The sequence below is a fragment of the Nicotiana sylvestris genome, chromosome 12 (genome assembly GCF_000393655.2).
Source record: "Nicotiana sylvestris chromosome 12, ASM39365v2, whole genome shotgun sequence".
In the NCBI taxonomy this organism is placed as follows: domain Eukaryota; kingdom Viridiplantae; phylum Streptophyta; class Magnoliopsida; order Solanales; family Solanaceae; genus Nicotiana; species Nicotiana sylvestris.
Window position 1 is genome coordinate 150,034,840 of NC_091068.1, and position 72,089 is coordinate 150,106,928.

The 72,089-nt window shown below is 37.3% G+C and overlaps 1 protein-coding gene across 1 annotated transcript; it reads left to right on the forward strand.

Moving 5' to 3' along the window:
* The first annotated feature begins 14,796 nt into the window (after positions 1-14,796).
* On the forward strand, positions 14,797-17,141 carry LOC138883931 (uncharacterized). The gene is made up of 4 exons (XM_070164654.1): positions 14,797-14,903; positions 15,805-15,887; positions 15,975-16,585; positions 17,073-17,141. Exons 1-4 carry the CDS (start codon positions 14,797-14,799, stop codon positions 17,139-17,141), a joined length of 870 nt encoding a protein of 289 aa, XP_070020755.1.
* The last annotated feature ends 54,948 nt before the right edge of the window (positions 17,142-72,089 follow it).

Genomic DNA, 72,089 nt, shown 5'->3' on the forward strand with positions numbered 1-72,089 from the left:
TAAAAATTAATATAGCTTTTCAAGTTGATATAAGTCATGTTTTACGATTCGGATTTACTCTAGAAGTTCTTCCTTTTGTTCCGGTATATGCTTCATTATACAAAAATGTTAGAAATAGTGTTCGAGTGAAAGATAAAAGGGAAAATTTCATATAAGAAGAAGTGGGATCATTATAGCCCATATTTTAATTTACAACCAACTAGTCCAAAAATAATAGGCTAAGATTCGATATCCAACTCCAATAAATTATCGAAATTACTATTTAATTTTTAAAAAAGATTGCTCAAGCTTTTAAGTTAATTTTCGAATCAGCAACTATAACTCAAATATTAGTTCAACAAACTAAATCCATTTGAATGGTGAAAATTAAATTTTTAACAAGCTTAAATATGTGTTTTTTGATTCCGAATTTAAATTTATGAGAAATTTAAGGTGGGTATTATTTAGAATTGTTAGAAATAGTATAAGGAGGTTGTATATAAAATTTGAAGTCATTTAATGGAGATTTGGACTGGTTTTGAACAAGAATTGCAACTAAAAATCGTGGAAGAAGCTCGTCTACATACGCTTGTATAAAGGCGTATAAAAGTGTATAAGATGTGTTTATACACTCATACACACTATTATACAAGATTATACATAATTATACAAAAAAACTGATTTCGTCTTCTTCCTTGCATCTTTTCTGAAATTTAACTCAAATCTTGCGCAAATTTACTCAAAATCACTTCAAATTGAAATTTTGAACTCCTTTTAATATTTTCAATCAACTGGAACAACACCCAATCCAAACAACTAGCAAACTCAAAAAATCATTTTTTCGAAAGCAAAGCTTTGAATAGCCTTTAATGGTGGACTACTATCCCTCAATTTTGTTACACTGCAACCAGGTGACACAGGGGGAGAAGTAGTAATGGCGGACGGCCCCTTCAAGCATATGTAAAAGATGTGAGAAGAAAAGAGAATGAAAGCAATGGTTGTGTGAACACAAATTTAACTCCATAAATTTTTAATTTTCTTGTGCTTTCAAATATGTACAATATGAGTTAGGTCGGGTAAAACTTAAAAATATGGACCATTTTTTGTTATGGTGTGATGGCAAATGTAAAGGTCATTCCACTTTATATAGACATTTTGATATTTTAATTTTCTACTTTGGACGATCCACTTTTATAATAATAGGAACAATTAACAGATAATAGTTAGCTACATTCTAAAATCAAAGAATATATAATATATCCTGATTATCTACATTTTAAAATCAAAGAATATATAATCTATCCTCTGTTTAACTTTGTTTGGCAGTATTTTCTTATCAATTTGTTCCCAAAAGATTGACATATTTCTATATTTCTTTATTGGGAAGTTTTTATAGCCACACAAATGCTATGATTAGTTTAAGATTACAAGTTTAAAATTTTTATAGCTAAACAAAATATTATGATATATTTAAGACTATATTTTAAAAGTTTTTTCTTCTTTATTAAACTTTGTGCCAAGTCAAACTATGACAAATAAAGTAAAATAGAAGGAATAATGAAGAGGTATGAAACACATGTCTGAAAGTACAAGAGGAGGTGAATTGTATATTTTTAAACTTAATCTCTGTTAGTTGACTAGTTTTTCAATTAGTCGACTACATGTAATAAACTAACAATTGTAATAACAAAATATAAGATGCTGAAAGTAAATGTAGGAATTAAAGACACCAGAAATTTTATACTGGTTTGGATTCAATGTGAATCCTAGTCCAGTCCCCTTGAGTTGCAAGGGAGTTCTCTTTAGTGAATAAGTTTCTTCGAGTACAATGAAAATGACGTGATAGCTCAGTTCCTATATCATTCGTCTCTTTTGATAGAATGTCTCACCAGTGTTGTTCTCTCTTTCTTCTCTAACTTGTTACACAAGAGGTCTTAGAGAGCTTCAATGTTTGTTTGTAGTAGAGCAAAGAGAGGGTGTTTGGTTCGATCAAAGTATGTCTAGCTAAGGTGTGATTACAGGTTTAAATACTTTGAGATAGAGGCTTGAATTCTGAAAAGATTTGCCAACCCAAGAGATTTGATCTTTGGAAAGAGATTGATTCTTTCCAAGAATAAAGTTGTTCTGAAACGGCTCTGTTGAACTTGGAATCTTGATCTTCTATATTTAGACACTTGATTGAATATTCAGTGAGATCTTGATTTATCTGATTCCTTGAGTTTAGCTATAATTGATCCCATCTGTATCTTCTGTGATTTCGTCTTCCTTTAATCGCGTCCCTTGATTCCGTCAGTATCTTTACGATTGATTTCTTCTTCCTTTAACCGCGCCTATATTTTGTCAATCTTGTAACTCAATCCATACGTTTCCATACGTTCCTTTATCATTGATTTCGCCAATCCAAGAGTTCCTACACAATAAGCAAATATATTATTTTTATCATTAAAATTAGATCTAATAATGTTTAGTAAATTGTTTTTTGATGTGTAATGCAATGCTATAACCTACATATGACACTTGTCAGCAACAAATTTGAATTATGCGCTCAAAAATAATAAACCACCATTGCTAATCAAGATGAAAAGATTATATCAGTAGATCAAAGTCATTAAAACTTCTATATAATCTTTTTTCAGGCTATCATGAGAAAAACTGTGCATATGAAATAATATGATATTGGCCATATTGAAAAAATTATAGTAAGGGGACTTGATTCACAAAGCAATATTCAACGGACTTCTATTATTTTTTGTTAATCGACTGATGCAGAGATCAAACATGCTAAGATTAATAAACAAAGTCTAATGTCTCCCTTCGGAACACCACCACAAAAGTTTGAATTGTGGCTCAATCCAAACAAACCGTCCAACTCAAAGCACCATATATATCAAATTATCAAAAACATATGTAAGTATAATTGAAAACGGAGCTATACATACTATATAGTCGTAATACTCTAACATTTAAAAAAATAGTTAAAATAAATAAAACCAATGTCTTTGTTTATTAATCTTAGCATGTTTGATCTCTGCATGCTAAGATTAAAATTAGATCCTTGTAGTTTGCTCCTCCTCAATAGGAGCAGTAAGTAACTTGAGGTGCATGTAGTTGACTGCATCAGTTGATTTCTTTGTAGTTTACTCCCCCTCGATAGGAGCGGTGAGGAGCTTGAGATGCATGTAGTCGACTTCTTCAGGATCTATGACTCCCCCTCAAGGGCTGCCATAGTTGACTTGTTATGTACCTGCACACAATACATATATCCTTTCTCCCCCTTTTTGACATCAGCAAAGAGGGAATAACACGATAACATGCATAAACAGAATCCATAGCAGAATGTACTAGTAGAGTTAGACCATAACAAAAGAAGAAAGAAAAATATCCACAGACTGATATCTCAGTCGAAAAACAGCACAGCAAAAAAATATTGTCTTAAACTTCCGTACTAACGATGCAAAAAATAGGTAAGAGTGTTGCAGACGGCCTCCTTTAGTCAATCAATGCTGGCGTTGGCTGAGACACTCATTCCATCAAGACTGTCATGAACCTCCTTGAAAGCCTTGACGGCATTTTCCCTAATTCTGAGAACTGCAACCCGTGTTTTGGAGACATCAGACCCTGTTTTCTTGGAGATAGCATGATTGGTACCAACAGTGGACTGGGTGGCAATGAGGAGATCCTTGATTGCAGAGAGCTCTTTCCCAATGGCGCTAATTTTCTCAAACAGGTCAAATCCACTAAGGATGGATGAGAAGCAGAAGGTTTGGGCTTGGAGTCTATATGGACAGTCTGACATCACTCTCCTGTTACTTGACTGATGAAGCCTTCACACACACATACCCCATACTTGCAATGGCTTTGGAGTTATATGATTTTGAAATAGTAGTAAAGGAGTATGCAGAGAGGGAAATGTTGTGGGCTTCCAGAATATGGGTGATGGTCATTCCATAGGGTAGACTAGTGGAATCTTTGGCACTTTCAATCATGAAATTGATAACCCAGGAGGACAACTTGAATTTGAGTTTGGTCACAAGACAGTAGATCAAAAAAGTATCTCGTAGAGGAAAGGTTGAGAAAGAGCCAGTACGGGGAAGCAGAGTAGTTGCCATAATGTGAGCTAGAACACGAGTTTCAAAACTAACATCACTAGGACCTAGTTGGTTTGGAAGGGATTCAGATGGACACTCAGCAATACATTTTTTGCTTGATCAAAAGAGATTTCAAAATCATCGGGCCAGGAATTTTAAAGAGCATAGGAAAACTAGAACACTTGCACTGAAAGATCAAACCAAACTTGGAACAGTCAAGAACAATACGCTTTCATAGTACTAAGGATTCCAACTTATCAGACCTACTGGAACGAAGATTTGCATAGAACATTCTCACTAGAGGTTCATAGACTTTAGGAGGAGGAACATAAGAGAACTTTGACCACCCTTGATAAATAAAAATGTCCTTTACCTTGCAATTTAAGGCTTCTATGTCATCAAAGTCGACTACCCTCCCATGAGCAATAGGCTTGTCTGATAGGGCAAAAAGAGGTCCCTGTTAGGAGAATCCCAGAAATTGAGTTCTGACTCAAGGGAACTGGGGATGTCAACTTTTGATTTCTTTGAAGTGGAGGAGACAGGGGGTTCTTCCATGGGTCTTTTACCCAGGGCTTTTTCTCCTAAGGGTTGAGAATGATGGAGAAATTTGCTCGAGAAGAGGCAAACCCCTCAGAGTGATCGGACCCTAGGTCTACCTGTTCAGGGGGTTGAGAAGGGGGTTTTCCCTTAGAGCGGGTGCTCTTTCTAGTGGAGGCAGAAGGGGTTTTGGATTGTTTAGCCAATGTAGGAGGTTGGTGGTGGAGCAAGATTTCGGAGAAGGGGTATGAGGGCTATAGAGACAATGGAGATTGATATGAGAAAACAGCATAAAAAGGGGTTTTCTGACGGTTGAGTACAGAAAAGGAAAAGGCGTCAGTTGATCAGACGCAATGATTGGTTTTCTTTTTTTGAGTTCTGTGACTGATGTGAAAAGAGAAGAAAAAGGAGGGAAAATGGAGTCGTAATTAATGCATAAAAAATGTGGACTATTCTATATATAAGATTAAATAATGACACAAAGGTCCTACTATTAGCTATTAATGCAAATAATGCCAAGAAGTTTTCTAAGTGAACAGAATCTTTCTTCTAATAATGGCTTGGTAAAGATATCCGCTAGTTGATCAGCTGTTCCTACAAAGGATATTTCTATATTTCCCTCAAGAACATGATCTCTAATGAAGTGATGCTTGATATCTATATGCTTTGCCCTAGAATGATGAACATGATTTTTAGAAAGACAAATAACACTTGAATTATCACAAAAAAATTTGAATAGGTTAAAAGGAAAGTTCATAGTCACCCAGTCGATGGGACATCCACAGTAATTGTGCACAGTATTGTCCAATAGCAATGTATTTAGCTTCAGTGGTAGATAATGCAACTGATGCTTGTTTTTTATTGTTCCAGGATATTAATGCCTTTCCAAGTAATTGACATGTACCACTTGTACTCTTTCTATCTTCCTTATCACCTGCAAGGTCAGCATATGAAAAACCTTCTAATTTAAAAGAGTTAGAGCGAGGATACCATAGTCCATGGGAGACAGTCCCAATGAGATATCGAATGATTCTCTTTACTGTAGTCAGATGAGATTCTTAGGAGCTGGCCGAAACCTGGCACATTTACACACACTGAACATAATATCCGATCGACTTGCAGTCAGATACAGTAGTGAGCCAATCATTCCACGATACTTAGTTTCATCAACAGGGATTCCCTGTTCATCTTTGTCTAGACTCATAGAAGGACTCATTGGTATGCCAATGGATTTTGTATTGCTCATGTCAAATTTTTGAATCAGTTCCTTTGTGTATTTGGTCTGAAATATAAAGGTTCCTTCTTCAGATTGTTGAATTTGAAGTCCAAGGAAGAATGTTAGCTCTCCTATCATGCTCATTTCGAATTCACTTTGCATAAGATTTGAAAATTCCTTGCACATAAGAGGGTTAGCACTACCAAATATAATATCATCAACATAAATCTAAATAATGAGATTACCTTCTGATGATCTTTTAATAAACAAGGTAGTGTCTACTTTACCTCTTATGAAGACATGATCAATAAGAAAAGAACTAAGTCTATCATACCATGCTCGTGGAGCTTGCTTTAGTATATATAGTGCTTTAGTGAGCTTATATACATGGTAGGGAAACTTTGAATCTACAAACCCAGGCGGTTGTTTCACGTATACTTCTTCCTCAATAAATTCGTTCAAAAAGGCACTTTTGATGCCCATTTGAAACAACCTAAATCTCTTAATGATGCATATGCCAGAAGGATTCGTATAGACTCCAAGCGAGCTACTGGAGCAAAAGTTTCATCATAGTCGACTCCTTCATGTTGTGAATATCCCTGAGCAACTAATCTGGCTTTATTCCTTACGACCTTTCCATCCTCATTCAATTTATTTTTAAAGACCCACTTTGTTCCAATTACAAAAACATTTTCAGGTTTGGGTATCAGTTTCCACACTTGATTTTTACCAAACTTATCTAACTTTTCCTGCATTGCTTGTACCCAACTTGAATCTTTTAGAGCTTCATCTATCTTCTTTGGTTCAACTTGAGAGATTAATGCTAAATTTGCTTTCTTTTTTAGAGTTCCCTGATTTTCATTCCTTCATTTGGATCCCCTATGATGAATTTTTGAGGATATTCAAGTTCGTTTCTCTATTCATTTGGACGCACTACATTGGTAGTCGACTCGATCGGATGATCTGATACACTGCTACTGATTTCATTTGTTGACTCTATCATAGCAAATTTATCAGTTGACTCTTGAGATTTGCTTGTCTCCTGAGTTTCTTGAGCTTGATCTTCATCACCTGCAATAATTCTTTTCTCGACCAAGGGGTTATTTTCATCGAATATTACATGTACAGGTTCTTCCACGCATAATATGTGTTTATTATAAACTCTAAAAGATCTACTATTTAATGAGTAGCCCAGAAAAATACCTTCATCACTTCTTGGATTGAATTTTTCAAGGTTGTCCTTACCGTTATTGTGAATAAAACACTTACTTCCGAAGGGATGAAAGTAACTGATATTAGGACATTTACCTGTCCATAGTTCATAAGGAGTCTTCTTCAAAATGGGCCTTACGAGACATCAGTTGAGAATGTGACATGTTGTACTTACACCTTCTACCCAAAAGTGATTTGGTAGTGAATGATCTAGTAATATGGTTCTTGTCATGTTGGAGGGTTCTGTTTTTCCTCTCAACAACCCTATTTTATTGTGGTGATCGTGGTGCAGAGAAATTATAAGTGTATCCCTGATCATTACAGAAGTCTTCAAATGCTCTACTTTCAAATTCTCCTCCATGATCACTCTGAATTGTTGAAATCAGATATCCCTTTTCTCTTTCAACCTTTTTGCAGAAAATCTCAAAATTTCTTAATGCTTCATCTTTATGAGATAAGAAAATTACCCAAGTTAAACGTGAATAATCATCAACAATAACAAAAGCATATCTTTTTCCTCCTATACTAGCAGTTCTAGTAGGCATGGATAAGTCCATATGAAGTAATTGCAAAGGTTTAGAAGTAAATACAATATCTTTATTTTTTAAAGATTTTCTGGTTTGCTTACCTATTTGACATGCATCACAGATATGAGTTCTAGAAAAATTTAGTTTGGGTAGACCAATAACTAACTCATGTTTGGACAATTTTTCTATCAAATGCATGCTTGCATGACCAAGTTTCTTATGCCATAACCATGGATCATCAGACATAGATGTTAAGCAAATATGACCATCTATCTTTTCAAAACCATCAAGGATATAAACATTTCCATACCTTTTTTCTGAGAGGACTATTTTACCTGTCTCATTTGCAATAGCACAGCCTGTTTTCTTAAAATTTACCTCATATCGAAGGGAATTGTTCCAGTACCAATTATCTTTCCCTTTGAGTCATCTCCAAACTTAACACTTCCTCCATCAATTCTTGTAACTTCTTTGAACAGGTTTTTAATCACCTGTCATGTGACTGGAACACGTACTATCTAAGTACCATTTTCCTTTGTGGCTTATTCTGTGGTGTTCCTGCAAAATATAGTGATTACTTTCTTTTAGGTACCCAAGCTTGCTTGGGTCCTAGAGGGTTAGGATTACTAGATTCAGAATTGTTTTTTGGTTTCCAAACCCATCCTGAAACATTTTCTTTACGAAAGCGACAAAAGGAGTATTATGTCCACTTTTGTTATAGTAGTGACACATAACTCCTGACCCATCTTTAGGTCTTTTATTAGTGTTAGTAGTAGTGAACTTTGTTCTAGCTGTTCTTTTCCAGTTGACTTGTAAGTCGCCTAGTTTGACATGATAGAACTGTGACTGGTGGATTTGCACATGCCATTGAGTTGCATTTGCAATTCCTCAAATTCTTCTTGAAGTTCTTCTTTTTCAATTTCACATACTTCATGTTTGAGTTTCCAGTCTTTAACTTCTTTATTGAGTCTCTTAAGCTCATTCATCATTTTTTTAGACTCTTTCAAAATTAAATCAAGAATATCCTGCAATTCATTGTATCTTTCACAGTTATAAGATCTTACCTCACTTGGTCCCCCTCGTGCCATGAAACAGTTCTCATTGTCATATTTGCATTCGTCATCTGAAGTGTCCTCATCCGTCTAGCAGCCTGAGGATTTTTTCATCTCATTTTCCAGAATCGTCATGAAGCAAAGATTTGTTATCTCTTTGTGTTCAGAATTGTCTTCATCGCTCCAACTTCCAAAAGATTTGTTTTTGTTAAAGCCTTTGGAAATTTTTCTTTTTAGATCTGGGCACTCAGCTTGAATGTGTCCAAATCTTCCACACTCATAGCATTTTTCATCATTCTTGTCATGTTCGTTGTATTGCCTGGATCGCCTAGGTGGAATTCTTCCTTTCCTCATATTCATGAATCTTCTCATTAAGCCATCCATGTTTCTTGATAGCATAGCAATCTCTTCTTGGAGAGCTTCAGGATCATCATTGATTTCATTTTCAGCTAATTCAGTTGAGGCCTTGAATGCAATTGTTTTCCTTTTTTCTTCTTGACTAGTCTTCTTGAGATGTGTCTTCTCAAAGGCTATGAGTTCTCCTCGTAGTTCATCATAGGATAAATTATTTAGATCCTGAGATTCAAGTGTGACTACTTTGGTCTGCCAAGTGGTTGGTAGGCTTTTGAGAAATTTTCTGACTTGATCACCACTCGTATATGATTTGTCAAATGCTTTTAGATCGCTAATTATTTTGCTGAATCTGGCAAACATCTCTTCAATAGACTCTCATTCTTTCATTGAAAAGAGTTCTTAATGATAAACCAACATGTTGATATGTATTTCCTTTACTTTGCTGGTTCCTTCGTATGTAACCTCAAGCTTGTCCCACATTTCTTTGGTTATGTCACAGCTAAATATTTTCTCATACTCTTCACCACTTATGACATTATAAAGTAGGTTTCTTGTTTTATTGTTAACTTGTACCACTTCCATTTGCTCTTTTGTATATGAATCTATATCTTCAGGATCAGCAAGTGGTGGAGTAGCAGCTGGCAGGGGATAGTTCCCCTTTTTGACTACTCTCCAGATTTTAACATCATATTCCTTGACATAGATCTCCATATGCACTTTTCAGTGAGAGAAATATTGTCCATTGAAGTATGGTGACCTAATTTGTGAAGTTACTTCCTGGAAGAAAGCTCCTATGATAACTTGATTTGTCATGATCTTTTCTCACAAGCTGCTAAGCAAAAGAAAAATGTGAGCCTTGCTCTTATACCAATTGAAAGTATAAGAGGGGGGTGAATTGTATATTTTTAAACTTAATCTCTGTTAGTTGACTGGTTTTTCAATTAGTCGACTAGATGTAATAAACTAACAGTTGTAATAACAGAATATAAGATGCAGAATATAGGATTCAATGTGAATCCTAGTCCAGTTCCCTTGGGTTGCAAGAAGTTCTCTTTAGTGAATGAGTATCTTCGAGTACAATGGAAATGACGTGATAGCTCAGTTCCTATATCACTAGTCTCTTTTGATAGAATGTCTCACTAGTGTTGTTCTCTCTTTCTTCTCTAACTTGTTACACAGCAGGTCTTAGAGAGTTACAATGTTTGTTTGCAGTAGAACAAAGAAAGGGTGTTTGGTTTGATCAAAGTATGTCTAGCTAAGGTGTGATTACAGGTTTAAATACTTTGAGAGAGGCTTAAATTCTGGAAAGATTTGCCAACCCAAGAGATTTGATCCTTGGAAAGAGATTGATTATTTCCAAGAATAAAGTTGTTCTGCAATGACTCTGTTGAACTTGGAATCTTAATCTTCTATATTTAGACACTTGATTGAATATTCAGTGAGATCTTGATTTATCTTATTCCTTGAGTTTAGCTATAATTGATCCCATCTGTATCTTCTGTGATTTCGTCTTCCTTTAATCGCGTCCCTTGATTCCGTCAGTATCTTCACGATTGATTTCTTCTTCCTTTAACCGCGCCTATATTTTGTCAATCTTGTAACTCAATTCATATGTTTCCATACGTTCCTTTATCATTGATTTCGCCAATCCAAGAGTTCCTACACAAGAAGCAAATATATTATTTTTATCATTAAAATTAGATCTAATAATGTCTAGTAAATTATTTTTTGATGTGTAATCAATGCTATAACCTACATATGACACATGTCAGCAACAAATTTGAATTATGCGCTCAAAAATAATAAATCACCATTGCTAATCAAGATGAAAAGATTATATTAGTAGATCAAAGTCATTAAAACTTCTATATAATCTTTTTTCAGGCTATCATGAGAAAAACTGTGCATATGAAATAATATGATATTGGCCATATTGAAAAAATTATAGTAAGGGGACTTGATTCACAAAGCAACATTTAACGGACTTCTATTATTTTTCGTTAATCGACTGATGCAGAGATCAAACATGCTAAGATTAATAAACAAAGTCTAATGTCTCCCTTCGGAACACCGCCACAAAAGTTTGAATTGTGGCTTAATCCAAACAAATAGTCCAACTCAAAGCACCATATATATCAAATTATCAAAAATATATGTAAGTATAATTGAAAACAGAGCTATACATACTATATAGTCGTAATAATCTAACATTTAAAAAAACAGTTAAAATAAATGAAACCAAGATGACATTACAGAATTGACATATATAAATACACGCAATAATATGAATTAACCGACATATAACTCGATGACAGGGCGCAATGATCTTGGTTGACCGCCTTTCAAATTTCCTATCCAAACTTAGATCTCCTATATCAGCCTGGCCTAAATTTAACTCCTACCTCTGCTTGGTGCCCTCCCTCTCCCTCGTATGTTTACTTCCTCCCTTGTTACGTATTTTATGCGACTAAAGTGCTAGACAACAACATTTTTTTGGCCACATGACATTTTAAAAAGATAAAATATATTTTATTATATTTTAGGTTCTTTAACTTTTTGAATCTAGGCTGAAATTTCACTTTTAGGCTGATTTTTTTATTTAGCTAAAAAATAGAGGTCCAATTTTTTTTTATAAATTCAAAAAAAATACACAATTGAAACAAATTCTCATTGCATGTAAAGAAGAACTACAAAGAAATACAGTTAAAACTCCTTTATTTTGGATAAAAGAATTATTTAGCTAAAAATAATGGACTCTTTTTGTTCTATATACTTTGGCCGAAAAATTTATGTAAGAATAAAGAGCCATTGTAATATTTTATTTGGCTAAAAAAAATAAAGCTTCAGTCTAAAAAAATAAGCAATTATATCGTGTCTAAAAAAGGAGTAAATAGACAATATTTTGGCTAAAAATTTAATGATTCCAGCCGAAATAATAAGTTTCAATAATTTTCTTACAGATTAGACCTGGAAAAAAAGAAGAAGAAACGTACAGTTAGAAAAAATACCAATTGCATCTAAAAAAGAATAAAAATGAAATACATATGTAGACAATAAATTGCGTCGAGAAAATAAAACCAGGACCGAAAAATATTGCAACAATCGTAGTATTTTATTTTGAATATTTTAGTGTTACAATCTCTATGAATCCTCTGATTCTTCTTTTCAATAGTAAATAAATTCAAGGGTCTTTGAGCTTGATCTTGAATCTATGTTTGTTGCCAGGAACGATGATTTCGTTCTTGAGCTTGAGCATGATTGCTTGAACTTGACCTTGATTTGTTCTTCGTTCTTGAGCTTGAACTTGATTTGTTCTTCCTTCTTGAGCTTGAATTTGATTGCTTGAAGCTTGAAACTTGTGGAGGAATTTGCAGCGTTTGATCCACGAGCTCTTTCTTGCTTCTTGTTATAACTTCTGGTCCCTTTTTTGAGTTGTGAAGACTCCTATTTATAGTTGTGGAAGGGAAGAGTTATGATAAGAACAAACTCTTTCCGACCAATCAAATTGAAGTGTGACAAGGCCGTATTTGATCGGCCAGAACATGTCACTTGCACACATGGCGCGATTTCATTGGCCTTTTAGTGTGACTTGGCATGCCTTGTCATTTTGACACGTGGCATGATCCTATTGGTTCTTCCGTTTGACTTGGTGCGCCACGTAATTTGACAAGTGGCACCAAACTGGGCCTCTAGGAAGATGTCATCTTGGGCTTAACGAAGTGGGCTCATCACCTTAGCCCAATTAAATGGGCTAGCCCAACGGATTAAGACTTATTTATGTAATCTATATATATTGGGCCTATATAATTAATTCATTTATATATTAGCCCATAATATTTATTTGGACCAATATATCTTGAATTTAAAATATAGTCCAAATTATTTATGGATTTAATTTAAATAAAATTTATATGCCTACAAATACCTCTATATCAAGAGTTATGGGTAGGCAATCTTTGTTAATAGGCTTGAAGTACCACAATAATAATATAGCATCCATGTTTTGTTACAAAGGATATGTGTTGCTAAGCAAACCATTAATTGGAGAATTCCTCCTTAGGCGCGTTGCTTAAATAGTCTCCACGTGAATTGGTTTATAGGAAACCAACTTGATTTGTGGGCCAAAAGTCTAGGGAGGAGTACTGCTCACTTCAAGAATAAGGTAAAAATAGCACGGTATAGCCAGTTTTTGGATTGGTCATTCAAAAATAACCAGCGTTTACGAAGTCAATGAAAAATAGTCACTATTTTACTGCAACAGAGATCGGTCCAGCATAATATACTGGAGTCCGGTGCACCTGTGTATGAATTCCAACATATTATGCTAGACCGATATACTTTGCTGACTCCAGTATAATATACTGGAGACTGGAGCACCAGTGCTCCAAACTCCAGTATATTATACTGGACAATTATACTTGCTGGAACTCCAGTATATTATGCTAGAGTTCTAGTGTACTTATGCTGGAACTCCATCATATTATGCTGGAGTTTCAGCATACTTATCCTGGAACTCCAGTATAATATGTTGGAGTTCAAGCATACTTATGCTGGAACTTCAGTATAATATACTGGCGTATTTTCCGGATTTTGAACAATGTTTTCGCTCAGATTTATCTTTGTATAAAAAGTGGCTAAATTTCGATTACTTTTGAAACTGGGCTATTTTTGAACGACCAGTTGTAAATCTGGTTATTTTTGAATTTCTCCCAAGAATAAGGTCATGTGGGCCCCATGAAAGCCTTTTCCCCTTCTTCTTTGGCTTAGACTTATTTTCCGTATTTTGTCGCACGCCTCTAGTCTTCTGATTGAGTTAGGACACAATCTTTTAAGAGAATTTTTCATAAAGCACCATCTTTTAGGTCTAATTAGCCATTTATATATACATTTTGTTATATTACGTGTTATAGATACCTTTTATGTTTTTATACAATGTATTTTATGTATTTAAGCTATTGTATTCATTAATACAATAGAAAAAATAGGCGTTGAAAAGGGAATTCCAGTTAAGGTTGATATGTATTTAACTGTATTCATGCGGTATTATCGTGAATACAGTAACGTATCTGCGTAAAATCTGAAAAGTTAAACTAGTTAAAAATGGAAAGGAAATCAAATCACATGATATTCTCCTAATTTAACTCAACGAATAAAATGTAGTACCCATTAATCTGTATTCTGACATACACGATTCAAAAAAAAGTAGCGAAAAGCAGAGCAACATCTGTTCGAAGTTCTTCCATTCACTTCTCCATCTTCTATGTTCGCAGATATTATTTCAACCATGGAAAATTAGATGGATACAAATTATATACAAAATACGGTATAGTTCCTTTATACATATAGCAAGTTTAACAGTGTTGTTGTGTCATTCTGGCAAGTGGAACGATGAGGGAAATTACATCGATTTTTCAGTTTAGGGAATACTGATAAAGGAGTATGCGTCCTTTAATGATTTGGTTGCTTCAATTTCTAATCAACTGGGCATAGATTTGAGCTTAAAGTCCATTAAAATTTAATACAAAGTAGAAGGAAATTGCACGCCAATGGAAATACACAATGATATGGGTTACAGAGTGTATGTATAATTGAAAAAAGAGAACAGAGAATTTGGGATGTATTCTTTGTGCATAACAACTATTGAAAAAGAACTTGTCTCCGGAGGTAGTTTAAATCAAGGCGACATTGTGCAAATAGATGAAGCAGTTCAAAGGTACGATTCCAATACAGATGATACACTGGCTCTAAATTTTGTCAATTCAGGAGAAGTAATTGGAGTGTTCGAACTCCACAAGGATTTGGTAATTTGAAAAACTAATCAAAGGGAGGTTATGGCTGGACAAGTGTATAAAGATAAGGCTACATTGAAAGAGGTGATGGAGAATTATGCTATATCTCAAAGGTTTCAATTCCAGGTTGATAGGTCTAATGCTATCAGGTTTGCATGTATTTAATTTTTTTTTTTTTGTATTTTCTATTATTGGTTCGAGCTGTAAGTTTAACGTTGTTGTATTTATGCGTATTTGTGGATTTCATCTTGATTAGCACTGATATAGTTAACATATGTTTGTTTATGGTTCTTAAATACATGTATTCATATGTATTTTACTGGTATAATTATATTACAGTGTCTCTAATTATTTTCTTATTTTGTCTACTGTGGTTTTAAGTGTATGCATATACCCACAATTGTATTCAGTTGTATTCATTGTATTTAAATGCATATAACTATAATTGAATTCAATAGTATAAAAATTTATATATATATAGATGTCAGAATATATTCATGTCAGATTGTATTCGTGTGTATATGAGTGCATTTTTTTGTAAACACTTATGCTAATCATATGTACAATGATTAATTCTTTGCAACTATGCATTATTATATATTTAAGAAGATTGTGAATGGAGATTTAAGGCTTCAAGCATTAACAAATCAGAACTATTCAAAGTGAGAGAATTCACTGATAACCATACATGTCCGCTGAAGGACAAGGTGTATGAGCTGCGGCAGGCAAGTAGCAGCCTTAGAGGTGGTATGATAAGGCCTAAGCTTACTAATCATAAGAGGAAATACACCCCAAAGGATAATATTGATGATGTGAAATCGGATTTAGGTGTATATGTTAGCTACATGTTGGCGTGGAGGGCTAAAGAAAAGGCAATGAATTTTTTGAGAGGTGAACCGGCTGATTCATACAAAAAATTACCAGAATACTTATATATAATGGATATGACATATCCAGGTTCCCACATCAGAATGGTAAAATCGCCAAAAATGAATTCATGTACGTGTATATATCTTTGTATGCCTTTATAAAGGGGTTTGATCATTGTAGACTCATTGTTGTTGTGGATGGAAGTCACCTAAAATCTTACTACACCGGGACTTTCTTTTCGGCAAGCATGTTGGATGGTGCAGGTGAGTATCTGAATTATAATAAAATCTATTACTATTTTAAAGATTGAAATATATGTTTTAAAAATATGTATTCAATTATATTTACAGGTCATATATTGCCACTAGCATATGGTATTATTGATTCAGAGAACGATGCTGCTTGGACGTGGTTCTTTGAGCAATTCAAGATAGCATACGGTGACAGGGGAAACATGTGCATCGCTTCAGATAGAAATGAGAGTATCATTAAATCTGTATTGAGAATGTATCCAGATGTACCGTATTTTGCTTGTATATGGCATCTATGGAACAACGTATATAAGAAATTCAAAAAGATCCATGCCAAGTTGAGCGAGATATACTTCTCGATGGCAAAAGCATACACACAAGCTGAATTTGACAGTCTGATGGAGAAGGTGGAGAAGGTAGTTATTAGGGTGAAAGAATACATAGAGTTAGCTGGATACGAAAAGTGGGCTAGGTTGTATGCACCTGTTAACAGGGGATGGACAATGACGTCAAATATTGCTGAGTCAATCAATGTCGCACTAGTTTCAGCAAGTGAATTGCCAATATACGAATTCCTCGAAGAAGTTAGGAAGATGTTTGGATGTTGGAATTGTAGTAACCGCAAAGAAACTACAAATACATACACGACGCTTGGAAAAAAATATCAGGAGATGTTGACTTTGAATGAGGCAATGTCTACACGTATGACTGTAAGTTTTATTTTAATGTCATTGTATTATATAGCTTGATTTTTTTCTGAAATAACTGACATGAATACAACTGAATACAAATATTTTTTATAATACAACTGCCATGAATACAACTAAATTCAAACAGATACAAGACATATTTTATCAAAGATCTGATATGAATACAACTAAATATAACTAAAAACATGCTGCAAAAACTATTCGAAAACATCAGAATACAACTAACAAATCTGTATTATATATAATTTTAATATGCATTGTCATGTCGTATCCTTCTAATGTTTTTGTTACACTTCAATTGCCTAAAGTACAGCAGATTTTTCTTAAGATAAGACGTAATTACACTTGATAGTCTGCCGGTCTAAATATATGATGTATTCATCTGTATGCAAATATTTCAGTTGTATGTAACTGAGTAATTCAGCATTAAAAATATGGTAATTCAGTTATATGTGCTCAAAACTTATATTTCTATTTTTAAATGTAGGTGGTACCATCAACTGATTACTTACATACGGTTAACGATGGAGGGAGGAATTACATGTCTGCCTGTTAGAGAGAAAATGTGTTTGTGAGAGGTTCCAAGTTGATGAATTACCATGCCTACATGCTTGGGCTATATTGAAAAGCAAGTTTCTAATGCCAGAAGAATATTGCTCTAACTATTACAAACCAAATACTATTGTAATGACATACGATGTGCCTGTGTACCCGCTACCGGACAGAAATGACTGGAATATACCAGCACATATTGCAGAGGAGGTTGTACTACCACCCAAATGGAAAAGACCTTCTGGAAGGCCAAAGAAGAAGCGCGATAAACCTTTAAGTGAATTGTTGCAGCCGAAAAATCAACATTCATGTAGCATATGTGGGCAGGGAGGACATAACAAGCGAACGTGTAGAAATGCTCTACGTAACAAATAGTTAACACTCTGACATGTATTGGTGCTTTAACGATTTGTCAATACTTATGATGACATTGTCAAGTAATAAATTCTCATTGTCAAGTAATAATTTTTGAAATGACTTTCGTGAATAGATTCTGTATACATTTAGTTGCCTTAATGTGTTTGATACAATCGAATATAACCTGGTCCACATATACTTTGACAATTTATTATAGACAGTGCCTGAGTTATATACGTAACTAGTCATAATTCATCGGAATACATTTATATACTCAGTTGTAATATAACAATTTCAATAAATCTGAATTTGTATTCTCTAACTAGACAATAACCTGTTTAATACATCTGAATTTATATTCTTTAACATGTATTAATTGAATTTGAAAGATATATATTAAAGAATATAGCTGAATACAGAGAAATACATATGAATAATACAATTGAGTACAACTGAATACAGCTGAATACAGAAAAATACAACTGAATACAGCTGAATAATATAGTTGAATACAACTGACTACAGCTCAATAATACAGTTGAATACAACTGACTACAGCGGAATATAGCTGAATACATATAACCTGTTTAATACATCTGAATTTGTATTCTTTAATATGTATTAATTGAACTTGAAAGATACATATAAATGAATGCTGCTGAATACAGCTGAATAATACAGTTGAATACAACTGATTACACCTGAATCCAGAAAAATATATCTGAATTCTTTAATATAACCTACCATCAGTATACATAAAGTTTCTGACTTTGATATTAACCTGTTCAATACCTAAAACCTGTTCAAGCAAAGTTACTGAATATTAATACATACTAATACATTGTCAAGTAATAAATTCTCATTGTCAAGTAATAATTTTTGAATGACTTTCGTGAATAGATTCTGTATACATTTAGTTGCCTTAATGTGTTGGATACAATCAAATATAAACTTGTCCACATATACTTTGACAATTTATTATAGACAGTGCCTGAGTTATATACATAACGAGTCAGAATTCATCGGAATACATCTATATACTCAGTTGTAATATAACAATTTCAATAAGTCTGAATTTGTATTCTCTAACTAGACAATAACCTGTTTAATACATCTGAATTTATATTCTTTAACATGTATTAACTGAATTTGAAAGATACATATTAAAGAATATAACTGAATACAGAGAAATACATATGAATAATACAATTGAGTACAACTGAATACAATTGAATACAGCTGAATAATATAATTGAATACAACTGACTACAGCTGAATAATACAATTGAATACAACTGACTACAGCTGAATACAGCTAAATACGTATAACCTGTTTAATACATCTGAATTTGTATTCTTTAATATGTATTAACTGAACGTGAAAGATACTTATAAATGAATGCTGCTGAATACAACTGAATAATACAGTTGAATACAACTGAATCCAGAAAAATACATCTGAATTCTTTAATATAACCTACCATCAGTATACATAAAGTTTCTGACTTTGATATTAACCTGTTCAATACCTAAAACTTGTTCAAGTAAAGTTACTAAATATTAATACATGCTTGAATCCTGTAAGATACATATGAATATAAACTGAAGAATAAGCATGAATACTTATGAATAAACCAGTGAAACAACGATTGAAAAGTTGCAATTGTCATACACGAACACTGTTGATAAAGAGATTAGTTTTTCTAACTAAATACCACCTTCACCAAAAAAAACTACTCAAAACAGTATTCACCTAAAAACTACATTCCAAAACTACATTAACCTAAAGCTACTCTAACACTATCTGTATCTTTGAATCTGACTCCGTGATTTGTCTAGTAATCTTTGAGGGTGCTTCATTCTCTCTTATGGCATCAGCGTCTATCTTCCGCATAGCATAGTCCCAGAGGAGAGCACCATATCTTTGACGGAGTAGATTTGAATCAAATGTTATTTGTGGAATCTCACCAAGAGTGCTCAGAAACTCTGCATATGCCGCAACATGCACCCCACAATCCCGAAAAAATAATTGATTAAAACAATTAAAAATAATTCATACAATTAGATTTGTATATAACATACAAGAATGACGATTGAATACTTACATGCTCCCAACTTTCTGTTGAGGCATATCTGATATGAAAAAAACTTCAAAGGGATCATTATGTGACTTGTCAGTGTATGCTGAGTAAGTAGACCAATCTATGCCTTGACTATCTCTGTAAAAGACACTGATTGATAGATACAGAGGTACAAGCGTAGCTAGCTTATCAATCTCAGAAGCTACATAGGCATCATGACCTGTAGATCTATACGAGTCATACACTTTGATACATCTCTCCTTGAATGAGACAACAACCAATACCCAGTGTAGTTTGTCCTTCAAGTTGACTGGTATCAAGACATTATCCACAGTATGCCAAGGTACATTAGCTAGCAATCTGTAGCCCCTTATGTACTCACATACCACATCCTCTTCTTTGGCTACATTAGCATTACTATTTGTATCAGCATACCTATCGAAGATTTCAGCGATTCTTATCTTGAATATACAATCAACAGTTGTATACTTGAAGTTGCTTGTTTGATTGTACTTTCCCTTCTTTCTCAGATAGTAAAATATGACGTCAATATGCTATACACAAATTTAATTACATGGTGTGAGTCCAATTAATCGAACTAAGAAAAAAATATGACAAGTGAAATTTCAGCTAAATACATCACACAGATTAAAGAATAATACATCTAAATAGAGAAAAATACATCTGAATACGTTGTATTATAGCAGATATTCAAGAATAAATACCAATTGATGTTATCATATAGAGTGTTTGAAAACAGTAAAAATTCAGCAGATATTACAGTAGGTATTACAGCAGAAACTGTTAAAATACAGCATTTGCATATTGTTAAAATACTACAGCAGATATTACAGATATTACAACTACCCATTGATGTTAAAATACATCTGAATACAATCAAATACATGTTGTTATTCAAAGAAAATGAGTCCGTTAAATACAACATATAATAAATTTGAAAATACATCAGAATACATTAAAATAAAGCAGTTCTTCAGGAGTAATGATGCCATTGCATTCATCATACAGATTCAGTTTAAAACATGATACATTTTTAGCTAATAAAACTTGTTACAATGCACTTGAATATAATTAAATACAGCAGATTTAATTGTTGTATAATTGAGAACTATAGAACTAGACAAACCAATAATAAATAAATAAATTATGTTGGAGTTGCAAGGGGAAAAACTTACATTGTCATCTCATAGCTCCCCGTCAAACGATAGAAGGTAAAACCAATGTTTTGAATTAACTTGATCAACTCCAAAATCCAATGGTATATGAAGTGTTGACTTGTTCTTCTTGTAATGGTCTTCCAAATTACTTCTACAAGTATGATATAAAAAATATTATATACATTTTTTAAAATATATAAACATAATAAACATACCGGGGGAAAACTCACCTCTGATCATGTCTAGCGAGATGACCATCACGAATCCATTTGTCATATTCCTGAATGATTAATGTAGGATGTGGCCCCGTTATTTAATCATCCTCAAAGAGGTGTCTTTTTTCAAAAATGGGAGTCAACTTTACTGAGGTGCCTGTTGTTCATTGAATTCGTGAGTAGAGAATTTTAATTTTAAAAACCATGAGGAAATAGATCTTTAGTTTATAAAAACACTAACCTGCGGAGACGAAGTTAGACTCATAAGGCGAAGAATACCATCTACTTGGTCGCCGATTCCTATGAGATGGTACTGGGGTTGATTCAGCTTTTTTTGCACTATTGTGTATCACAATTCTAGTTTCTGGAAGTTGACTAGGAAGAAACTTGTCATCCAGCTCAAATTGAGATACATAGAATTTTGTAGATACACTCTCTTGACCTGTAGGTGGTATGTTGCACAGCACCTCTGATGTAGTATTCCCCTCACCTCTTGACTCCACACATTGAGCATTAAGCACTGGTTTCTGTTAGTCGTATATATCATTGTTAGTGTAGTAACTTAGTGTAACAATACAGTTAAATACATATAAATACAATTGATTATAACTGAATAATATAGTGGAATACAATTGACTACAGCTGAATAATACAATTGAATACAAATGACTACAATTGAATACAGTTGATGTTGAGAACAGACCGATGAATTCTGACTAGTTATGTATATAACCTGTTTAATACATCTGAATTTGTATTCTTTAATATGTATTAACTGAACTTGAAAGATACATATAAATGAATGCTGCTGAATACAGCTGAATAATACAGTTAAATACAACTTAATACACCTGAACCCAGAAAAATACATATAAATACATATTAATATGGCTAATTTGTAAGACTCATAACAAATCAGAATACATTAAAATATGGCTAAATATATTTAAATACAACAGTTAATGCCAATTACATATTAAGGTTAACATACATCTGAATACATTTAAATACATGTGTTGGTCGAATACATTTATCATTTTAGTGAGGCAGTTAAATGCTTGTTGAATACATACAACTTTTAAAATACAATTATTTAAGTATAACAGCAAACGGGAGATATAAACATATGCTAAAGATGTTAAAAATATTAAACCTTAACATTATCTCCGACAGTTGTGTCAATACCATCATCACGTCTCCCTATGGGTTCCTTTCTCTGGTGTAAACTTTCATTTTGTTGATTTTGTTGACGATGGTCAGAAAGCATCTTGAAGTTATCATTGATCAAAGTTCCCAGAGATTTGAACTCTCCCACAACCTTAACAAGACAGAAATAATTAAAAGATTGCGCCAAAAATATATGAATGTTAAGCACTAAACTGTAATGTTTAATATGTGGTTAAATACTCACGTATTCTTTGAATACATTTAGGTCTTTCCTCAAAGAAGATACTTCGTCATTTTTGGAATCTGGCAGCTGATTGTGATGTAAAACATTCTGTCCAAATTCGGATACACAAATAGGAGGAATCTTGGATTGATACTCTATTTCATTCGGATGCCTTTCGTGTTCTTTGCGCTTTTTATGGGGGCGGTGATGAAGATGGACCAAAACTTGCAACATGTTTCTTCTTAAATTGAAGATCAGGTGTAGGAGAAAAGTCATCTGAATCCTCTCCCGACTTGTCTGAATGAGAAGGAGTAGGTCTGTTCTCAACATCAGCGCCTACAGGAGGAATCTGAATAATAGCAAGCTCTATATCGGTTGGATGGACGTCCTTGTAAACAATCTGAAAAATGAAATACAATCAAAGTCTTACTACAAACATACACATGCATATCTTGAATCAAACTGAAATTTGTATTGAAATTAAGGCAGCACTAATGATTGGGAAATTATATGCAATTGTATGAAGAATTAATAATGAAGGCTACATTAGCTGTATATTGTCGTATGCATATGAATACAAATGTATGCAGTAGTTGTATTTAAATGTATGCAGTATCGTATGCATTTGTATACAAGTGTATGCATCATATTTATGCATCTAAATGCAACTGTATACTGCTGTATGTATCTGAATGCAAATTTATACAGTATCCTATATGCAAATGTATGCAGCATGTGTATGCATTTGTATGCAATTGTATGCAGCATACATGTGAGAATATGACAGCAGGTATTACAACAGAAACTACAACAGGTATTGTAGCAGGTATTACAACATCAAAAATGTATCTGTATGCAACTATATACTTCTGTATGCAAATATATGCAAAATTAATTATTAATAAAATCTAAACTAGTCATGATATTGCAACATCAAAAATGTATATGTATGCAACTGTATACTTCTGTATGCAAATGTATGTAGAACTAATTATTAATCAAATTTAAACTAGCCATGATACAAATTGTATATTACCATGTTTCCATTGTCGTTGAACATGCCGTTCATCAGATAAGCAAAGTTTGGCTGATTTTCGGTGGTTCTCCAATTGAGTATTATGGGGACCACGTCATAAACTCGGAGTGCAATTTTGGGACCAATATCTGAACAGTACTCATAAAACCATACTTGCATAGCTAGGGGCATCTCAGCTATCCTGTAATACTTCTTCTGAGCATCCATCTTCTTGCTAATTGATTTTGTCAGCGTTTCAAATGCTTTTAAACCCCAATGATATTCAGAATAGTGCTCACTCTCTACCAAGTCAAAATGTAGCCTTGGTATGGTTGTACTATTCTTCTCGGATGAAAAAATGAAGGTGTGTATGAAATACAACAAAGATATCTTCAACGCATCACCATCATTGTCGGGACCCTAGTTCTTGTCAGCAAAGCATTTCATCAAATGTTTCTTCTTGACAAGATTAGCACCTCCAAAGTAAGTCTCAATAAGACGGTTAGGAACCTTTTCACTAAACTCAAAATCAGCATCATTACCAACACATTTGAGGCTAGTCACAAGCGCAAAATCCCTTAATGTGAAATGTAATGAAGTACCATTGACGTGTATTGCAAATACATTGTTAGGAGTTCCTTCTAACTGGAGAGTCATGAAGCATCTGAAGAGTTGATATTGGACTTCACAACGCTTCATTTGAAGAAAATTTCTAAAACAAGTATTACCCAGTTGTTTGTACTGCTCTGGAGTAAGATTCTCTTTTAGCTCGGAGACTATGTCAGTGTTAGTATATACACTGATATGGTGCAAATATTGGCTGGTGTTTCACAAAAAACTTAATTCCTTGCATTTAACATGAATAAATACATATAAATACAACTGAATACAACGCATATTTCATAGTAAATCTGACATGAGTACATATGAATATAACTTCAAACACCTAAAAGTATAAAAATAACTGAATACAACGCAATTTCATAGTAAATCTGACATTAATACATACGAATACAACTAAATACACTGACAAGACTAAATGCATATAAAAACAACTGCATACAACACACATGACATAAATATATCTAACATGAATACAACTAAATACAGACTGGAAAATTAAACATTTGAATACAACAAATAAATACGTTGAAATTAGAATAAAAACAGTGATGGGAACCTTGAAAATCCTTAAAAAGTCAACTATAAAAATACATCAGAACACATATACATACGTATAAATACAACTGAATACATGAATAATACAGATGAATACATCAGAAAATTACCTTTTCTTCGACTTTATCATAGCTTTTACTTGCTTCAACCTCCTTCCCCTTGACAAATGAAGCTTCAGAGATATGGATTTTCCTGTTTTCCGGAATGGGAAGTCTTGTCTCCTTCATTGATTTCTCGACTTGGGTTTCTTTGAGATTTTCATGTCGAGCTTTTGTTCTCTTCTCCAAAGCCATATTTTTGGCTAAACCTGCATCCAATTCCCCTTGAGTGATTTGCAAGGAGAACGAGGGACCATCGAAATTGAGAATTTTAGTGGGTACACCTCTAGTAATCAACTTGCGGGGTGTATTCTCAGACATTGTGAGAATACGACTTGGGTACTATTGATTAGATACAATTTGGTAAGTAGAGATGTTGAGAATAAGCAAAAATGGCGAATAAAAAAAGCTTACCACACTACTTATAGAAACAAGTCAGTACAATGTCGATGAGATTAAGGTTTACCCGAGATTGAAGAATGAGGAAGCAGCGTTGTGGGTGAGGAGGATTCTGAATTTTAGCGCGATTACAGGGGATTTGGAATGAAAAACAGATTGTATCAATTTAGAGAGAGAGGGTGAACTTGTATTGAGAAGTTAAATGAAAAACGGTATCTATGAGAGAGAATCTGAGAATGGAGAGAGGAAAATAAAACATAGCGTATATAATGACTTAAGTGTATGAGATACCAAAATTAGAAATTTTGCTATAAATCATATAACATATCTATAGGAGGTAATTTATTTAAATGGTATTTATTTTAAATAAATAGGGGGTTAACCTATTCTATAGGAAGCAAATTTCTCTACTTTTTTTCTTGACCCAAATAACCTTCATAAGATAAAATGGTCATGGATAAACGTTAGTGACTCTTAGCATCGTTATTAGAGTACATTTAATCATTCTCAAACTGTAGTATCCAAACAGTATTAAATTAGGAGAGAACTACCGACATTACTCTTCTATAAATAGGGGCTCCAGCCACATATCGTACCATTCATCATATTGTCTCTCTAGTTGATTATTTAGCATTAAGAGAATTGAGATCTGAGCTTACGGCGCCTCGACTTCCTTCAGGTAGTTATTTCTCTTATATTAGACTCCCACGTAGCATGAATATAGCTGCTAACACTATTTTTTTACGTTTGTTTGCTCATAATGAATTTGATAGCAAACTGATGTTGCGAAGAGAATCTTGCTTTTCTTTACCCCAGTGAGGATTATCCATGAAGAAACTTTGACAACTTGTACACCAAATATTTAGAGGGCAAATAACAGTAGACTTTCTCCGATACTATGCCAAAATTGCATTGAGCTTTGCTACTTGCTGATCTCTTTCCTTTGTGATTATTATTCCGCGCAAAAATAATCTGTTCAATTTCAGTTGCTCTAACATCTCCTCTCTTTTTTTTTCTTTGCAGCAGACAAACAAAAGGCTCGAGCAATTTAGGAATTACCCAAGGTAATTCTTTTTCCTTCATCAATTTTTTTCATTTTTATCCTTTTCTGTTTCTAAGGCAGCGTGAAGAATAAATTCTTCCCAAGCAAGGATTTGCTCCACCAAAAATTTCAAGACTTCCTACTTCTTGGGACGAGGATTTTTTAAAAGTTCGAAATGAAGATCTTTAAAATTTGCGGCGGCAAACCATAAAAGTTCGTGACGAAGACCTTTAAAAATTGTGACGAAGATTCGCGTAAAGATCCTTAAAAGCTCGTGGCCAAGATTTCTAAAAGCTCACAGTGAAGACCTTTAAAAGCTCGCAATGAAGATCTTTGAAAGTTCGTGGTGAAGACCTTTAAAAGTTTGCGGTGAAGATCTTTAAACGTTCGCAGTGAATATCTTTAAAAGTTCCCGACGAATACCTTTAAAATTTGCAAGGAAGACCCATAAAGGTTCGTGCGAAGATCCTTAAAAGCTTATGGTCAAGACCTTTAAAAATTCGCGGTGGATACCTTTAAAATTTGAGATAAAGACCCATAAAAGTTCGTGCAAAGATTCTTAACAGCTCGTGGTCAAGATCTTAAAAGTTCGCGGTGAAGACCTTTAAAAGTTCGCGACGAATACCTTTAAAATTTGCGGGGAAGACCCATAAAAGTTCGTACGAGGATCCTTAGAAGCTGGTGGTCAAGATCTTTAAAAGTTCGCGGTGAAGACCTTTAAAAACACGTAATGAAGACTGTCACACCTCCTTTTTCCAACCCCGCGAAGGGCGTAGGGAGTTTTTCCAATTAAAGGACAATCAAAACGGGATTTATTTATTTATTTCAGAGTCGCCACTTGGGAGATTTAGGGTGTCCCAAGTCACCAATTTTAATCCCGGATCGAGGAAAAGAATGACTCCATATTACAGTCTGCGTACCAGAAATCCGGATAAGGAATTCTGTTAACCCGGGAGAAGGTGTTAGGCATTCCCGAGTTCCGTGGTTTTAGCACGGTCGCTCAATTGTCATATTTGGCTTATTTATCTGATTTTAATACAATTATGACCCGATGTGCCAATTTTAACTTTTTACCACTTTATTATTATTATTATTATTATTTTTTTTTTTTTAAAAAAATAAAATAAAATTGTGAACATCGTTTAAAACATGTCTTTGGATTACGTCACATGAAATGCACCCGTAATCCGGAACACATTTTTATTCAATGTTTTAGGATTTAGATTTGGGTCGCATGAAATGCGCATCCGAGTTTAAGAAGGTAAAATTAATTAAATCGCGCCTAAAGAGTCTAGCGCGTCATTATCTTTGGGGAAGGAAGTGAAATTCACTAAACAATCCATCCCAAATTCTAAGTAATTTTTTTTAAATAATTAAATAAATAAATGAGATTGGAGAATCCTGTAAATTTGTATTATTTACATCTATTTATTTTTAGCGAAATCCTTCCTTATTTTAAGAATATCCTTTAATGACTACCTTTTTATTATTACTAAGTTTGTCTATAAATATAAAATCAATATCTACATTCTTGAAAATAACATATTAAATAGAAGAGAAAAACAAATATTAACATAAAGTAATAAAAATTATAATCATAAATACAACATGGAATTATCGAAAAATAAAATAAAAAAATAAAAATAAATTAATTATCCCATAGTTGGATTAAAATTTAAATTGTTAGAAAGACTTAAGCTTATTGAAACTAATTATTTACAAATACTGAAAATTGAAAGAAAAAAAACTTGATTACTAAACCATATTTCTAAAAAATTTAAACAATTTAACCTTAACTAACTTTGTTTTAATTCACATCATGTCCTAATACTTATTCGCAAACTAATTCATGTTTTAACTGAAATTGACTACATGATTCCGATTAACTTATCGTTGACGAAAAACCTTATGAATAAGGAACTTAGTTAATTTTTGCCAAACTGATTCAATAACGCCATTTTTTACGTTATTTCTTCTATTTTTTTATTAAACAGTTTTAATTAATAATCAGGCTTAAATATATTTCCTAATAATCTGGTTAAGGCGTTATTTAATATGTCGCTATAATATGCCTAGTTATGCCAAATGACAGTGATTTACAGAATAATAATACATGAATAACCTAAATACAATACAAAAAATTAAATTAAACTAAATTAAAAATTTAACACTCCATTCTTCATTTCAGCTTACAAAATGCCAAAATTACAGTTGTGTACCTGATATTGTCAATATAAGAAGAAGAAAGTCAGCAACGTAATACGTAACACAGCAACAACAACAATAACCAGCAATAACCAGTCAACGAAAATCCCAGTGACAGCTTTGAAAAATTCAAAATAAAATCCAGGAATGCCGAAAATAACGGACAGAAACCAAGGGAAATTTTCAGATTTTTGAAAGGCTAGTTAATCTTCAACCCTTAATTTCTACACCTGTATACCAGAATATTTATCAGGTGTGTACTACTTTCTCTTCTAATTTTCAACTTTTTTTTTTATTTTTCTTTGTATGTTTTTCTTTTCTTGAGAGTTTCAATGTTTTTTTTCGGAATAAATGTTCAGCTCCTTTTTTTCTCTAATCTCTCTTTTTTTCTCTCCCCTCTCTGATTTTTCAGACCTCTATATATATAATCCTCACCCTTTAATCAATTAAAATCAATCCCTTTCTCTACCAAACCCATTATCTTCCCACTCATCCCCATTATATTAAATAAACATATCACACCACCCCATTTCATTTTGTCCCCCATGCTTCATTTAAAATAATGCAAGATTCCCCTTTAAATTAAATCTTGTCCCCCCTTTATATTAAATAATCATATCACAACCCACCCCATTTTATTTTGTCCCCCATGCTTCAAATAAACAATTACAAAATGTACAATTCCTAAACTACCCCTTCCGACCTTACTGAAATTACCAAACTACCCCTGAACGTATTACAAATTTACCAAACTACCCATCAGCTATAACACATCAATTAATCAAACTTAACCAAAATATAGACAATATGATCAATTTCTAACAATGTTCAAACAACAATATGAACACGGATGAACATCATAACAACAATATCACATGAACATGATTTTAACAACATTTCAACAACAAATCACATGAACACAAATTGAACAACCAAGAACAACTAAAATTTGATTGAACAATATTTTAGCAACAAACAATCCTATTTTCGGATTCAACACCAACAACAAACAAAGTATGAAGATTTCTAAATTCAATCATATTGAACTTAAAATCAACTCTAACAACATTACAACAAACAATTCTTATATTAAACTTTAAACAAGATTATGAGAACAATTCAAGAAATAATCATAAATGGTAAACAAGAAATCAAACTATACAAAATTCGGATTCAAGATCATCCAAACATGAACATGAATGAATCTATTTTAACACAACAAACATGACGGATTCAAACGATTAAATCAATATATTTCCTTCAACACAACTAAATTTTTTTAGACAAATAACAAGATTTGTTGTTAGAAACAATTATGAACTTAAACTTGAACTTAACAATATTAACAATTTCTAAAAATACATAAACACATGAAACAAATTGAAGAAATAATCAATTAAATTTCAATTTGAATCTAACAAACATCAAACTAACAAATATTTATTCTAACAATAAAACAAACATGAAAAAACCACTAATTAACTTTCCATTTGAAATCTGAAAATTAATTCAATCAAAACATATGAACAAACTAGAAAATTATTTCAACGAAGAACAAACCAAACAAGAATTGAATCATTTATCGATTTTGGATCCGAAAAATACCAAACAAAAATATGGACGATAAATGAGATTCAAAAAACCAACTAACCGGAAATGAAACGACGAACAACGACCAACCAACGACGAACTCGAACAGTGATCGACGACATCGACCAAAACTCAATCAGGTATGCGAACTCGACTGGACTGAAGCAGCTGCAATGGGATTTGTTTGGATGACGAAGAAGAAAGCCGAAGAAGCTGGCCACGGCGAGCTGTAGCATCGCGGAGCAGCAGTGACAGCTGCCATGGCGTCGTCTGCGGGAAGAAGAAGCAGTGTGAAGCAGAAGCGTGCAGCCATGGTGATGAGGCAGGAGTGGTCGCGGGCATGGTGAGTTTTCCGGCGACTTAGGGTGAGCTAGGACGAAGAAGAAGCTGGCAGCAGCCATGGCGACATGAAGCTGGCAGTAGTGACGCAACCATGGTAGTAACAACAGTGGAGAAGAAGAATAAGAAATGGGCGACGTAGTAGGGGAAGCCATGGATGAGCTTTGAGCTCGCCATGGATGACGAAGCTCGATGGAGGAGGGCAGCTATGGAGTTGTTGGTGCATGTGAGTGTGATGGGGTGGTCGTGGTGGAGGGTGGTCGACGTTGGTGAGGGCAGCCATTGATGGCTTGGGAGGGGAGCTTGAGGAAGAAGAAGGAAAATGAGGGGGGGCGGGTAGTTTAGTGTTTAGGTTAGGGTTTTTGATTTTGTTTTTTTTCTTTTTTTGTTTTTGTTTTATTTTTGAAATGCAAGGTAATAAGGGTGTTGGGTTATGGACCGGGTCGACCCGGTTTGAAATGGACTGGGTCGTAGGGAAGATTGGGCCATTTTTGGGCTTATGGCTTGAAGTTGAAGAAGAGGCCTAATTCCGACTTTCTTTATATTTTCGCTCTCTTTTCTTCTTTTATTTTTCTAAAACTAAATTATAAAAATACTTAAATTATTATTAAGAACTACATTAAGTTATAAAAGTGCAAATTAACTCCCAATAATAATTAACGCACAATTAAGTATTAATTAAGCATAAAATTGTATATTTGGACATTAAATGCTAAAAATGCAAACGATGCCTATTTTTGTAATTTTTAATTTTTGTAAAACAAATTTAATTACTAACAATTGTAGAATTAAATCCTACATGCAAAATGCGACATATTTTTGTATTTTTATTAATTTAACAAATAAACATGCACAGACAAATACAAATAATTTATTCAAAATATCACAAAATATCACAAAATTGCACACCAAAGAAAAATCATTTTATTTTTGAATTTTTTGGGAGTAATTCTCATATAGGGCAAAAATCACGTGCTTACAGCTGCCCCTCTTTGCCCGGAGACACGAAGGGTTTTCGTGCAAAGATAAAGCGAGCGATTTTTGCCCATCCGAGTACTCTGTTGAAGCATTTTTTGAAAAAGATTTGACCGAACCTTTGCTTCAAAGGTTTCCTACATATCCTGGGCTAAACAGGAATCAGGTCAATGTAGTTCGGGAAGTCTTGGTAGCTGGGACTACCATGGGACTGCAATGTTACTGCTGTTGCATGCTACTTTTACTGTTTGCTGACCTCCTTATTACACCATGCTTAAAAAAATAAGAAGCTAGACTAAGCTAGAAATTACAGAATCTTATCTGTTTTCCCCCTTGCTCCGGTTGCCTTGCTTTTTGTCGGTTTGTGTTTCCTCTGGTGCCTTTTTACCAAGACTTCTGGCCCTTGGCTTTTTTTTTTTTGAATACCAGTTTTCATCATTTTGTTCGGTCCGCTGGGGACATGGCTTTCTTCATTAAGCTTTTTGGCTGTTCCTCTAGGGACACGATTATCTTCATCAGATTCATTAGGTTGGACATGATTTAATGTTCACACACCATTTTTCAAGACGCGTCTTTTCTTTCTTTTGACTCATGCGCTTGAATTTGCGTTGGGACTTCTTGTTGCCACCTTCTGCCTTCCGGTGTTGGGATTTTTATTGTTTCCTGCTGGGGATTCTTGTTGTAACCTTCTGCCTTCCGGTGGGGTTACTGACTTCAAAATCTGCAGTATAAGACTGAAAAGTATTCCTCTCGTTATACAGGTGGGCGCCTGGACATGAAATGAAAATGTATACCCGCATTATACTGGTGGGCGACCTGGAAATGAAAAACTGAAATGTATGCCCGCATTATACTGGTGGGCGACCTAGAACAGAAATGAAAAGACAGAAATGTATTCCCGCATTATACTGGTGGGCGACCTAGAACATGAAATGAAAACATAAATGCATACCCGCATTATACTGGTGGGCGACCTAGAACATGAAATGAAAGAGAAATTCATACCCGCATTATACTGGTGGGCGACCTAGAACATGAAATGAAAACATAAATGCATACCCGCATTATACTGGTGGGCGACCTAGAACATGAGATGAAAAGAGAAATGCATACCCGCATTATACTGGTGGGCGACCTAGAACATGAAATGAAAACATAAATGCATACCCGCATTATACTGGTGGGCGACCTAGAACATGAAATGAAAGAGAAATTCATACCCGCATTATACTGGTGGGCGACCTAGAACATGAAATGAAAACATAAATGCATACCCGCATTATACTGGTGGGCGACCTAGAACATGAAATGAAAAGAGAAATGCATACCCGTATTATACTGGTGGGCGACCTAGAACATAAAAACATAAATGCATACCCGCATTATACTGGTGGGCGACCTAGAACATGAAATGAAAACATAAATGCATACCCGCATTATACTGGTGGGCGACCTAGAACATAAAATGAAAACATAAATGTATACCCGCATTATACTGGTGGGCGACCTAGAACATGAAATGAAAACATAAATGCATACCCGCATTATACTGGTGGGCGACCTAGAACATGAAATGAAAAGAGAAATGCATACCCGCATTATACTGGTGGGCGACCTAGAACATAAAATGAAAACATAAATGCATACCCGCATTATACTGGTGGGCGACCTAGAACATGAAATGAAAAGAGAAATGCATACCCGCATTATACTGGTGGGCGACCTAAAACATGAAATGAAAACATAAATGCATACCCGCATTATACTGGTGGGCGACCTAGAACATGAAATGAAAAGAGAAATGCATACCCGCATTATACTGGTGGGCGACCTAAAACATGAAATGAAAACATAAATGCATACCCGCATTATACTGGTGGGCGACCTAGAACATGAAATGAAAACATAAAATGTATTCCCGCATTATACTGGTGGGCGCCTAATTGGTAAAGAATAATTTGAATTTGTTTCCTCGATTCTCCGAGAAAATTTCCACTTGTGGCAGAAAATTTTCTGCCCCAATTCTGGCGATCTTTCTTATGGCGTATCTTTAGGCCATCATCAACACTTTATTTTCCTGTTCAAATCAAAGAAAATTTAGTTAGTTTTTTTTTTTTTTTTGAAATATGGCGAGTGGTCATGTCACTCCTGATGGGGATGATTGTTCCCTTTCCCTTATTCCTGTTCGGCGTTCTCAAAACTTGTTGGGGATGATGTTATTTGCTGGGGATAACATTCTGCTGGGGATGGTTTTTCCATTTATCCCTTCACCATTTTGTATCTCAAAAATTTCTGGAGGTTATTTTGCCGAAGATGGATTTTCCTTTCTTCCCTTCCCATTTTGTGTTGTCCGACCACCTCGGAGCTTGGTCGATATTCGGTCGGAGTCCTCTGGGGATCGTCTTGGAACTTGGCCCACAATTTCTTCAACATGTTTTTTTTTCGGCTCTTCCCCGTACTTTCCTTGCCATTTTTAGGACAGTATTATTCGGCCTGGCAATCAACGTCTTTTGTCTTATTGCCTTGTCTCTGGATTGCCCTTTTCACATTTTATGTTGTACCATTTTGGCAACTGGTAGTAAGCTCTGAAAGACCTTCCTTAAAACATAAATTTCTAGAAAAATTCTTTTAAACAAAGAAATGAAAAGATAGAAAAATGAGAAAATCTTTCTGAACAAATGATGGAAAAAAAATGAACTTATCTGGGTGATATAACCGATTCCAATGATCATGTTGTGCATTCTGGATTAATCAACCCAGTCTATTTGTGTCGATCAAACTTTCTGATGTCTTCACTTGCTGGGGATAAATAGGTGCCCAATTCTTCGCAAAATGCAGATCTTTTCCGTCAATCTATCTTGTCGCCTTATAGTGCCCTTCGCGGGGTTTTCACTAACAAGGTTCTCTCATTTCTCACAACTCACGTCGCCTTATGGTGCCTGTGAAGGTTTTCACCGATAAGACTCTCTCATTTTTTATTTCTCAGCTTACGTCGCCTTATGGTGCCTGTGAAGGTTTTCGCCGATAAGACTCTCTTATCTTATTTTCTCAGTTTGGAATTGGAGTGTTGCCGATAAGATTTTTCTCTGTTGGGAATTCTTATGGCTATCAATTCTTTCAACTCATGATCCTCATGCAGTCGAGGATCGGCGTTTTATTCTTGGTTTTCATTTGCCTGTCTTAACACCTCTCGGATACTGATCGGGAGGTCTTTTTTGGACATCAATATAGGTTTTAGAAGAAAAGGATATAAAATTCAAAATAACTTTGATGGGTAAAGTATTACAACTCTTGGAATCAAACTCTTTTTTTTTCAAAATTTAGAAACATAATTTCTGCCCCAGTTTTCTTGCTTGGGGGATTTTTCTTTTGATTTTTTTTCCTTTTTTTTTTATATATAACCGAGCCGTGAGGCGCCTACGTATCCTCTTTGAGGAATCAGGTCGAACGTAGTTCACTGACTCCTTTGTTTTCTTGCGACCTTCAAAAAGTTTTTTTTTTCATACATTTTTTCATTAATGATTCCAAGAGAGGGGTATAAAAAGATAAGTATGGCTCAAAGGGGTAAAGCAAAGGTTAAAAGTGTTTGGATAGAAGAAAGAATTGCCTCCGTCATTTCATTATCCGATAAGCACTAAGTACAAACAAACAAATAAACAACAAAAGAAATTACACATAATATCTTTTGACTGCATCAGAATTGATAGCCATGTCGACGCATCTTCCTTCAACATCTGTCAGACGCAAAGCGCCGTTGGATAATACTCTGGTCACAATATACGGCCCTTGCCAATTCGGGGCGAACTTGCCTTTTGCCTCAATCTGATGTGGGAGGATCCGTTTCAATACTTGTTGCCCTACTTCAAATTTCCTGGGGCGCACCTTCTTATTGTATGCTCTTGCCATTCTCTTCTGATATAACTGGCCATGACATACTGCTGCCAATCTTTTTTCATCCATTAAACTCAGCTGCTCTAGTCGGGCTTTGACCCATTCATCATCGTCAATCCCGGCCTCAGCGATAATTCGAAGGGAAGGAATTTCAACTTCTGCTGGTATTACTGCTTCGGTTCCGTATACCAACAAATAAGGAGTCGCACCTATTGAAGTACGAACAGTAGTGCGGTATCCTAACAACGCAAATGGTAGCTTTTCATGCCATTGTCTGGATCCTTCAATCATTTTCCTCAATATCTTCTTTATATTTTTGTTGGCTGCCTCAACTGCTCCATTCGCCTTGGGCCGATACGGGGTGGAATTATGGTGTGTAATCTTAAACTGTTCACATACTTCTCTCATCAAGTTGCTGTTAAGATTAGCACCATTGTCCGTGATTATTATTTTTGGGATCCCAAATCTACAAATGATATGGGAATGGACGAAATCCACCACTGCCTTCTTGGTTACAGACTTGAAAGTTTTGGCTTCAACCCACTTAGTGAAATAATCGATGGCTACCAGAATGAACCTGTGACCGTTCGAAGCTGCCGGCTCGATAGGCCCAATGACATCCATGCCCCATGCTACAAATGGCCATGGTGCGGACATTGTGTGCAATTCCGTTGGTGGAGAATGAATCAGATCTCCGTGTATCTGACACTGATGGCATTTTCGTACGAAACTGATACAATCATGCTCCATAGTGAGCCAATAATATCCCGCTCGCAGAATCTTCTTTGCCAACACATATCCGCTCATATGGGGCCCACAGACTCCAGCATGTACCTCTGTCATCACTATCGTGGCTTGACCTGCATCAATACATCTCAGCAATCCCAGATCTGGGGTTCTTTTGTACAACATTCCTCCACTGAGGAAAAATCCATTTGCCAGTCGTCGAATGGCTCTCTTTTGATCTCCGGTTGCCTGCTCCGGGTATATTCCCATCCTGAGGTATTCCTTGATATCATAAAACCATGGCTCGCCATCCATTTCTTCTTCTATTATGTTGCAGTAGGCATGCTGATTACGAACCTGAATATACAATGGGTCAACATGGATTTTGTCTGGATGGTGCAACATCGATGCTAAAGTGGCCAAAGCATCGGCAACCTCATTGTGAACTCTCGGGATGTGTCTGAACTCCACTGATCGAAATCGCTTGCTCAGATCGTGCAAACATTGTCGATATGGTATAAGCTTCAAATCTCGTGTTTCCCATTCACCCTGGATCTGATGTACTAGGAGGTCCGAGTCTCCCAAGACCAAGACGTCCTGAACATCCATGTCTGCAGCCAATCGTAGGCCCAAAATACATGCCTCATATTCAGCCATGTTGTTGGTACAATAGAAACGTAGCTGAGCTGTAACAGGATAGTGATGTCCTGTTTCTGAAATAAGTACTGCTCCTACTCCAACTCCTTTTGCATTAGCAGCCCCGTCAAAGAAAAGCTTCCACCCTGGTTCCTCATTCAGTTCTAACTCCTCTATATGTATCACTTCTTCATCAGGAAAATACGTCCTCAAAGGCTCGTATTCTTCATCAATAGGATTCTCAGCCAAGTGATCGGCCAATGCTTGAGCTTTCATGGCCGTCCTCGTCACATAGACAATGTCGAACTCTGTGAGTAATATCTGCCATTTTGCCAATCTTCCTGTGGGCATAGGCTTCTGGAAAATATACTTTAATGGATCCAGACGTGAAATAAGGTAAGTAGTATGTGACGACAGATAATGCTTAAACTTCTGTGCTACCCAAGTTAGAGCACAACATGTCTTCTCAAGTTGAGTGTACTTATTCTCATAGACTGTAAACTTCTTGCTGAGATAATAGATGGCTTGCTCTTTTCTTCCTGTGATGTCGTGTTGACCCAACACGCAACCAAACGAATGATCCAGGACCGTTAGATAAAGGATTAATGGCCTCCCCGACTCAGGTGGAACCAATACAGGTGGATTGGATAAATAACCTTTGATCTGGTCAAATGCCTCCTGACATTCTGCCGTCCATTCTATCGCGGCATCTTTCCTCAGCAATCGAAAGATGGGTTCACAAGTTGTTGTGAGCTGAGCGATGAATCTGCTGATATAGTTCAACCTTCCCAACAGACTCATTACTTCTGTTTTGTTCCTCGGTGGCGGCAATTCCTGGATGGATTTGATCTTTGACGGATCCAACTCAATGCCTCGCCGACTGACGATAAATCCTAACAGCTTTCCAGATGGAACACCAAATGCACATTTGGCTGGGTTGAGCTTAATGTCGTACCTTCGAAGTCTTTGGAAAAACTTCCTAAGGTCTGCTACGTGGTCTTCCTGACGCTTGGATTTGATGATCACATCATCTACGTACACTTCGATCTCTTTGTGTATCATATCATGGAACACAGTAGTCATTGCTCTCATGTACGTTGCCCCAGCGTTCTTCAAACCGAATGGCATTACCCGATAACAATAAGTCCCCCATGGCGTAATGAAAGCTGTTTTCTCTGCATCTTCTTCATCCATCAAAATCTGATGATACCCAGCGTAGCAATCCACAAAGGAGCCGATTTCTCGCCCGGCGCAATTGTCGATCAAGATATGGATATTGGGCAATGGAAAGTTATCCTTTGGGCTTGCCCTGTTCAGATTACGGTAGTCGACGCATACCCTGATCTTCCCATCTTTCTTTGGTACTGGCACCACATTAGCCAACCAATCAGGATATCGAGAGACCCGAATAACCTTTGCTTGCAGCTGCTTGGTTACTTCTTCTTTAATCTTCACACTCATATCTGTCTTGAACTTCCTCAGTTTCTGCTTGACGGGAAGGCATGCCGGGTCAATGGGCAATTTGTGAACCACTAGCTTGGTGCTTAAACCCGGCATGTCGTCATACGACCATGCAAAAATATCTTTAAACTCAATGAGTGCTTTGATTAATTCTTCCCTGATGCCAGGCTCAATGTGGATGCTGATTTTGGTTTCTCGGACATTATCCGCATCCCCTAGATTTACAGCCTCGGTGTCATTCAGATTAGGCTTGGGTTTCTCTTCAAATTGGCATAGTTCTCGGTTTATTTCTTCGAAGGCTTTATCCTCATCATATTCAGACTCATCGTCATAATCGATCTCTTGTATCATTAAATCAGAGTCAGATTGATTTATTAGACTAGGTCGAAGATCCGTCGTGCATGCCATGTCATTAGAACCAGTAAAAAGAGAACTGTTCAGAAAGAGAAAAGAATAAAACAAAATTAAAATGAGACAAGAAAAGAATTTTTTATTAAAATGCGGGGTAACAGGGTTCACACTTTTACAAGACAAAATAAGATTTGGATTACACCCTGAATAATCCGAAAAATAAGAAAGCAAAAATCAAAGCCTACTACCAGGACTCTCCCCGAGTAGGAAGAGGAGTAACCGTCCAATTGTTGGTTTTGGCCTCAGGCCCCATAAACTGTATGTCTGTTCCGCTGGAACCCTCTCCGACTTCTACCATATTGACATCAGTGAACAATCTTTCGAAGCTCTGATTCAGATCCCCGTCAATCCCAATCAATGGCCCGAGAACTTTCGGGACCGGTGACCCCTTGGCGCTTGCTCTAACAAAAGATCTTGAGAGACGTGGCACAGGTTTGGGAAGAAACCAAACTTTCTTCTTCATTTTCCGCGCTCGTTTTACATCTGCCGCAGTCGGTTTGAACCCCAACCCAAAGGTCTCCAAATTCTTGGGCAAGGAAACAGGTTGAACAATTCCTTGAAGTTCAGCTCCCAAGCCTTTTCCTGGCATAAACCCATTACCCAGCATTTCTGAAACCATCATAACCGTTGCGGAAGCTATCCTAGGATGCTGAATGATTTCACCCTCGGGGATCTTGTTTGCCGACACTGCATCAAAAATCTGGTAGACCCAGGGACCTTTGTCATCATTGGTCTCTATGAAGGGTACAATGGCGCCTCCTACGGTGCACGCAGTGTCCTCGCCGTGCAACACGACCTCTTGTCTATCCCACTCGAACTTGACCATCTGATGCAAGGTGGATGGCACTGCTTTGGCTGCATGGATCCACGGTCGTCCCAACAGAAGGTTATAAGATACCGTAGCATCTAATACCTGGAATTCCATGGTAAACTGGACTGGACCGATGGTCAACTCAAGTACAATATCCCCCACGGTGGCTGTTCCATTTCCGTCAAATCCTCGGACGCAAATGCTATTCTTGTGGATTCTTCCGTGGTCGATCTTCAATTGGTTCAGGGTGGATAATGGACAAATATTGGCACTTGAGCCGTTATCCACCAATGCCCGAGTAACTGCCGAATCTTCACATTTGACAGTTAGGTAGAGAGCTTTATTATGCTCCGTGCCCTCCACTGGCAGATCATCATCTGAAAATGTTACCCTGTTCACCTCGAAAATTTTGTTGGCAATCGTTTCCAGGTGATTTACAGAAATCTCATTGGGCACATGAGCTTCATTCAGTATCTTCATCAGGGCCCGACGATGTTCATCCGAATGGATTAATAATGATAGCAGTGAGATCTGGGCCGGTGTTTTCTTCAACTGTTCGACCACGGAGTAATCCTGCACTTTCATCTTCTTTAAGAAATCCTCAGCTTCTTCTTCTGACACAGGTTTCTTTGTTGCAGCTGGATTGGGTCTTCTCAACTCCGCCGGAGCAAAACACCGTCCTGATCGAGTCAGTCCCTGCGCCTCACAACTATTCTCCTCCACTTGTTGTCCCTTGTACATCACCACTGCCTTCTCATACTTCCAAGGCACAGCCTTGCTATCAATCACTGGTGTTTGGACTACTGGTTTTATGATGACCGGTTCCCTGCAGACCCCCTTCACAACAACCACGGGTGCAGATGATGCTCCCGTTATTACCAACTTGGCTGGTTCTGGTTTCCTTGTAGCGGCAGATGGATTCTTCCCCAATATCACCACTGGCTTGACATCTTCCCCCTTCAACTGTACCCCTGCTTCCTCATTGATCGATTTTTCTTTCGGAGTGGCACGGATCATCATCACTGTCTGTGAGGGTTTCTTCGGCTCCCCTCCTTCGTGCACAAGCTCGATCATGTGGGCTTCAGGGTGCTTTGGCAATGGGTTCTGGTTAATGTTGGGTGCCTCCGGTGCCTGTACCTCGATCTTGTTGGTATCAATAAGATCTTGTATTGCATGTTTCAGCCTCCAACATTTCTCGGTATCATGTCCGGGAGCTCCCGAACAATATTCACATCTTACCGAGTGATCCATATTTTGGGGTAAGGGATTTGGTAATCTAGGCTCAACAGGATTTAATAAACCCAACTGCCTCAATTTGTGGAACAAGGCAATATAAGTTTCCCCCAACTCAGTAAAAGTTCTTTGCCTCTGCAATCTTTCATTTCTGGCGGCCGGATTTCCCCTGAAACCCATCCCTGGAGGGTTCCTGTAGGCTCTTGGTGGTGGATAGGTGTTTTGTGGTGGTGGGTATGTGTTATGTGGAGGTGGGTATGTATTGTGGGGAACCGGCGCGCGCCATTGTGGGCGAACCGGAGGTTGGGTGTATGTCTGGGCTTGATGGACGGTGAAATGTTGTTCTTGTGGTTGGTAGTAGGGTTGTGGAGGGTAATTTGGAATGTGTGGGTAGTTTAGACGATGGGGTCTGGGTTGGTAATGAGGGGAAGGACCTCTAGATCTGGACCAATTGTCGGCCTCTAATGTCGTGACCTCCTCTCTCCTTTTCTTCCCTAGCGCACCTCCCGTGCCGCTCTGAATGGCCTGAGTTGTTGCCTTAATTGCCGAATAACTCAGGATCTTATTGGACTTAAGTCCCTCTTCTATCATACCTCCCATTTTCACCACTTCATTAAATGATTTGCCAACTGACGTCACCAAGTGACCAAAGTAAGTTGGCTCGAGAGTTTGTAAGAAGTAATCCACCATTTCTCCTTCTCTCATTGGGGGATCAACTCTGGCTGCCTGTTCTCTCCATCGGAACCCAAATTCCCGGAAGCTCTCTCCGGGTTTCTTCTCGAGCTTTAGCAATGTGAGACGGTCTGGGACTATCTCAAGGTTGTATTGGAAATGTCCTGCGAAAGCCTGTGCCAAGTCATCCCAGGTGTACCACCTGCTCGGATCTTGTCTTGTATACCACTCTAATGCCGACCCGCTCAAACTCTGGCCAAAGTAAGCTATTAATAGCTCATCTTTGCCCCCTGCTCCCCTCATTTTGCTACAAAAACCCCGTAGATGTGCCATAGGATCACCATGCCCTTCGTATAAATCGAACTTGGGCATCTTGAACCCTGCTGGTAATTGAACGTCAGGGAAAGGGCATAGATCCTTGTAAGCCACGCTGACCTGGTTACCTAACCCGTGTATGTTCCTGAAGGATTGCTCCAGGCTTTTAAATTTCCGCATCACCTCGTCCTGCTCTGGGCTCTTAGCCGGCTTTTCAATCTCCGCCGGGACCTCAAAGTGGGGATTATAGGTATGTGGCTCGGGTGCTTTGAATGTGAGTTCAGGGGGGTAATATTGTGTATCGTGAGCCTGAAACAGTGGCTCACTAGATGATCTGTGCAATGGGGCTGGGGGAGGTGCCACAAAGACGGGAACATTTGGTGGAGGAGGGTTTTGAGTGGGTGGTGGAGCTTGGGAATCATAAGCCTCTCTTCCCTGATAATAGTGATGGCTTGGGAAACTTGTTGAAGGACCGGGAGAGGGGTATTCCGGCGTGTGTGTTGGTTGGAGGGTAGGAGTAACGGGTAGTTCTTGCCCCTTCTGGGCTCTAGCTAAGGCTATCTGCATTTCATTCATTTCTAGCCTCATTTTTTCCATTTTCTCCAGGGCTTCCTTCAGCATCTGATTGGCCGTTTTTTCTGACTCAACGCTGTTGTCTGACCCAGTCATGCTTTCTGGTATAGGACCTTTTGATCTTGTTTGATAATGGTACGGTGCCAGTACGCTCTAACAACTAACTGATATTGATTGGAAAAACAACAAACTTGTCAGTGTTAGAGTCTTAACAGATATTGTAATTGCACGTTAGGGGGATGCAATGCTCCTAGGCAGTTAATCATTTCTAACATGCTTTTGCTCTGACCGCATGCATCATCCCGACTTATTTTTGCTCTGACAAATATATATTCTTCTTTTTTTTTTTTTGAGAATGTTTGAAAAAAAAAACATATGGGTAGACAACAGACTCGAAAAACAAACAAGTGCAAGATTGAACTAGGGATACATTAAAGCTTTGAATTTTGGTGCCCGCGAGACATCATTCGGCCTTTCTGCGGGCTTGGGGGCCAGGCTTCTTTGCAAGCTTTTTAGTTCCTCCATGATCTGATGGACATAACCCATGACTGAGGCAAAAAGGATATCACGAGGCATCTCTTCACATGTTAGGCACTTCGTGGTGATATAGCGCCCTATATCATTGATCCTACCCCTGATTCTATCCCTCTCTATGCACAGCTGTTCTATCCGTTGATTCTTTAGTCCCAATATTCGAGTATTGTCAATGAGCTGCTCTTGGAACCTCTCCATTTGTTCTTCCATCCGGGCTATCGACTCATAGCAGCGTTCTCTATCTGTTCTAGCATCCCGGGCTTGTTTGAGGACCCGATTATTGAGAATGGAGTTTATCTCTCTCAATGTCGCAACACTCATTTCGTAGTCCCTTTTTACTTGCCATAGGTGCTCTCTCCGTGATGTTGTAACTGTGGCCCACCTGACCCGCATTCTTGTTATACAAGCCTGGGATCTCTCCAAGTCTTCTCGGCTTTGGCTGACTTGATTTCTCAATTCCGCTATCAACCTTTCATCAGAACGACGTTTCTGTCGGTCGCTATTACTCTTACCGACTTGGCGAATTCAGGCTTTCAGTGCCTGGTTTTCTTTGGCTAATTTGTTCTTCTCACCCTGCTCTGAGGCTACTTGAACATTGTTTTCAAACATAAGCCTTTCAATTTGTCGCTTCAGCTTCCCGATTTCAACCCGGTAGCCTTCCTCTCTTACTAACCATCCCCACTGTTCCTGCGAATCATCCGTAAATTGTTGTACGTGAGCTCTTTTGGCAGGCCTCTGACGAATCTGAAACCTTTTCCCGAACCAAACATCGTATTTTGGGTCTACCTCACCCTTAGCCAGCTCTCGAACCATAGTCTTGGGTTCAAGGAATCTACATTCGTGCCACAGCTTTCTAATTTTTCCTTCGGGGAACACGACTCCTGGACTCAACTCAATGGCGTGCTTGCTTAGATCCTCATCAGTGGGAATTACCTGAAATCTTCCTAGTTGGCGCAGTACCCGATGAGGAGCATATGGTTGGATGCTACGAAGTCCCATCAAAAGAACATGACATTCCTCGGCCGCCATGTATATTACCTCAGTATCATTCAACCACCCAAATGCCCATTCAACTTGGTCGGCTGTTGTTGACCTCAATTGTGCAAGCCATGCTTCGACGCCTTCGGGAAATATGACGCCTGTCATTCGTTTCTCAAAGCCGCTAATGCAGTTTCTCTCAGTCAACCCGTGGTTCATGTATCCCACTCGGTGATGGAGGTGTTCTTGCATCCACAGCTGGAGTAACAGATTGCATCCCTGAAAGAACTTGCCTCCTTCTCGGCATATAGTTAAAGCTCGGTAGATTTCGGACAAAATCAAAGGAACCACAGTACTGTCGGTTCTTTTGATTGCAACATCGGCCATCCCTACAAGGCCTATCTCTATTTTTTTATCTTTGCGGGGACAGACCACAACTCCCAGAAATGCTGTGATAAATGCCAAAGTACGTCTTGCTTCCCACTTGATTCTGTTCCCAGTGTGAATTAATCTGAGGTTTGGTTCTTCCAAACCCTGAGGAATTCCGTACCGTTGATACAAGAATTGGAGAGTACAACATCCCTTCGACAAATCATCATTCTGCACCTTCCGACTAATGCTTAGCAAATCCAAGAACGCGTGCGGAGATACTGGTCTTGGTGAAAGTAAATACTGCCCTCTTAGTTTCCCATTCAACCCCGCATATCCGGCGACTTCCTCTAGTGTAGGTGAAAGTTCAAAGTCAGCAAAACGAAACACGTTGCGTGTTGGGTCCCAGAACGGTATTAGAGCCTCGATGATATCTGTCCTTGGCTTGATATTCAACAGATCGACAAAACCTCCCAAAACTCTTTCCACTATCTTTATACTATCCTTTCCCATATCATTCCACCACATGTGGAGTTGCAAAGGGACCTCGCTACACACTGAGAATGGTTCATTTTGACTTGCGCTCATCCTGCACATTTATTATAGTGATTAAAGAAGGAAAAACTTTTATTTGACTTAAAAACTATCTATATTCTAAAGAAATATTTTTTGGATTTTAAATTTTTTTTTTTTTTCGAAAAAACTTTTAAGGAGAAAGGAAATATTTTTGAACTAATATTCTGAATTTATGAAAGAAATACTACAGAAAAAAATATTTTTGAATTTTGTTTTGAATATCTTTTAAACAAATAATTGGGATTTTGAGATTAAAAGGAAATATTTTTTTTTTAAAAAAAAATTGAGGTCTAAAAGAAAAACTTTCTAAAGAAGTGAGTAATGTTAAATATTTTTGAATTTTTTTTTTGAATACGGTGAGCCGAAACCAAAGAGGTTTGCCTCTGATCTCACATCCGGTGAGAATCAGACCCGCGTAGTTCAGGCTATAAACTAACTAATTTTTGAAAACAAACAAATTTTTCCTTTTTCTTTTATAGCAAAAAAAACTATTTTCCTTTTTCATTTTTTTTTGAAAATAAAGCAAATTAAAATAAAAGACTTATTCCTACACACTTTCTGCTTTCTAGGCAAACAAACAATTCTAAAAGTAAAAATATATATGTTTTTTTTTAAAAAAAATTTCGGCAGCATTTCGACAGTACTTGGACACTGATTTTTCTAAATTAATCATCTAACTTTCCACTTGCTATTTTTATTTTATTTTATTTTTTACACTCCCGAGACTCAGAAGCCGGTCAACATGCAAGACCGAGCAAATAAATGCACATAAAACAAATAAGATGCATCAGGATGGTCATTTTCATTTTTGGTGCACCTGTCCTAGACAGACCCAACCCCTGTGTTGAGCCTCCAAAGTCAGATGCACGTGATGCAAACAAACGTTCCTACTAGGGATCCGGCATGTGGCTTTGTTATTCTAGGTTCAGAACTTGGGTGTTTGTTCTAGACCTGGCTTACCCGAGCGGACAGCTCGAGCCGAGGGGGAGGCAGCGTACCGGGAATACAGAAGTTTCACCGGCTTTGCAACTTATCCAACCTCGTTCTAAATTGGGAATTTAGACACTATACAGAAAAGAAGTCACACGAAGTGCACCCTTCTTCATGATTTAGAAGACTCAGAGAGGAGATGGGTTTCGGCACAGCTTATATACAGTTCACATAAGATCAAAGCGGTAAAAGCAGTTAATTAGCACATTAAGCACAGATCATGTAACAAAATCAAACGAAGCCAAATACAACAATTATTACAAGCTCGAATTCTGAACCCTGAACCAGAGATTCTGGGTCCGCATCCCCTGTGGAGTCGCCAGAGCTGTCACACCTCCTTTTTCCAACCCCGCGAAGGGCGTAGGGAGTTTTTCCAATTAAAGGACAATCAAAACGGGATTTATTTATTTATTTCAGAGTCGCCACTTGGGAGATTTAGGGTGTCCCAAGTCACCAATTTTAATCCCGGATCGAGGAAAAGAATGACTCCATATTACAGTCTGCGTACCAGAAATCCGGATAAGGAATTCTGTTAACCCGGGAGAAGGTGTTAGGCATTCCCGAGTTCCGTGGTTTTAGCACGGTCGCTCAATTGTCATATTTGGCTTATTTATCTGATTTTAATACAATTATGACCCGGTATGCCAATTTTAACTTTTTACCACTTTATTATTATTATTATTATTATTATTATTATTATTATTATTATTATTATTATTATTATTATTATTATTATTATTTATTATTATTTTTTTTAAAAAAAATATTGTGAACATCGTTTAAAACATGTCTTTGGATTATGTCACATGAAATGCACCCGTAATCCGGAACACATTTTTATTCAATATTTTAGGATTTAGATTTGGGTCGCATGAAATGCGCATCCGAGTTTAAGAAGGTAAAATTAATTAAATCGCGCCTAAAGAGTCTAGCGCGTCATTATCTTTGGGGAAGGAAGTAAAATTCACTAAACAATCCATCCCAAATTCTAAGTAATTTTTTTAAAATAATTAAATAAATAAATGAGATTGGAGAATCCTGTAAATTTGTATTATTTACATCTATTTATTTTTAGCGAAATCCTTCCTTATTTTAAGAATATCCTTTAATGACTACCTTTTTATTATTACTAAGTTTGTCTATAAATATAAAATCAATATCTACATTCTTGAAAATAACATATTAAATAGAAGAGAAAAACAAATATTAACATAAAGTAATAAAAATTATAATCATAAATACAACATGGAATTATCGAAAAATAAAATAAAAAAATAAAAAAAACTAATTATCCCATAGTTGGATTAAAATTTAAATTGTTAGTAAGACTTAAGCTTATTGAAACTAATTATTTACAAATACTGAAAATTGAAAGAAAGAAAAAAAACTTGATTATTAAACCATATTTCTAAAAAATTTAAACAATTTAACCTTAACTAACTTTGTTTTAATTCACATCATGTCCTAATACTTGTTCGCAAACTAATTCATGTTTTAACCGAAATTGACTACATGATTCCGATTAACTTATCGTTGACGAAAAACCTTATGAATAAGGAACTTAGTTAATTTTTGCCAAACTGATTCAATAACGCCATTTTTTACATTATTTCTTCTATTTTTTTTATTAAACAGTTTTAATTAATAATCAGGCTTAAATATATTTCCTAATAATCTGGTTAAGGCGTTATTTAATATGTCGCTATAATATGCCTAGTTATGCCAAATGACAGTGATTTACAGAATAATAATACATGAATAACCTAAATACAATACAAAAAATTAAATTAAACTAAATTAAAAATTTAACACTCCATTCTTCATTTCAGCTTACAAAATGCCAAAATTACAGTTGTGTACCTGATATTGTCAATATAAGAAGAAGAAAGTCAGCAACGTAATACGTAACACAGCAACAGCAACAATAACCAGCAATAACCAGTCAACGAAAATCCCAGTGACAGCTTTGAAAAATTCAAAATAAAATCCAGGAATGCCGAAAATAACGGACAGAAACCAAGGGAAATTTTCAGATTTTTGAAAGGCTAGTTAATCTTCAACCCTTAATTTCTACACCTGTATACCAGAATATTTATCAGGTGTGTACTACTTTCTCTTCTAATTTTCAACTTTTTATTTTTATTTTTCTTTGTATGTTTTTCTTTTCTTGAGAGTTTCAATGTTTTTTTTTTCGGAATAAATGTTCAGCTCTTTTTTTTCTCTAATCTCTCTTTTTTTCTCTCCTCTCTCTGATTTTTCAGACCTCTATATATATAATCTCCACCCTTTAATCAATTAAAATCAATCCCTTTCTCTACCAAACCCATTATCTTCCCACTCATCCCCATTACATTAAATAAATATATCACACCACCCCATTATATTTTGTCCCCCATGCCTAACATAAAATAATGCAAGATTCCCCTTTAAATTAAATCTTGTCCCCCCTTTATATTAAATAATCATATCACAACCCACCCCATTTCATTTTGTCCCCCATGCTTCAAATAAACAATTACAAAATGTACAATTCCTAAACTACCCCTTCCGACCTTACTGAAATTACCAAACTACCCCTGAACGTATTACAAATTTACCAAACTACCCATCAGCTATAACACATCAATTAATCAAACTTAACCAAAATATAGACAATATGATCAATTTCTAACAATGTTCAAACAACAATATGAACACGGATGAACATCATAACAACAATATCACATGAACATGATTTTAACAACATTTCAACAACAAATCACATGAACACAAATTGAACAACCAAGAACAACTAAAATTTGATTGAACAATATTTTAGCAACAAACAATCCTATTTTCGGATTCAACACCAACAACAAACAAAGTATGAAGATTTCTAAATTCAATCATATTGAACTTAAAATCAACTCTAACAACATTACAACAAACAATTCTTATATTAAACTTTAAACAAGATTATGAGAACAATTCAAGAAATAATCATAAATGGTAAACAAGAAATCAAACTATACAAAATTCGGATTCAAGATCATCCAAACAAAGTATGAACATGAATTAAATCTATATTAAACAACAAGCATGACGGATTCAAACGATTAAATCAATATATTTCCTTCAACACAACTAAATTTTTTTAGACAAATAACAAGATTTGTTGTTAGAAACAATTATGAACTTAAACTTGAACTTAACAATATTAACAATTTCTAAAAATACATAAACACATGAAACAAATTGAAGAAATAATCAATTAAATTTCAATTTGAATCTAACACACATCAAACTAACAAATATTTATTCTAACAATAAAACAAACATGAAAAAACCACTAATTAACTTTCCATTTGAAATCTGAAAATTAATTCAATCAAAACATATGAACAAACTAGAAAAGTATTTCAACGAAGAACAAACCAAACAAGAATTGAATCATTTATCGATTTTGGATCCGAAAAATACCAAACAAAAATATGGACGATAAATGAGATTCAAAAAACCAACTAACCGGAAATGAAACGACGAACAACGACCAACCAACGACGAACTCGAACAGTGATCGACGACATCGACCAAAACTCAATCAGGTATGCGAACTCGACTGGACTGAAGCAGCTGCAATGGGATTTGTTTGGATGACGAAGAAGAAAGCCGAAGAAGCTGGCCACGGCGAGCTGTAGCATCGCGGAGCAGCAGTGACAGCTGCCATGGCGTCGTCTGCGGGAAGAAGAAGCAGTGTGAAGCAGAAGCGTGCAGCCATGGTGATGAGGCAGAAGTGGTTGCGGGCATGGTGAGTTTTCCGGCGACTTAGGGTGAGCTAGGACGAAGAAGAAGCTGGCAGCAGCCATGGCGACGTGAAGCTGGCAGCAGTGATGCAACCATGGTAGTAACAACAGTGGAGAAGAAGAATAAGAAACGGGCGACGTAGTAGGGGAAGCCATGGATGAGCTTTGAGCTCGCCATGGATGACGAAGCTCGATGGAGGAGGGCAGCTATGGAGTTGTTGGTGCGTGTGTGTGTGAGTGTGATGGGGTGGTCGTGGTGGAGGGTGGTCGACGTTGGTGAGGGCAGCCATTGATGGCTTGGGAGGGGAGCTTGAGGAAGAAGAAGGAAAATGAGGGGGGGGCGGGTAGTTTAGTGTTTAGGTTAGGGTTTTTGATTTTGTTTTTTTTCTTTTTTTGTTTTTGTTTTATTTTTGAAATGCAAGGTAATAAGGGTGTTGGGTTATGGACCGAGTCGACCCGGTTTGAAATGGACTGGGTCGTAGGGAAGATTGAGCCATTTTTGGGCCTATGGCTTGAAGTTGAAGAAGAGGTTTAATTCCGACTTTCTTTATATTTTCGCTCTCTTTTCTTCTTTTATTTTTCTAAAACTAAATTATAAAAATACTTAAATTATTATTAAGAACTAAATTAAGTTATAAAAGCGCAAATTAACTCCCAATAACAATTAACGCACAATTAAGTATTAATTAAGCATAAAATTGTATATTTGGACATTAAATGCTAAAAATGCAAACGATGCCTATTTTTGTAATTTTTAATTTTTGTAAAACAAATTTAATTACTAACAATTGTAGAATTAAATCCTACATGCAAAATGCGACATATTTTTGTATTTTTATTAATTTAACAAATAAACATGCACAGACAAATACAAATATTTATTCAAAATATCACAAAATATCACAAAATTGCACACCAAAGAAAAATCATTTTATTTTTGAATTTTTTGGGAGTAATTCTCATATAGGGAAAAAAATCACGTGCTTACAAAGACTCTTAAAAATTCATGGCGAAGATCCATAAAAGTTCGTGGTAAAAATCTTTAAAAGTCGGCAATGGGGACCCTTAAAGTTTTCCATGAGCACCTTTAAAAGTTCGAAGCATACGCCTTAAAAGTGCATAACGAAAACCTTAAAAATCCGACTGCCTTTAAAAGTTCGAGACGAACACCTTTAAAAGTTCGCAACGAAAACCTTTAAAAATTCGGATGCCTTTAAAAGTTCGAGACGAACACCTTTAAAAATTCGGATGCCTTTAAAAGTTTGAGACGAACACCCTTAAAAGTTCGCAACAAAAACTGTTAAAAATTCGGATGCCTTTAAAAGTTAGAGACGAACACCTTTAAAAGTTCGCAACGAAAGCCGTTAAAAATTCGGATGCCTTTAAAAGTCGAGACGAACACCTTTAAAAGTTCGCAACGAAAATCGTTAAAAGAAGTTTGACACAGACATCCCCTCTTTTTTTTTTTACTTATCTATGCTCTCTTTCAAGATTGCGATTGTTACTCTTCCCTTTTTGACTTAGGTACTAACAATTTTCTTTTGCAGCTTGAACATGGTTTACTTTAGAGACTCAACTCATCTTCCTCCACGTCCAAGTATCTTGTAATTTCAGAGCACAAGGATAGTAAAACGGAGACCATATTACTAGTTGACACAACACTGACCGGCTTATATGCAGCTTCGTGGCCATTTTTGCAAAATCCGTTTCGTTTGGTAGATTGGAACTTTGAAAACACCAAACATAAATTTAAGACATGGACTCTTCGTTCCCATAATCACAAAGTTAAGAATGTGGCAAGTTCCCTCCCATGCTTAGGACGATGAATCTTCAAAGGAGAAGTATACTAGAGTGATTCCTTAACTTTTGGTGGCAAATTTCATTATATTCCCGACTATTGGGAGTGGACCGAAGATATCCTTAGTAGGAACCATCGATCATTGCGAGCTATCAATATTTACGATGTTGTCTTTGCCTCATTGTTTACTTATGATCATTCTACAAGTATCATGCAAGCCTTTTGTGAGGCTTGGTGTTCTCTTACAAATACGTTGCTTACCTCAGTTGGAGAGTTATCCATATCCCTTTGGGACTTGTGCATTATTGGGGGTCTGCCTTTAATCAGGTCTCCTTATGAAGAGGTTATTCCAAATACTCAAGAACTTACAGGTGCTTAAGACAAGGATAAAATGTTCCTTCCATAAGCCTGTCAGCAATTGTTTGATGCATATCACCAACTCCAAGTGGGAAACACTAAAAATCATAATATCCATGTGAGAAGATGGATAGAGTTTTGGAGCAAAAAGGTTGTGAAGTATGAACAACCTCCAGCGAGAAAAGAAAAAAAGTCAGCTCGTCCCGAATCAACACACAACCCTACTGGAGCCATAAGTAAAATGGCCAATTGGCCGGAAGTTGAAGACGCACTATTTGTTAAACTTGGCATTGGAAGTGACAAGAAAGACGAAGTATACCTGGCTGCCTTTTTATCATGCTGGTTATGTGTCTTTGTGCTCCCTACAAAAGAAGGCGACTTTATTCGGCCTGAGACTTTCAAAATTGCAGGCCTTCTAGCGCGTGGGCAAAGAATTAACCTCGTCGTTCTAGTCTTAGCTAGCATTTACAGGGGATTAAACACAATTTCAAATGGCTTACCACTCGATCATTCTAGAGTTCACTTCCCAATTCATTATGTGTATGGTTAGTTGGCCTGTTACTTCAAGACTCATTTTCTCTAAAAAATAGGCCGGCTACCCTTATGATGGCCATATATTTAGGTGAGGGAACATCGAGATACTTCGGGAATGAAGATGCAAGAAAACGTATTCATGGAGGAGAAAGTACCGCATGGACTTCCACAATTCCAAGTAATTCTCAACCGTATTATTATCGTGATGATTGCAATGAGGAAGAGTCCGAGTCAAATTATTTTATGAGTATTCGCTCGAATTACCTTCCTTTGAGAAATGGATCAACCTTCATCGTGGAGCCTTATATCCCTCATCGCTTAAGTCGTCAATTTGGTTTTTATCAAGACATCCCTGGTTGCTTAGATCAAGATTTTTGTGAGTGCTCTTTAGACAAAGGATTGGAACTTTTACGAACTTGTGTTTTGTCTAAATGCAGGTCAAAGGCCACATTTCCCCCTATTATGCCCAAGATGAAGAAGTATGTCTCGTCCGATTATAAGTCTTGGTGGGAAAGAGTGCATGGAAACTTCCTTGAAAACCACTTGCAATCTTTGGTGAATACCGTTGGGCCAGTTACTACTACGCTTTTAGAGATCACACCTCAAAAGTATAACAGGGAGGGCAAGCCTCCTACTTTAAAATCCAAAATGGTTGCACCACGAGACGTCAAGGGACCTCCATATAAAGAAGTTTGTAAAAAGAAGGGACCTTCTCAGGCTCTCCAAGTCCATGGGGTTCCTCTCCATTAGGCACCGTTGTCCCTACCTCCAACAAACGCCTACCCCAAAACGAGTGATAGTAGTCATGGAGATTAAAACTTCAAGCGAGTGAAGCCATATTCAAACAAACAGGGAGATGCTAATTTGGGTGTAGTCGAGATTACTGACAGCATCGGTAGTGCTTCAAGGACTTTGACGGCTATCAAAGAGGTAAAGATTAAAACTTTCATAATATCTTATAATATCCAAGTAATTTTACTAACTGTATATTCTTTTCTATGCAACCAAATGGTGTTCATATTTTAATGGCGTCACACCAGAGCAAGTCACAAGGTAGTAGTGAATCCGTGGCACAGCCAAATTTGAGGAAATCACTTCTAATACCTAAGTCAGACCTAGAGGCGACTTCCATTCCTAGTCTTGGAGCAAAATCGATGCCTAATTTTCATCAACAATCAACACCAATAATGTCTATCTTTGATGGAAGAGAGGTTGTATTGACTCTTCGCAAGGATTACATTTCGAATGCCTGGGCTAAAATTCAGGCCAAACTCAACGATGCTACCACAGACAATGCTTCTTCTCTTCAATTCGCGATCCAAGTGATTTTTTAGGAGATGGATGGAAACGGTGTGGATATTTCCCCTCTAAAAGACCTACTGACGTCTTTGTTTGAGCTCGCCACTTCATATGACCATGCACGATCAGCTCTTTCTGACAAGGTTGTGGATGTTGAAAATTTTGAGTCATTTTTAAATGACAAGGAACATCTTGATCTTGTCTTGATTGAGAACGAGGAGAAGGTCGAGAAATTGTCTGACACCAGTCAGTCTCTCAAAGTGGCCAAGGAGAAGGTGAAACAGTTAAGAGCTCTTCGAGTAATTGCCAAGAAAGATGTTGAAAAGATTAAATCTAAAGTATCATTTGCTGAAGAGGAGTACCGTAGATGTTCTGATGTTTCCTTGACAATTGTTGATGACTTGGCCGATGTGGAGATGAAGAAACAGCACTTAGAGGCCACCCTTAAGGACTTAGTCGATTAAAAGTTGTATTTGGATTAGCCTATATAGAGTATTTTATTTGCCTTTTTTTTCTTGCATTTAGTTAACTAGCGAGTATCCTTGAAACTGAAAACTCCACCTGTTTTATTTTACATTGCACATCTGTATTGATGTTTCTCCTTCTTTCTTTTTTTTTTTATCAGTACCAATAGTTTCTTGCTTAGCATGATGCGTTGACGTTTACGTAACAAAACTTGGTTCTCTTTGAGACAATATTTTGAAATCAACTTTATATTGCACCGTGCTGTCAATTCCAGATTTGCGCAGTCTCACCAAAAAATTCATATCTTGGTGTAGAAATGTTGAAATAACGAACCGTTTAATTTATTGAAAACTAAACTTCAAGATATAGAACATATCCAAAAATCTAAATCAAACAACTTCAGAATTGTCCCAGATAATATTTTGAAATCAACTTTATATTGCACCAGGCTATCAATTCCAGATTTATGCAGTCTCACCAAAAAATTCATATCTTGGCGTAGAAATGTCGAAATAGTGAACTGTTTGATTTTTTGGAAACCCAGCTTCAAATTTTAAATCATATCCAAAATGCAAAATTTAATTCCTTAAGGATAGTTTCAGAAAATATTCCAAAGTCAACATAAAATTCTGATATGCTGACGATTTCAGATTGCGCGACTTCACCAAAACTTTTGTATCTTGGTATGGAAGCCTCGAGATTGGAAGATGTATTACTTGCCATCAATAGAAATTTAAGACTATATTCTCACAAATATCTTGAGTTCAAGTCTCACTGAATTTGAAACATTGTGCCAAGCAATCTTTTCCTTATACTTGTGTTTCTTTTTGACACCTCTCTTCTCTTCCACCCCTTTTTTTAAGGCAGAGGGCGGACTTGGAGACCAACAAACTTAAAGGTTTGGCGAACCTAAAGACATAGAGAATCTCTGGACTTCAATGCAAATACTTGTCATCATTATAGTGAAGACACCATTTTAGCATAGTAGCTTGCCCTCTTTAGATCAAATGGGATCCAAGTTCAACAGGAGGATGACGTTTCAGCTTGATTTTACATTCCTTCATACTTCATTTGAACAACAATTGGGGAAATATGTATCGTTTGAACTTATGCTGTAAGCACGTGATTTTTGACCCTCCCCGAGAATTTTCACATTTTTAGCATGAATATGTGAAATTGGGTCTAGTATAGCTATTTTAACTATTTTTACTTTATTTCGTTGCAAAAAGAAAATTTCAAAAATATATAATATAAATTTTAGTTTATGTATCTCTCATAAACTTGAAAAATACAAAAATTGTACTTTATTTTGGTGCTTTATATAAATTCGAAAATTACAAAAAAATATAGTTCTATTAATGTTTGCAGTCATTATAATTTTGAAAAATACAAAAATATTACTTCATATTTTTGTCTTTATCAAAAAAAACGAAAATTACAAAAAAATAGTTTTATTAATATTTTATAGTCATTTTAACTTTGAAAAAAGTACAAAAACATTACTTCATATTTTATCTTAATATTTACGAAAATTACAAAAATAGTTTTATTAATATTTTGTAGCTATTTTTAATCCTTAAAAAAAATTTAAAAAAGATATAGTTTTGTTAAATACTAGTCTTATTTTTGGTAGTTATTTTGCTTACATAGGACTAGTTAAGCAACGTGTTCCTATTTCTCGGGTCCAGGCAAAAGAATAATATTCGGGTTCAAACTACCCGGTTTTAGGCCTAATTTTCGGACCTAGCCCATAATAAACCGTGTCCAGGACACGTGGGGAACCCCACCACGCGTGAGGAACATATGCCTTGAACCCCACCACGCGTGGGCTCATTTTTCTGGGCAAAGCCATGTCAAATACACGGACTAACACATTTTGACAGAGGAGGGACTTTGGAATTTTTAAAAAGATTAGTACTGTTCATCATCTTCTTCTTCATAAAAGAAGAAGAAGAAAAAACCCTAGGAAAAAGGAAAAAACCCACGACGACCCTCCTCCTCGCAGCGTCCAAACCCAAAGACCTCCCCGTCACCTTCCCCACCGCCTACAACCACCGGCAGTCCCCGTCGTTGCTTTGCTCGTCGTCATTTCCAGCCCACGACCAAAACCCTACTTCCCCGCGCCCAAACCCAACACCACCAAGCATCAACCCCCCCCCCCCCACGCCGGAACCCAGCAAAGGGACCCAAACACCATCACCGTCCCAGCCCCATCGCCTTCTTCCTCACCACAACACCCTAGCAAAAACCTAGGAGCCCTCCTCGTCAACCTGTTGCCTCAAGACCACCGGCGAACCACCAGCTTCCCTTCTTCCTGACGAGCAACCATAACCCAAAACCACCAGCTCCCTCCACCTCCGTCAACGGTTCAAACGACCATAACCACCTCCCCTCCGTCGACCCACTGTCGCACCCAACAGGCCCGTCACCTTCCCCCAGCTCCCTCTCCGCCATCGTCACTGCCCACGTTGCCACTGTCCCTCGCCTTCGACCACCAAACACCGGCAACCACCCCTCCTCCTCCTAGCTCTAACGAACCAGTCCGCCATTTTCAGTCCGACGAGCAGCTATCGCTGCATGCCAGGCAGTCGTAGCTGCGTTTCCGAGCAGCGGTGGGTTGCTGCGATCTTGCTTGGCCGAGTTTTCTGTTTTTCCGTCGAGGTCGACTTTGGTTCGTCGAGGTCCGGTACGTCGAGGTGCTGTCCGAGGTTCCGTCGTTGTTCTTCGTTCAGAGAGGTCCGGCTTGAGTTCCGTCGGAATCGTGTTTGTCGTTCTGAGTTTGTCGAGGTGCAAAGGTCAGTAAACCTCGATGTATTAGATAAATAAACTTTACGTTGAATGTTCGAGATGCAATATAAAAATTGGTATGGAAATTTTCTGCCTATGTTTCATTGTCTGCATTTTGGTTCATTTTCATTTTATGTTATTCTTGTTTATTTGATGTCATTTAATTAAGTTGGACTAGTCGTTCTATGACACAAGTTTGACGTTAATCTGTTCGTCCTTTCCTTTGGTTAGGTCATTCGGAAAAAATAGTATTAGTGCATGCTGTTACTACTCCCGAAACACTCATTCACTAAACTCCTTTTATTAAACTTCTAACAAGTCATGGGATTTTAGTTGTAAAGAAGCCGTAAGGTTTAGCATTGTTAAAGGCGTAAAAATGACATCCTTTTAAAAATATAAAAAAAATAAATAATAATAAAATAAAAAAAAACGGGACAAGCTTCGCCAAAAATAAAAAATGTATAGATTGTGGAGCCCTCGCAAAATATATGTATTAAATACTTAGATTCCGGGTCGGGCCGTTTAGTAAATTTCGCGGCCCTACCCGAAAATAATAATGCGCTAGTTGCTTTAGGCGCGCCTTTAATAATGTTATCTCCCTAAACTCGGGTGCACATTTATGTGACCCAAATCCAAATCTCAACGAAATCGAAATGTGTCCCTAATCACGGGTACATTGACTGTGACGTGGTGTGAGATGCATTTCCATGACGTTACAAATTCCTTTTAAAAATAAGAATGAGATGAGCCTCGCCGAATAACAACACAAATTGCGGGGCCCTCAGTAAATACTTGTTTAAAATTACTTAGAATTCAGGAGGGTCGTTTAGCGAATTTCACGGCCTCCGCAAAATAATAACGCGATAGTCTCTTTAGGCGCGTGTTTAATAATTTACTTTCTTAAGCTCGGGTGTGCATTTCATGCGACCCAAATCCAAATCTCAAAACATCAAATAAAATGCGTTCCGGATTGTGGGTGCATTTCATGTGACGCAGTCCAAAGACGTGTTTTAAGCGATGTTCACATTCTTGTAAAAACAATAATAATAAAGCGGTTAAAAGTTAAAATTTGCACATAAGTTCATATTCGTATAAAATCAGATAATCAAGCCAAATATAACAGTTGAGCGACCGTGCTAGAACCACGGAACTCGGGAATGCCTAACACCTTCTCCCGGGTTAACAGAATTCCTTATCCGGATTTCTGGTACGCAGACTGTAATATAGAGTCATTATTTTCCTCGATTCGGGATTAAAATTGGTGACTTGGGACACCCTAAATCTCCCAAGTGGCGACTCTGAAATTAATAAATAAATCCCGTTTCGATTGTCCTTTAATTGGAAAAAACTCCCCCTGCCCCCCGCGGGCGCGGAAAAAGGAGGTGTGACAGCTCTGACGACTCTGCTGGGGAATATATGACCCAGAACCACTGGTTCAGGGTTAAGAATTCGAGCTTAGAATAATTGTTATTATTTGGCTTTATTTATTATCTGATTATTACATGTTTTGAGCCTAATGTGCTAAATGCTGCTTTTACCGCTTTGATATTATTTGAACTGTATATAAACTGTGCCGAAACCTTTCTCTTCTTACCTCCGGGGATGTGCTTACTGGTTGAGACTCCCTATTCTGTTAGTGTCATACCCTAAATAAAAGAGGCTCGGAAAGTTTCTAAGCCGGCTGGCCTTTTGGTTCCCGGAAAGGAGCTCCTTCCTCAGCTCGAGTTGTCCGCTTGGGTACACTGTCTAGAACACCGACCCAGGGTTTTGAACCTAGTATAACAAAGCCACATGTCGGATCCCTAGTAGGAACGTTTATTTGCATCATGTGCATTTGACTTAGGGGACTCAACATAGGGGTTGGGTCCGTCTAGGACAAGCAACCTGAAAATAATAGACCATCTTTCGGCATCCTATGTGCTACATGTTGTATTTAGTCAAGGGCGTATGGGTCATTTGGTCATTTCCAGCATGATGTTATTTTAATCAAAGCATGAGGAACATTTGTGGAATCCAAGAAGCCTTGGAATTCCCTATGTCCCCCACGCTTGCTTTTTGGGAAAGCACATGGGGAACATTTGTGGAATCCAAGAAGTCTTGGAATTCTCATATGTCCCCCACGCTTCATATATTGGGAAAAGCGAATGGGGAGCATTTGCGGAATCCAAGAAGTCTTGGAAATCATTATGTCTCCCATGCCACATTTTTGAAAGAAATAATAAATATAAAAAATAAAATTACAAATAAAACAAAGCATGAAAATTCAAAAAGATTTTGTATGTTTTCATTATTTTCCACAGATTAAAAAAAATCGTGAAAAAAAAGGAGGAAAAGATGACAGTGTAGAAATATAACTACTTATTTTTAGAGAAAAATCAATGTCCGAGTAGTATCGAAACTCTGCCGAAATTTTGAGAAAAATGAAAATGAATGTGTTATTAGTTTGTTATATTAAAAGCAAAGGAAAAATAGAGAAAAAATCATCATTGTTCTGTCTTGTTTTTAAAAAATATAGAAAAGAAAATAGTTTGTTTTGCCATAAAAATGAAAAAAAAAGGTTTTGTTTTAAAATGGGTTTTTATTTATTTATCTGTTTATGAAAAGGTCAAAATAAAAATAAAAATAATAAAATAAAAAGAGTTGGGCGTTGAAAGTAGTTTTATTATTTGTTGCAAATATATATATATATATAAAATCCAAAAGTTTTTCTTTATTTCCAAAATATGTATATATATATCTTTATCTGTTGCAAGAACATTTGTCTTACCAAAAGTTTTTAGAATCCCAATTTTCAAAACAAATAATCCAAAAATATTTTCCATTATTGACTTCTTTAGAAAGTCTTTCTAGTTGTTTCTTTAAAAAATATATATATATATATATATATATAATATAAAAAAAAACAAATCCGAAAATATTTTGATTCTTCTTTCAGAAATTGAAAAGAAAATTCAAAATTCAAAAAAAAAACATTTTAGGAGCCTTTCTTATATTAAAGGTAAAATTCCGAAAAATATTTTCTTCTTTTCTTTAGAATAAAAAAAACGAAAATTCAAAAAATATTAGTCTTTCTTTTAAAAAGAAAATCAATCAAAAAATAATATTTCCTTGCTTCTTTTAAAGTAGTTCTTTTAAACGAAAATTCAAAAAAAAGTTAGTTCATCTGCTTAGTATTATTTGCCTACTTATTCTTATTTGCCCGAACTACGCGGGTTTGATTCTCACCGGATATAAGATACGTAGGCAACCCTCATCGGGTCCAACCCCACCTTTTGCTAAAAAAAAAACAAATAATAATAAATAAAAAAAAATACATGTCAAATTTTAGTGTTGTCGTAAAGAAGTCGGGTGACGCTGTTTTATCAAGACATAGCCGAATGTTCCCGAAAGGGACGCCGGAAGGCTGACTTTGCATAAACAGCCACTTTTTGGGTCATGTTTTGGATTTGGTCCAATTGGCCCACACAGCCTTAAAAATCTTCGTCCCCGAGACGTTGAAAGGCCGTGCTTGCAATATTGACTTTTCTAATTTGAAAAATGATAAAAAGAGTCATAAATAAGCCAAGTGATGTTGTTTTGCCATAATTAGCCGAATGTTCCCGAAAGGGACGCCGGAAGGCTAACTTTGCATAAATAGCCACCTTCGGGTCATGTTTAGGATTTTTGGTCTAGTTGACCCACACAGCCTTATAAATCTTCGTCCCCGAGGCGCTGAAGGGCCGTGTTTGCAATACCAGGTTTTTATTATAAGTTGAAAAGAAAAAGAAAAAAAACAACTAGTCAACGGTCAGGTGAATACCGTTCAAATTTTGTCATAATAAGCCGAGCCAGCTTCGGCCGCATCTTAAACCGTTCTTGTCGAAATAGCCTTAGAGTATCTTTCAGTTGTCGAAAGGTTATCTTCGTAAAAGAATGGACAAATTTGTAAAGTGTCATAAAATAATCTTCCCCGGCCTCAAAATTTATATGAAATTTGGAAGGGGCCACATTTGCAAAAAATAACCGTCTGGTTGCATTAGCAAATGGAAGAAGGAAGTTGGCCATTTGTTTTTGAAGTTTGTAAACCCTTTGATTAAAATAGGCGGGTTGTTTGATTTTCAAGTTTGTAGGTCATCTTTAAACCTTTGAAACCCAGTTTGTTTTAATATGAAAGTGAAAAGAAAAAATGTTCATTATTGTTTATCTTTTATTGGTCCGAACTACGCAAGGTCTGATTCACGCAGGGACGTGATACGTAGGCAATCTCCATAAGATTCGACCACCACTAAAATGAAAAAATAATAAAATAAAATAAAAAGAAAATAAAATAAATATATAATAATAAATAAATAAAAGAGAGTGTGGAAGATTTTCAGGGGGCACAATTGCCTAACTGCTTGGGTACATTTTTGATATATGATTGTCTGTCCAATGCCCTAACACTAACGTGATGACTTCCCTTTGATGTGTCCATATATAGAGAGTGGTTGGTTGTGGTAACTCCTCCCTGCAAAGCAAAATCAAAGGACAATGGCTCAGAACCGCAGAACCGAGTGGGTCGGTACTGATGACCGACAACAATTGGTCGAACGGAACAACGGGTTGGTAGAAGAAGTGAAAATGCTGAGACAGCATGTGGCAGACATGTATCAGGCATGGATAACAGGAAAAGCACCACCCCCTCCACCGCCAAGTCTCTTGAACTCGGTCAATTCCCAAGCACCCAACACCATAATGGAAGATCCCCCATACTCTCCATCCCAACCCACTTATGGCAGCCTTCCCAGCTACCCGAGTAGCTCCATCACTCCTCAATGCTTCTCCGCTCCCCAACACCACTTCTTTCCCCGCCATACTTCACTTTCCAGGCACCCGGCTCCACAAAATGCCTACCCACCTACACAAGCCTACCAAAAGCCACCTGGATCAGGTTTCCGGCCCTGTCAACATGCAAGAATGAAGAGGTTGCTGAAACGAGGAAAGGCTCTCGCCCCCATCGGGGTATCTTATGCCAGTCTGTTTGAAAGGCTAAGGCATGCTGGTTCGATTGAGCCACTCCCCGCATGTACTATAAATCCGCTTGCAAGGAGCTTTGATCCGGCAGCACGATGCGCCTACCACTCCAATGTCGTAGGGCACAACATTGAGAGCTGTCATAGCTGGAGAAAGGAAGTAGAGAAAATGATCCGAGAAGGGCGGGTTGCGATTAATAACAGTGACATGGAGCACTCGAACCTCCTCGAGAACTTGCCTACGGAGGTTGATGAGGTTGAAGCTGGTAATATTGATGCAAAGCTCAGTGGCTAAAATGCCAATTTTGATAAAGTGGGAGGACGTTTTGTTCCTTGGTCAGCAAGAGAGAAGCTTGTGGTGGCTCATTTTGTTGTCATTTCTGTTGTTCGGATTATTAGGGTTATGAGTCGGATGTTGTCTTATCCAGTTTGTTTTTAGGATTTTGTTCTGGATTGTTTTGTTTGTTTTGTTATTAAAACCATTTCGCCGGTAGTCTAATACGAAGTCCGGTCTTTTATTATTTCCAGTCACCTTTTGTTTAGTCCTTTTTACCATTTTTGTTCAATGCCGATTCTAGGGACATGACATGCGCACCCAGTTTGGGCCTAATCTTAAAAGTTAATCATAAAACCCTGGAAAGGCGATTCAGACCATTTAAAGGAAATAAGGACGGTTGAGATTATTCAGAGCTCGAGTCATGTGGAACTGGGGCAAGTTGAACACAAAGAAAACCGTTAAAAAAGATTCGCCTAAATTGGCATGAGGGTCGTTCATAATAATGAGAATGAGAGTGTCGCCCAACGGTGCTTTAGAAGTGACAAATGAACAAACAAATGTTGAATATAATTGTCAAGTCCAGCACCATCAGAAGAGACTACAAATTCAAATCGTGTTGTTTGCATTTGGCATATTTTGAAGACTGGAATGACGAAGGCATTTTGTTCTGCTACCCAAACACTTTATCCTTCGTTACCCCTTTTGAGCCTTATTTATTTTTCTTTCATACCCCTCGTTCGGAATCAGTAACAACGAAAAAAAAAAGAAAAGAAAAGAAAAGAAAAGAAAATCGATAACAAAGAAAAAAAAAAATGAAAGAAAAGAAAAGAAATTGATAACAAAGAAGAAAAAAAGAAAATCAAATGAAAAGAGGAATTGGGAACTACGTTTGACCTGATTCCTCAAAGAGGATACGTAGGCGCTTCACGGCTCGGTCATAGTTTTGAAAAATGAAAAAATCATCAATTAAAATATCCCCAAGCAAGAAACTGGGGCAGATGTTGCGTTTGATGTAAATAAATCTAATTCCGAAGGTTGTAATTAATAACCCAAAATTAATGCATTTTTGAGCCTTTTATACCCTTTCTTTCTAGCCCTATCCAAAACCCACATTACGGTCCAAAGAAAGACCTTCTGACCAGTCTTCAAAAGATGCCAAGTCAGACAAATGAAGAGTCTTACCGGCGAACATAACATTCTGTTCCACAGCAGAAAGGACTCTAATCTCCAGCAGAAAGAGTCATACCGGCGACACTCCAAATCCCCAGCTGGAAAGTGATACAAATGAGAGAGTCTTATCGGTGAAAACCTTCACAGGCACCATAAGGCGATGAAAGCTGAGAGAAAACCAAAATGAGAGAGACTTGATAGTGAAAACCCTTCGGGCACTACAAGTCGAATAAGATTGAGAATCAGAGGGGGAATCGCCAATGGAAGATCTTAAAAGATGATTGACGGCAGAGGATAGGCCACATACGCATGTCATGGCCATTAGAGTCGGTATCTGCGTTTGATAGGTTTTTATTTATAGTTTCTTTTGTAAAAGAGTCATCGTTTCCTTTGTCTTTTATTTTGTTTCTGTTATCTTTCTCCTTTCATAAAAAATTTCCCCAATAGAGTCTGTCCGGTCAGAACAAGTATGAAATGACTTCAAAATATGCCATCAGCTTTCCAAGATGAGATCTGACTAGTATATCCGAATGGTATAGTCAGCAAGGAACAAGCGCGAGGTCAGTGTCAAAAAAGATATCCCCAGCAAAGGGAATTGACAAAAGGATTGACGAGCATCAAGAGGGATATCCTTGCCAAAACCAAGGTTATAAACCTCAAAGACAAGGCCCGTGAACAGAGCAAGGAGAGCAGTGAGCATGATTTGGCGAAATCCATACTAGACTAAAAGGTCGGGAAAATGCCAGTTTCCGAGCTATGCCACAAAAGAAGATGGATATCCCCAGCAGGAAGGGATTATCCCCAGCACATAATATCATCCCCAACAAGTTGTGGAACACAGAGCAAGGAGGGAGAAAGGGAACACCATCCCAGCAGGAGTATCACAACCAACCACCATGTTTTAAACTAACAATTTTGTTTGATTTGAAACAGGTAAGGGAAATGGCATTGAGGCAGAAACGCATGCCACAAGGGATATTATCAAACTGGGGCAGAAAATTTTCCTTCCATTTAGAAAATTTTCTGGAAGTCAGGTACCCCCAGCTGATAACATTTTACCCCCAACAGGTAAGTAAATAATTCCTCAACAGTGTTATCCCTAGCAGTTGCGAGGGGTCCAACACAAGGTTGGAAAGTCGGTATCCTCAGCGGTTAGACTTCAAAGGAGGAAGCTAATAATAATAATAATAATAATAATAATAATAATAATAATAATAATAATAAATAAATAAATAAAAAAGAATAATAATAAAAAATGGGGAAGGTAGAAAATGAAAATTCATCCCAATCCCCAGCAAGTATTCGAGGTAAGACATTTTCAAGTCTTAAAGATATTTTGGGTTCATCCGCCCTCAAATAGGATATGTCGGGTTCATCCGCCCTCAAATAGGATATGTTGGGTTCATCCGCCCTCAAATAGGATATGTCGGGTTCATCCGCCCTCAAATAGGATCTGTCGGGTTCATCCGCCCTCAAATAGGATCTGTTGGGTTCATCCGCCCTCAAATAGGATATGTTGGGTTCATCCGCCCTCAAATAGGATATGTTGGGTTCATCCGCCCTCAAATAGGATATGTCGGGTTCATCCGCCCTCAAATAGGATATGTCGGGTTCATCCGCCCTCAAATAGGATCTGTCGGGTTCATCCGCCCTCAAATAGGATCTGTTGGGTTCATCCGCCCTCAAATAGGATATGTTGGGTTCATCCGCCCTCAAATAGGATCTGTTGGGTTCATCCGCCCTCAAATAGGATCTGTCGGGTTCATCCGCCCTCAAATAGGATATGTTGGGTTCATCCACCCTCAAATAGGATATGTTGGGTTCATCCGCCCTCAAATAGGATCTGTCGGGTTCATCCGCCCTCAAATAGGATATGTTGGGTTCATCCGCCCTCAAATAGGATATGTTGGGTTCATCCGCCCTCAAATAGGATATGTTGGGTTCATCCGCCCTCAAATAGGATATGTCGGGTTCATCCGCCCTCAAATAGGATCTGTTGGGTTCATCCGCCCTCAAATAGGATATGTTGGGTTCATCCGCCCTCAAATAGGATATGTTGGGTTCATCCGCCCTCAAATAGGATATGTCGGGTTCATCCGCCCTCAAATAGGATCTGTCGGGTTAATCCGCCCTCAAATAGGATCTGTCGGGTTCATCCGCCCTCAAATAGGATATGTCGGGTTAATCCGCCCTCAAATAGGATCTGTCGGGTTCATCCGCCCTCAAATAGGATCTGTTGGGTTCATCCGCCCTCAAATAGGATATGTCGGGTTAATCCGCCCTCAAATAGGATCTGTTGGGTTCATCCGCCCTCAAATAGGATATGTTGGGTTCATCCGCCCTCAAATAGGATATGTTGGGTTCATCCGCCCTCAAATAGGATATGTCGGGTTCATCCGCCCTCAAATAGGATCTGTTGGGTTCATCCGCCCTCAAATAGGATATGTTGGGTTCATCCGCCCTCAAATAGGATCTGTTGGGTTCATCCGCCCTCAAACAGGATATGTTGGGTTCATCCGCCCTCAAATAGGATATGTCGGGTTAATCCGCCCCCAAATAGGATCTGTTGGGTTCATCCGCCCTCAAATAGGATATGTCGGGTTAATCCGCCCTCAAATAGGATCTGTTGGGTTCATCCGCCCTCAAATAGGATATGTTGGGTTCATCCGCCCTCAAATAGGATATGTTGGGTTCATCCGCCCTCAAATAGGATATGTTGGGTTCATCCGCCCTCAAATAGGATATGTCGGGTTCATCCGCCCTCAAATAGGATCTGTTGGGTTCATCCGCCCTCAAATAGGATATGTTGGGTTCATCCGCCCTCAAATAGGATATGTTGGGTTCATCCGCCCTCAAATAGGATATGTTGGGTTCATCCGCCCTCAAATAGGATATGTTGGGTTCATCCGCCCTCAAATAGGATCTGTTGGGTTCATCCGCCCTCAAATAGGATATGTTGGGTTCATCCGCCCTCAAATAGGATATGTTGGGTTCATCCGCCCTCAAATAGGATATGTTGGGTTCATCCGCCCTCGAATAGGATATGTTGGTTTCAGTCTTTACTTTTAAGTGTTGATGTTGGGAGCCCGCCCAGATAATAGAGGCATACATTCAGTCTTTACTTTTAAGTGTTGAAGTTGGGAGCCCGCCCAGATAATAGAGGCATACATTCAGTCTTTACTTTTAAGTGTTGAAGTTGGGAGCCCGCCCAGATAACAGAGGCATACATTCAGTCTTTTTGTTTTAAGTGTTGAAGTTGGGAGCCCTACCAGATAACAGAGGCATACATTCCACGTCTTTACCCATAGGAGATGCATTTCCTCCTAGGTTTGTTTAGTTTTACCCATAGGAGATGCATTTCCTCCTAGGTTTGTTTTAGTTTCACCCATAGAAGACGCATTTCCTCCTAGGTTTGTTTTAGTTTCACCCATAGGAGACGCATTTCCTCCTAGGTTTGTTTAGTTTCACCCATAGGAGATGCATTTCCTCCTAGGTTTGTTTCAGTTTCACCCATAGGAGATGCATTTCCTCCTAGGTTTGTTTCAGTTTCACCCATAGGAGATGCATTTCCTCCTAAGTTCAGTTCTACCAATAGGAGACGCACTTCCTAAGTTTATTGCACCCAATAGGAGACGCACTTCCTAAGCAAGTTTTTACCAGTAGGAGACGCACTTTCTAAGAATAGTTCACCAATAGGAGACGCACTTCCTAAAGTTTAGTTTCACCCAGTAGGAGACGCACTTCCTAAAAACAGTTATCCCCAATAAGAGACGCACTTCCTAAGTTTATTGTACCCACAGGAGACGCACTTCCTCAAAGTTAAGTTTTACCCATAGGAGATGCATTTCCTCCTAAGTTGTTTGAAAAAAAAAAAGAAAAAAAGACCTAGTCTGATGAACCTTCTCCTAGGATCAAAATCTTAGTCCGACGAATTTTTCTCCTAAGATAGAGACCTAGTCTGACGAACCTTCTCCTAGGATCAAAATCTTAGTCTGATGAATCTTTCTCCTAAGATACCAAAAAGAAAAGACCTAGTCTGATGAACCTTCTCCTAGGATCAAAATCTTAGTCCGATGAATTTTTCTCCTAAGATAGAGACCTAGTCTGACGAACCTTCTCCTAGGATCAAAATCTTAGTCTGATGAATCTTTCTCCTAAGATAACCAAAAAACAAAAAATGACCTAGTCTGATGAACCTTCTCCTAGGATCAAAATCTTAGTCTGACGAATTTTTCTCCTAAGATAGAGACCTAGTCAGATAGAGACCTAGTCTGACGAACCTTCTCCTAGGATCAAAATCTTAGTCTGATGAATCTTTCTCCTAAGATAACCAAAAACAAAAAATGACCTAGTCTGATGAACCTTCTCCTAGGATCAAAATCTTAGTCTGACGAATTTTTCTCCTAAGATAGAGACCTAGTCTGACGAACCTTCTCCTAGGATCAAAATCTTAGTCTGATGAATCTTTCTCCTAAGATACCAAAAAGAAAAGACCTAGTCTGATGAACCTTCTCCTAGGATCAAAATCTTAGTCTGACGAATTTTTCTCCTAAGATAGAGACCTAGTCTGACGAACCTTCTCCTAGGATCAAAATCTTAGTCCGACGAATCTTTCTCCTAAGATGCTAAAAACAAAAACAAAACAAAAAAAGCATTTTGAAAAAGAGTCATTTTCCTAAAACCAGGCGCCCACCTGTATAACAAGGGAATACATCCTAATCTAGTGTTTAGTTCACTCTCAGCACTGCATCAGTAGTATCAGTGGGCTACAATTTTGCTAACGACTCACAAACCTTCCCAGTACAAACTGGGTTAGGAAATTTTGTTTGTTTTGTTTGTTTTGATTGTCAGGGGCCTGCCTGTAGAGCAGAAGATTGTTATATGTCAAAGATTGAAGAAGTTAGGGGTCCGCCTGTAGAACAGCGGGATCGTTCAAAGTCAAGCCGTAACCCATTGGAAGGCAGAAGGCTACAACAAAAATCCCCAGCACTCAATCCAAGATAGAAGCAACAAGAAGCTCGCCCCAAGAATGCGAGTCAACAGTCTGAGAGGGTCAACAAAAGCTAGTCACAAAAAAAAACAAAAAAAAAGAAGAAAAAAGAAGAAAAATGAATGAATCCAAAGCACGGAAGTGGAGAACAGATGTGATCTGCTCAAGAACTAGCGCCTACAACTAGCAAGGATCAAGGTTCAAATCCAAAGTCTGTATGAAGCACCATTCAAGACTCAAGACCAAGTTTCAGAAGACTTAAGAGATAGGGATCCTTGTAACTAGTAGCTGATAGGCTTAGTTAGTCTTTTTCAGTTTTCATTTTTTGTAATGACAGGACCGCGGACCGGAACCTCAACGGAACGGCACCTCGATCGGCTCTTCACCTCGGTACCCTCTACCACCTCTCTCATTCCCGAACTACACGTGGCCTGATTCCTGTATAACCAAGGATATGTAGGCAGCTCAGATACCAGGGCTCGGTCACATTCCCTCCCTTTCCTTAAGTGTAGTCCGTCCAAGTAATGGTCGGGTCAAAAACACGTCTAGTCGTTCTTTGTCGGAAAACTCTTCGTGTTTCCAGTCAAAGAGGGGCAGCTGTAAGCACGTGATTTTTGACCCTCCCCGAGAATTTTCACATTTTTAGCATGAATATGTGAAATTGGGTCTAGTATAGCTATTTTAACTATTTTTACTTTATTTCGTTGCAAAAAGAAAATTTAAAAAATATATAATATAAATTTTAGTTTATGTATCTCTCATAAACTTGAAAAATACAAAAATTGTACTTTATTTTGGTGCTTTATATAAATTCGAAAATTACAAAAAAATATAGTTCTATTAATGTTTGCAGTCATTATAATTTTGAAAAATACAAAAATATTACTTCATATTTTTGTCTTTATAAAAAAATGAAAATTACAAAAAAATAGTTTTATTAATATTTTATAGTCATTTTAACTTTGAAAAAAGTACAAAAACATTACTTCATATTTTATCTTAATATTTACGAAAATTACAAAAATAGTTTTATTAATATTTTGTAGCTATTTTTAATCCTTAAAAAAAAAATTTAAAAAAGATATAGTTTTGTTAAATACTAGTCTTATTTTTGGTAGTTATTTTGCTTACATAGGACTAGTTAAGCAACGTGTTCCTATTTCTCGGGTCCGGGCAAAAGAATAATATTCGGGTTCAAACTACCCGGTTTTAGGCCTAATTTTCGGACCTAGCCCATAATAAACCGTGTCCAGGACACGTGGGGAACCCCACCACGCGTGGGGAACATATGCCTTGAACCCCACCATGCGTGGGCTCATTTTTCTGGGCAAAGCCATGTCAAATACACGGACTAACACATTTTGACAGAGGAGGGACTTTGGAATTTTTAAAAAGATTAGTACTGTTCATCATCTTCTTCTTCATAAAAGAAGAAGAAGAAGAAAAAACCCTAGGAAAAAGGAAAAAACCCACGACGACCCTCCTCCTCGCAGCGTCCAAACCCAAAGACCTCCCTGTCACCTTCCCCATCGCCTACAACCACCGGCAGTCCCCGTCGTTGCTTTGCTCGTCGTCATTTCCAGCCCACGACCAAAACCCTACCTCCCCGCGCCCAAACCCAACACCACCAAGCGTCACCCCCCGACGCCGGAACCCAGCAAAGGGACCCAAACACCATCACCGTCGCAGCCCAATCGCCTTCTTCCTCATCACAACACCCTAGCAAAAACCTAGGAGCCCTCCCCGTCAACCTGCTGCCTCAAGACCACCGGCGAACCACCAGTTTCCCTTCTTCCTGACGAGCAACCATAACCCAAAACCACCAGCTCCCTCCATATCCGTCAACGGTTCAAACGACCATAACCACCTCCCCTCCGTCGACCCACTGTCGCACCCAACAGGCCCGTCACCTTCCCCCAGCTCCCTATCCGCCATCGTCACTGCCCACGTTGCCACTGTCCCTCGCCTTCGACCACCAAACACCGGCAACCACCCCTCCTCCTCCTAGCTCTAACGAACCAGTCCGCCATTTTCAGTCCGACGAGCAGCTATCGCTGCATGCCAGGCAGTCGTAGCTGCGTTTCCGAGCAGCGGTGGGTTGCTGCGATCTTGCTTGGCCGAGTTTTCTGTTTTTCCGTCGAGGTCGACTTTGGTTCGTCGAGGTCCGGTACGTCGAGGTGCTGTCCGAGGTTCCGTCGTTGTTCTTCGTTCAGAGAGGTCCGGCTTGAGTTCCGTCGGAATCGTGTTTGTCGTTCTGAGTTTGTCGAGGTGCAAAGGTCAGTAAACCTCGATGTATTAGATAAATAAACTTTACGTTGAATGTTCGAGATGCAATATAAAAATTGGTATGGAAATTTTCTGCCTATGTTTCATTGTCTGCATTTTGGTTCATTTTCATGTTATGTTATTCTTGTTTATTTGATGTCATTTAATTAAGTTGGACTAGTCGTTCTATGACACAAGTTTGACGTTAATCTGTTCGTCCTTTCCTTTGGTTAGGTCATTCGGAAAAAATAGTATTAGTGCATGCTGTTACTACTCCCGAAACACTCATTCACTAAACTCCTTTTATTAAACTTCTAACAAGTCATGGGATTTTAGTTGTAAAGAAGCCGTAAGGTTTAGCATTGTTAAAGGCGTAAAAATGGCATCCTTTTAAAAATATAAAAAAAAAAATAATAAAATATAAAAAAAACGGGACAAGCTTCGCCAAAAATAAAAAATGTATAGATTGTGGAGCCCTCGCAAAATATATGTATTAAATACTTAGATTCCGGGACGGGCCGTTTAGTAAATTTCGCGGCCCTACCCGAAAATAATAATGCGCTAGTTGCTTTAGGCGCGCCTTTAATAATGTTATCTCCCTAAACTCGGGTGCACATTTATGTGACCCAAATCCAAATCTCAACGAAATCGAAATGTGTCCCTAATCACGGGTACATTGACTGTGACGTGGTGTGAGATGCATTTCCATGACGTTACAAATTCCTTTTAAAAATAAGAATGAGATGAGCCTCGCCGAATAACAACACAAATTGCGGGGCCCTCAGTAAATACTTGTTTAAAATTACTTAGAATTCAGGAGGGTCGTTTAGCGAATTTCACGGCCTCCGCAAAATAATAACGCGATAGTCTCTTTAGGCGCGTGTTTAATAATTTACTTTCTTAAGCTCGGGTGTGCATTTCATGCGACCCAAATCCAAATCTCAAAACATCAAATAAAATGCGTTCCGGATTGTGGGTGCATTTCATGTGACGCAGTCCAAAGACGTGTTTTAAGCGATGTTCACATTCTTGTAAAAACAATAATAATAAAGCGGTTAAAAGTTAAAATTTGCACATAAGTTCATATTCGTATAAAATCAGATAATCAAGCCAAATATAACAGTTGAGCGACCGTGCTAGAACCACGGAACTCGGGAATGCCTAACACCTTCTCCCGGGTTAACAGAATTCCTTATCTAGATTTCTGGTACGCAGACTGTAATATAGAGTCATTATTTTCCTCGATTCGGGATTAAAATTGGTGACTTGGGACACCCTAAATCTCCCAAGTGGCGACTCTGAAATTAATAAATAAATCCCGTTTCGATTGTCCTTTAATTGGAAAAAACTCCCCCTGCCCCCGCGGGCGCGGAAAAAGGAGGTGTGACATATGCGACTGAACTTAGAATAAAACTCTAAGCTGCCTACGTACCTCGGTGAAGAGGATCAAGTCATACCGTAGTTCAGACTGGGTGATTTTTTTTATTTTTTTATTAATGTCCTAACTTTTTCCTAGACCGCCTTTTTCGAAGTTTTCAACCTAGCGGACTCTTTTTTTTTTGTAAGGGCCGTAAACAGTTTAGACTCATGCGGGCCAGGAGTGTAGAAACATGCAGTTTAGGCTCGTGCATCAAGGAGTGTTGCAACTTCAAGGATAATACTTGTTCAAAAACTTGCCATTGATAGGGCCGATTCTCATGCCATCTGCATCAACCAGCTTGTAAGCCCCACTTGAGTAAGCTTCTTGTATGACATATGGCCCATCCCATTTTGAGGTGAACTTCCTTACAGGTTTATGGGAAGTAATTATGGGTCTACGTACGGCAAGGACTTGATCTCCTACTTGAAAGGATCTCGGGCAAACTCTTTTGTTGAAGGCACGAGATAATCGAGCTTGATAACATTCAAGACTCTGTTGAGCTGCCAACCTCTTCTCATCAAGAGCCTTCAACTCTGCTAATCGAAGTCGAGCATTTTCTTCATCAGTGATCCCTTCTT

Bases quoted from the DNA above. Each gene is read 5' to 3' on its own strand.
- LOC138883931 (XM_070164654.1), top strand. From the start codon at position 14,797: ATGGCTGGACAAGTGTATAAAGATAAGGCTACATTGAAAGAGGTGATG. The intron at 15,888-15,974 runs GTGAGTATCTGA...TTATATTTACAG, and splicing joins AAGCATGTTGGATGGTGCAG to GTCATATATTGCCACTAGCA. The intron at 16,586-17,072 runs GTAAGTTTTATT...TTTTAAATGTAG, and splicing joins CAATGTCTACACGTATGACT to GTGGTACCATCAACTGATTA.